Source organism: Ceratotherium simum, chromosome 16, assembly GCF_057802395.1.
Source record: "Ceratotherium simum simum isolate JZ-2026a chromosome 16, ASM5780239v1, whole genome shotgun sequence".
Lineage (NCBI taxonomy): Eukaryota > Metazoa > Chordata > Mammalia > Perissodactyla > Rhinocerotidae > Ceratotherium > Ceratotherium simum.
Window position 1 is genome coordinate 8,374,180 of NC_141915.1, and position 72,089 is coordinate 8,446,268.

A 72,089-nucleotide genomic window follows, 5' to 3' on the forward strand; every position below is an offset into this window, starting at 1 on the left:
GAGTTATTTCATCCTGTCTTATCTTTTATGTTCAGTTATTGTGTCCTGTCTACGTCTCCTGCTCAGTATCTTGTCTTAACTTCCTGTCCAGTTATTGCATCCTTTCTTATCTCTCCTGACATTCATTGGATCCTATCTTATCCCTCAGTTTCATTTATTGCATCCTGTCTTATCTCTTCTGTCCATCCTGTCTCTTTCATCCTGTCTTATCTTTCCCATTTAGTTATTTCATCCTATCTTATCTCTCCTGCTCATTTACTGCATCCTGTCTTATCCCTCCCTCTCATTTATTGCATCCTGGCTTATCTCTCTTCTTCATTTATTTCAACCTGTCTTATCTCTTCCAGTTATTCCACCCTGTTTTGTCTCTCCCATTAATTTTTGCACCCTGTATTTCTTGCCTGCTCATTTATTGTATCCTGTACAGTTATTCCTTCCTGTCTCATCTCTCATGTTCATTTATTACATCCTATCTTCTCTCTCTCTCCCTCTCTCCCTACCTCTCCGTCTCCCTCTTTCTCTTCCTCTCTCCTTTATTGTATCCTGTCTTATCTCTTCCTCTCCTTTATTGCATCCTTTCTTATCTCTCCTTTTCAGTTATTGTATCCTGTCTTATCTTTCCCATTCAGTTAGTCCATCCTGTCTTGTCTCTCCTGTTCAGTTACTACATCCTATCTTTTCTCTCTCTCCTCCTCTCATTTATCGTATCCTTTCTATCTCTCCTCTTCAATTACTGCAGCTTGCTTTATCTCTTCTGTTGTTATTCCATCCTGTCTTATCTTTTACCTTCAGTTATTGCATCCTGTCTTATGTCTCCTGCTCAGTTAATACAACCTGTCTTATCCCTCCTCTTCAATTATTGCATCATCTTATCTCTCCTGTTATTCAAGGCAAGTCCAGATTTTAGATTGATAACTTTGTTTTAGTTGTTTAAAGAAAAATAGTTGTATTTATTCACATTTTACTTCAGAATTTTCCCTGACAGCTACACGTATTTAAGAAAAAAATTAGTTTTTTAAGTCTTTTCTCTTAGTTTCAACACCTTCAAAACCAATAGGCAACTATTTACACAGTAAAACTTATAGAAATCCAAAATATCCACAAACAACCACCACATGAAAACTAAACCATTTACTACATTTTCCCTACACACCTATCTCTTATTTCTTTACAGTTATCTCTCACTGATACCCCGCCACTTGGGGATGTAGTACAGTCCCTTCCTATCTCTACTTCCAGTTCTGCAGGAGATGCCAGCTGTCGACAGGGACAACAGTGATTTCCTGGTGCTGCTTTTCTGTATTAAAAGTATCTTAGTACCATACCTAAAACTTAAACAGAAAAAAAAATCCTAAAAGTAAACATGACATTTAAGATAAAAGTCTTCCTTCTGGGGCAAGATACCCAAGTGTGTCTTGCTGTCTAACTGGAACTAAGAAGGAAGGGAGAATTTAAGGTGATTTAAGTTGAAAGTAAATTTGTCTGCTGATTTATTTTTATTAAAATTCATCAATACATGGGAAATTAGATTCTCAAACATTAATTAATTACTGTTGCCTGAGTAGTGGGGACAGCATATGATTTCTTACACCTTAGAGTAGAAATGTCAGATAACAACCAAAGAGTAAAATAAATGTAAGCCATTCAAATAAATACCAACCCCTAGGTATCAGAAAGGCCCTAAAGAATGAAATAGAATAAGTAGAAAGAGTTGAAGGATGCTGTCTCCCCATTCTTTTCCCATTTAGACTTGTTTTCTCAGGAATCTATGTGCCTCTGAGTTAATTATAACATCTAGCAGATGCTTCTCTATTTGTTCTATTCAAGCAAAAGGAAAGGTGTAGACAGCTAGAAGAGGAAAGTGGTGAGTGAGCAAAACTGTTACATGTGTTGGGCCAAATGATGGATATGTTACCAACACAGAATTTCTGAAAAATACATTCAAGGCTCCACTTACATCCTGTAGCAAAGAAAAGATAAGTCTCTACATATCTCTATCTTTTCAGAATTATGTACTTTCCAAAGTTCTGTGTGTCACAGGGGTAGTTTATTTATGGCATCCTGGTTTTGAATATGCCAGCTTCTGGTGGGTAAGCATTATGGCATGTTCAACAACAGAACACCATAACACCACATGAAGTTCTTGTAAATGCAGGTTTTCATTAAAGTGTAAGTAATTTGATGAGAGATCTCTCATTTATTATTCTGTTAGCCTTTTACTTCTGGCATAGCTTTTATTGTGTCAGGAAAATCATTAGATAAATACAGAATCTTCAAGTTAAAAGAGACATTAGAGGCCGTACAGCTAGTGGCTGGGTAATGGTTTCTGGGGTAACCCTGCCTAAGTTGAATCTTGGCTCTACCCACACCAACTATGTGGTCCTTGGCAATTTACTTAACAAGACTGTGGCTCAATTCCTTTTCAGTACTATATGGCAATAATAATACTTTCTACTCCTTAGGTCTGCATGAGGATAAAATGAAGCAATGTACATCAAATGCTTAGAATACACACATGGCTCACAGGAGACATTCAAAACATGGATCTATTTTTCTCTCACTCATTTCCCCACAATTTTTCCTACCTAGAATGTTCCTCATTCAGATTTTTGCATAGACAACTTCTTTCACATTATTCAAGTCACAGCTCAAAGAAGTCTACCCCCATTTGCCATATCAAATGTGGCCCCTGCCCACATCAATCTCTCCGTCATTACCCTAATTTATACTTTCCATAGCATATCACTTAGAATAAGAAATTCTTCTTTAAGAATTTTTTAATGAGTTTATGGTCTCCACTGCCCCTTCTCATCAAAATGTCAATTCCATGAGAGCAGGGACTTTGTTTTTTAAACCATCACATGTCTGCTCAATAAGTACCAATTAAATGAATGAATACTAATATGGAATGAAGCTCAAAATACATTATTATGAGGAAAAAAACAAGTTGTAGATGATCAGTATGATATGATTCCATTTGTATAAATATATACTATATATGTATGCATAGGAATATGTTTATATGTATAGAAAATTATGCCTGGAGAGTAGTTTGAGGTAGTTGAGCATATAGTCATCATTGACCTTGTCATTATCAATACCCGTACCTTCATGAAAATCTCAATTTCAAGTATCCCATTCAGACTGCACAAATTACCAAAACACACAAGGAGAAATAGATAATCTAAATAGATCTATATCTAATAAAGAAATTGAATCAATAATTCATAACCTTCCAAAAAAGAAAGCACCAGGCCCAGATGGTTTCACTGGTGAATTCTACCACATTTTAAGGAGAAATGATACACCAATTCGCCACAATGTCTTCAAGAAAACAAAAGCAGAGGGAACATTTTCTTTCTTTTATTTTTTTGCACATGACGAATGCTGGTTGTTTTTTTTTTATTGAGGTCATATTGGCTTTTAACATTGTGTATTTTTCAGGTGTACATTATTATATTTCGGTTTCTGTATAGATTGCATTGTGTTCGCCACCAATAGTCTAGTTTTTGTCTGTTACCATATACAAGTACCTCTTTACACCTTTTGTCCTCCCATTACTCCTCTTTCCTCTGGTAACCACTAATCTGTTCTCCTAATCTATATATTTGTTTGTCTTCCCATATGAGCGAAATCATGTGGTATTTGTGTTTCTCTGTCTGACTTATTTTGCTTAGCATAATACCCTCAAGGTCCATCCTTGTTGTCACAAATGGCATGATTTTGTCTTTTTTTTTGGCTGAGTAGAATTCCATTGTAGATGTATATACCACATCTTCTTTATCCTTTCATCTATTGATGGGCACTTGGGTTGCCTCCACATCTTGGTTATTGTGAATAATGCTGCAATGAACATAAGGGTGCATAAATCTTTTTGAATTGTTGATTTAATATTCTTTGGGTAAATACCCAGTAGTGGAATAGCTGGAGCGTATGGTATTTCTATTTTTAGTTTTTTGAGAAATCTCCACACTGTTTTCCACAGTGGCTGCACCAGTTTGCATTCCCACCAGCAGTGTATGAGAGTTCCCTTTGCTCCACATCCTCACCAACACTTGTTATTTCTTGTCTTATTAATTATAGCCATTCTGATGGGTGTAAGGTGATATTGCATTGTAGTTTTGATTTGCATTTCCCTAATAATTAGTGATGTTGAACATCTTTTCATTTGCCTGTATGGTTATTTCATAGCCCTCCAGCTTTGTTCTTTTTTCTCAGGATTGTTTTGGATATTCAGGGTCTTTTGTTGTTCCATATAAATTTCAGGATTCTTTGTTCTATTTCCATGAAGAACGTCATTGGGATTCAAAGTGATATTGCATTGAATCTGTAGATTGCTTTAGGTAATATGGACGTTTTATCTATGTTTATTCTTCCAATCCATGAGCATGGAATATCTTTCCATTTCTTTACATCTTCTTTGATTTCTTTCAATAATATCTTATAGTTTTAAGTGTATAGGTCTTTCACCCCCTTGGTTAAATTTATTCCAAATAAATTGTATTTTTTTTGTGTATGTGTGAGGAAGATCAGCCCTGAGCTAACAACCAATGCCAATCCTTTTTTTGCTGAGGAAGATTGGCCCTGGGCTAACATCCATGCCTATCTTCCTCTACTTTACATGGGACGCCGCCACAGCATGGCTCGACAAGCGGTGCGTCAGTGCGCACCTGGGATCTGAACCTGCGAACCCCGGGCCGCCAAAGCAGAGCACGCGCACTTAACCACTGCACCACCGGGCCGGCCCCCAAATAAATTGTATTTTATTCTTTTTGTTGCAATTGTAAATGGGATTGTATCCTTAACTTCTCTTTCTGATAGTTTGTTATTAGTGTATAGAAATGCAACTGATTTTTGTATGTTGATTTTTTGTCCTACAACTCTACTGTATTTGTTGATTATTTCTAATAGTTTTTTGGTGGATTCTTTAGGGTTTTCTATATATAGAACCACATCATCCACAAATAGTGAGAGTTTCACTTCTTCCTTTCCAATTTGGATCCCTTTTATTTCTTTTTCTTGCCTAATTGCTCTGGATAAGACTTGCAGTACTATGTTGAATAGGATTGCAAGAGTGGGTATCCTTGTCTTATTTCTGTTATCAGAGGAATGCCTTTCAGTTTTTCTCCACTAAGTATGATGTTGGCTGTGGCTTTGTCATATATGGCCTTTATTATGGTGAGGTACTTTCCTTCTATACCCATTTTGTTTAGAGTTTTTATCATAAATAGGTGTTAGATCTTGTCAAATGCTTCCTCTGCATCTATTGAGACCATCATGTGATTTTTATTCTTCAATTTGTTAATGTAGTATATCACACTGATTGATTTGTGGATGTTGACGCATCCCTGTATCCCTGGAATAAATCCCACTTGATCATGGTGTATGATCTTTTTAATGTATTGTTGTATTCAATCTGAAATATTTTGTTGAGGATTTTTGCATCTATGTTCATCAGTGATACTGGCCTGTAATTTTCCTTTTCTGTGTTGTCCTTGTCTGGTGTGGTATCAGGGTAATATTGGCCTCATAGAGTGAATTAGGAAGCATCCCATCCTCTTCAATTTTTTGGAATAGTTTGAGAAGAATAGGAATTAAATTTTTGAATGTTTTGTAGAATTCACCAGAGAAGATGTCTGGTACTGGACTTTTGTTCTTGGGGAGGTTTTTGATTAGTGTTTTAAGCTCTTTGCTTGTGATTGGTCTATTCAGATTCTCTATTTCTTCTTGATTCAGTTTTGGGAGGTTGTATGATTCTAAGAATTTATCCATTTCTTCTAGGTTATCCAGTTTGTTGACCTATAGCTTTTCATAGTATTCTCTTATAAGCCTTTGTATTTCTGTGGTATCCATTGTGATTTTTCCTCTTTCATTTCTAATTTTGTTTACTTGAGACTTCTCTCTTTTTTTCTTAGTGAGTGGCTAAGGGTTTGTCAATTTTATTTATCTTCTCAAAGAACCAGCTCTCAGTTTCATTGATCCTTTCTGTTTTTTTAGTCTGTTTCATTTATTTCTGCTGATTTTTATTATTTTCATCCTTATACTGACATTGCGCTTTGTTTATTCTTCTTTTTCTAGTCTTCTAGGTATAAGGTAAGCTTGTTTATTTGAGATTTTTTCTTGTTTGTTGAGGTAGGCCTGTATTGCTAAAAATTTCCCTCTTAGTACCATTTTTGCTGCATCTCACAAGTTTTGGTATGTTGTGTTTTCATTTTCATTTATCTCTAGGTATTTTTTAATTTCTCCTTTGATTTCTTCATTGATCCAACAGTTGTTCGGTAGCATGTTGCTTAGTCTCCACATATTTGTGACTTTCCCAGCTTTTTCTTGTAGTTTATTTCTAGTTTCATAGCACTGGGATTGGAAAAGTGCTTGATATGATTTCAATCTTCTTAAATTTATTGAGGCTTGCTTTGTTTCCAAAGCAACAAAGACCATATGACCAACATATGGCCTATCTTTGAGAATGTTCCATATGCACTTTAGAAGAAGGTGTATTCTGCTGTTTTTGGATGGAACGTTCTATATATATCTATTAAGTCCATCTAGTCCAGTGTTTCATTTAAGGCCACTGTTGCCTTGTTGACTTTCTGTCTGCATGATCTATCCATTGATGTAGTGGGATGTTAAGGTCCCCTACTACTATTGCGTTGCTGTCAATTACTCCCTTGAAGTCTGTTAATAGTTGCTTTATATACTTTGGTGCTCCTGTATCAAGTGCATATATATTAATAAGTGTTATGTCTTCTTGGTGGAATGTCCCTATTATCATTATATAATGAACATCTTTGTCTCTTGTTATCTTTTTTATCTTGAAGTCTGCTTTGTCTGATACAAGTATGGCTACACTTGCTTTCTTTTGCTTGTCATTTGCCTGGAGCATCATCTTCCATCCCTTCACTCCAAGCCTATGTTTGTCTTTATTGCTGAGATGTGCTTCCTGGAGGCAGCATATTGTTGGGTCTTGTTTTTTAATCCATTCAGCCACTTTGTGTCTTTTCATTGGTGAATTAAATCCTTTTACATTTAGAGTGATTACTGATATATGAGGGCATAATACTGCCATTTTATCTTTTGTTTACCAGTTGTTCTATATATCCATTGTTTCTTTTCCCTTGTATTTTTGTCTACCATTTCAGTTTGGTGGTCTTCTGTGTGTGTGATGGTTTCCTCTTTATTTATGATTTGTAACTCTGCTCTGATTTTTTGGCTTTTGGTTACCATGAGGTTTGTAAAAAAGATCTCATAGATGAGATAGTCCATTTTCTGATAGCCTCTTATCTCCATTAGCCTAAGCAGGTTCCATCCCTTTCCTTTTCCCCTTCTATGTTTTTTTTTTTGGTCACAAATTATTTGTGTGTGTGTGTGTGTTGTCAGTTTGTGACCAAATTGTAGTGGTTACATTTATTTTTGATGCTTTCTTTCCCTTTATCCTTTATTTTATAATTAAGTATTTGCTGACCTATTCTGATATAGAGCTGCAATTTTCTGATTTTGCCTGTCTATTTATCTCTTTGCTCAAAGCTTTGTAAACCTCTGCCTTTTTGTTTCAGGTAGGAGGGCCCCCTTCATCATTTCTTGTAAGGCAGGTCTAGTGGCAATGAACTCCCTCAGCTTTTGGTGTCTGGGAAAACTTTTATTTCTCTGTCATATCTGAAGGATAATTTAACTGGATAGAGTATTTTTGGCTGATAGTTTCTGTCTTTCAGTATTTTGAATATATTCCACTTTCTCCTAGCCTGTAAGGTTTCTGCTGAGAAATCTGCTAAAAGCCTGATGGAGGTTCCTTTGTAGGTTATTTTCTTCTGTCTTGCTGCCCTTAATATTTTTTCCTTGTCATCGACTTTTGACAGTTTTAATATTTTACGCCTTGGTCTTTTTGCGTTATGTAACTAGGAGTTCTATTAGCTTCATGTACTTGTATGTCCAGTTCCTTCCCAAGGTTTGAGAAGTTCTCAGCTACAATTTCTCTGAATAAGCTCTCTGCTCCTTTCTCTCACTCTTCTCCCTCACTGATTCTCTCCTCCATAAGTCCTGCTCTATTTTTTATGCTTTCTACATTATTTTTATCTCATTAATTGTGTTCTTCATATTCAGAATATCTGTTTGTTTGGGTTTTTTTAGAGCTCCAATCTCTTTTGTGACGTATTCCTTCTGTTCATTAATTTTATCCCTAAGCTCATTGTACTGTCTTTCTGAGCTATCCTGTAACTCACTGAATTTCTTTATGACAGCTATTTTGAATTCTCTGTCAGTCAGATTGTAATCTTCTGTGACTTCAAGTTTGGTTTCTGGAGAGCTGTTATTCTCCTTCTGTTCTGCTCTATTACTGTATTTCTTCATGGTGTTTTATGAATTGATCCTTTGCCTGTGCATGTGTGTTAGTAACCACGTTTCTTATTGGGTACAGCTTTGATTACTTTGGTTCTGAGCTGAGAGCCTGCACTTTCCACCCTCCACTGCCTCTGCTAGAGGTGTCATCAGTGCCCTCCTTGTCCTGCTTGTGCCTCTGAAGTTGCTGGTGCCTTTCAATGTCACTGCAGTCTCAGGTGTTGCCATGAGGATCACCAGGCTGTAAGCACTTCTGCTGCTTCCAGAGTTGCCTGGGTCTCATACTCCTCCACTTGCTCTCCATGGGCTCAGGTGCTGCTGCCCCATGCACCACCTGAACTGCTGCTCCTGGGTTATCTGGGGGTGCTGGCAGCACCACTGCCAGGGGCACTGGGTTCACAGGTGCTGCTGTTGCTGTCAGGGGCCTGGGTTCTACTATGCAGTCCACCCACCTTCAGATGTATAGATGCATGGATCACTCAGGTGTTCTGGTGTGCTGTGCAGAAAGTCCTTTGTTGGTCACTGGATGTCTGACTGGTTGTTACTTAGAGAGGAGAGACAAAGAGAATGACTCACTCCACCATGATGCTGATGTCACTCTCAGAGGGAACATTTTCTAACTCATTCTATGAGACCAGCATGACCCAAATACCAAAACCAGATAAAGATATTACAAGAAAGGAAACTACAGACCAATATCACTCATGAACATAGATGCAAAAATCCCCAACAAAATAGCAAATTGAATCCAAGAGTATATAAAAATAATTACACACCACAACCAAGTGGGATCTATTCTAATCAATCTCTATCCAATACCTCCTCTCCTCCCAGCTCACCTACTCCAGATAGTCCATCCCTACAATTCTTTAACATCATCAAGACTTCCTATCCATTGACCCCCATCATGTTTTTATTGTTCTGACATGTCCCCTCATATTCTCACATCTTTGCTTAAGATTAAATTTCATGATCCAATATTATAATCATTCACTTGAAAAGATTCTTAACTCCTTTGCCCCTCTCTATATATTTCACTTGACTGACAAAGTCTCACTTTGGTTAAACCCAACTATTCACCTTTTCTGTGGCCACATCCAAGCAACTGAAGTTGCTGGAGAAAAACATACAGCTCTGCTAAACAGATCTCACTTTAACTTCATGATTATAACTCAATATACCTGGGCAAGCCTAGGATACCTCTCACTCTCCAAAATAAACACTTCTTCTCTCTGTATATCCACCACATCTCCTCCACTGCCCTAAGTCTGAGCCAACGACCCTGCCTCATACTTCACTGAGAAAATTAAAGCAAGAAAATAGGAACTACCTCATCTTCCCATCATCAAATCTACCAACTAACCTGTATCTTGTTCTCACTCTCTGACTTCCTAATACATGAGATGTCCCTTCTCCCATCAGAGCCCAAACCTCCCAGTTGCCCTCTGGACTCCAGCCTCTCTTGCCTTGTCTCCCACAATCATCCCCTCCCTCTCTTACATCATCAGTTTGTCAATCTTACCTTGACCCCATGTCTGCCTCCAGATAACACTTCATTTACTAGCTATCCTTCTCAACAATCTTTTTTTTCTCTAACCTTTACTATGAGACATAATACTTGCCCCCAACTGTTGAATAACCCCCAGGCCTTGGGTTCTTAGAGGACTTATATAGCATAGAACAGAGACTGCTGTGTCCCCTCTAGATTCCACATTCCTGATCCACAGAATCCATGAGCATAATAAAACGGTTGTTTTAAATCATTATGTTTGGGCTAATTTGTTATGCAGCTACAGTAACTGGAACATGGCCCAAGCCACCACTATATTCCACCTACATCATTGCAAAGGCCTGTTGCCTCCCTTTGGCCTCCTCTTGCTGCCTACAATCTATATTCAACACAGGAACAAGAATGGTACTTTTAAATCTTCAGTCTGATTACATTGCTCCTCTTCCTAAAATTCTCCTCTGGTTCTCCACATCATTCAGATTAAAAACCAAAGTCCCTACATTGTCCCACAAGGTCTTACATTATCTAACTCCCTACCTCATCTCCTGCCACTCTCCCCCTTGCCAGTTTTGCTCCTGCTACAGGCTTCCTTGCTGCTCCAACCAAGTTCCCAATTGTATTTTTTGAACACAATTTATACAAGAAAAACATAAAAACAACAAAAATAATCTTGTTCACTGACATTTCCTAGCCACCATCTATCTTCAGCCCTTTACTACCACTTTGACTCCCTGGGTATATTCGGGAGAAGTGTCAGCATGCCATTGTGACATTTACCTTTAATTTAAAAATGTCTGCTTCAGCAGCCCCTAGTGACACTGTTATAAGTATTTTACATATATATGTATGTATGTGTGTGTGTGTGTATAAATCAAATGAAATTATATGTAATATATATGAACTCCATTTATCATATAGTAATATACTAATCTATAATACATATATTAGTTACATATTATATATTATAGATTCTTATATAATCTAATTTAATTCATACAACTCTATAAAGTGAAGAGAATATTATATTTTCATCAGATTTATGTTTTTAATATATAAAGAAGTGCAAGATCAGAGTGATGCCACCAAGATGGCAGACATAGGTCGTTCTTCACTTCGCTCCCTCTCACAAGAAGAACAGCTAACATCTATTCAAGAATAAGACACTGAGACAATCCTAGAACACGGGGGTGAGGCTGAACCTCCTCCTGCACCTCAGAGACCAAGACAGACTGCACTAGAAGGGTAAGAGAAGCAGCTACATGTTGACTGCATTGCCTCTCCCCCAGGACAGCATAGCACCATGCAGAGAGATCTCCCCTGAGCCTAGAGTGGGAAAAGAGAACCCGGGGGGATAACCAGCCTCCCCCAGCATTGTGGATCACTTTGTGGGAACCCTTACTCTGATCTCACATCACGGAGATTGCAGGGAAATCTGTGGGCCAAACCACTGGGAATCTGACTGTGACACAGAAGGCAGGAGGGGCTTGCAACAATCAGCACATGGATCTTGGCAGACCTAGTTCATACCTACAGTGCCCAAGTAGTAATCCCAACCAGTAGCTTTGCTCATCTGCAGAACCAAGTCGACGGAACACTGACCAGGAAACTCAGCAAGGTACAGATCTGCTTGTTTCAGATCCTTAAACAAGGAGTTTTACCAGCACTAGAGCCTGGTTTGCCCATGCCAAGCAAGGGGCTGAGTCACAGCCCCACCTGCTCTGGAAAGTGTCTTCTGGCCCCATCTACTCAGAAGGGCTGGTGACAACTCCTGGAAACCGTGTGGCCCAGTGGTCCTTGAGCCAAGAGATGGGCAAGCAGGGCAGATCACCCCCCAGAGCAAACCAGTATAAGAGATGGAGGCTTCCCATGCTACGCACAGGCAGGGGGATTAATTCATAGACGAGGCTGAGGGTAGCTACCAGCTCCTCTCAACCAGAGAGCCTGTTTGGAAAATTGAGAGTAGCCTGGAGTGGCCCCTGCCCCTCCCACCCAGGCAAGGGGGCTGAGACATAGCCCCACTTGCTGTGGTGAGACTCTTCTGGCCCCATCTGACCAGAAGGGCTGGCAAAAACACCTGAAAGCTGTGCAGCCCAGCAGTACTTAAGCTGAGAAAAAGGCAGACAGAGCTGATAGTTTGCAGATCAAAGCCAGTGGCTCTTTTCAGCCAAGGAATTTGAGATGCAGGTTGGCTTGAGTTAAGACAACAAATAAAGAGCTTTATTGGTTTTAGACTGCTTCTCCTGCTGCACCTTGGCAGGGAATCTAATCATGGCCCTAGTCATCACTGAATACAGCCTTCAGCCTGTTTGATCAGGGAACCTAACCAGAGCACACAGGAAGCTGCACAGCCCATTCAACAGCCCTACCATACAGAGGCACTTGAATAGAGAGCACAATCTGTGGCTTCCCCCATCTGCAGAGCAAAACTGAGGGCCTCACCTGACCAGCGAATTCCCCGCACACTCAGGCCTTAGTCAGGTCCCCAAACAATAAGATGTACAGGCCCTGGGCCCTGGCCTGCTACCCTGCCAGGGCAGAGAAGATAATTCATAGCTCCATCCATTACTGAACATAGTACCCAGTCCCAAACATCTAGTAAGCCTGACCAGAGAATTCAGGCACCCACGGAGCCTGTCCTACAGCATTACTTGGGTAGGGAACCAAGCCAGTAGTCCTATCCAACTGTTCTCAGTCAGTGGCACACACCCCTCTCCCCATCCTCAGAGCTTGAACAGTTGCCTTGCCCCAAAACAGATCATAATAGCAGGCCCCATCTGCCCAAAGACATTATAAGCAGACAAACCCAGAAATCCAAGATGAGTTGACTGATGAAGAACTGTCTCTGCTAAAGCAAACCTGTAAAGTCTGGAAGAAGAGCCCCATTACTCAAATGCACAGATACCAACATAAGGAATCAAGGATCACAAAAAATCAGGTAAATATGACACCACCAAAGGAAACTAATAAGGCTCCAATAACTGACTCTAAAAAAATGAAGATCTATGAACTATCAGACAAAGAATTCAGAATAATCCTCTTAAGGAAGTTTAATGAACTACAAGAAATTACAGACAGCCAACTAAATGAGATTAGGAAAACAATGCATAAATAAAATGAGAAGTTTGACAAATAAATAGCAACCATCAAAAAAAAAAAAAAGCCAAACAGAAATCCTAGAGTTAAAAAATACAATAACTAGGGGCCAGCCCAGTGGCGTAGTGATTAACTTTGTGTGCTGTGCTTCAGCAGCCCAGGGTTCATGGGTTCCAATCCCAGGCACGGACCTGTGCACCGCTCATCAAGCCATGCTGTGATGGCACCCCATACACAAAATAGAGGAAGATGGGCACAGATGTTAGTCCAGGGCTAATCTTCCTCAGCACAAAGAGGAAGATTGGCAACGGATGTTAGCTCAGGGCTGATCTTCCTCACACACACACAAAAATACAATAACTAAACTGAACAATTCAATAGAGAGTTTCAAAAGTAGACTAAACCATGCAGAAGAGAAAGTAAGTGACCTTGGGATAGGACATTGGAAATTACCCAGTCAGAGGAGCAAAAAGAAAAAAGAATGAAAAAAGTGAAGAAAGCCTACAGGAATTATGGGACACAATGAACAGAAATAATATTTGCATTACAGGAATTCCAGAAGAAGAACAGAAAGAGAAAGAGACAGAAAGTATATTTAAAGCAATAATGGCTGAAAACTTTCTGAACCAGGGGAGAGAAATGGATCTCCAGATCCATGGGGCCCAAAGGATCCCAAATAGGTTGAACCCAAGTAGGACTACACTGAGACACATTAAAATTAAATTGTAAAGTCAAAGACAAAGAAAGAATTTTAAGAGCAGCAAGAGAAAAGTGACATACAAGGGAACCCCCATCAGACTAACAACGGATTTCTCAACAGAAAATTTTCAGGCCAGGAGAAAATGTGATGACATATTCAAAATATTGAAAGAAAACAACTGTAAGCCAAGAATTCTATACACAGCAAAGCTGTCCTTCAGAAACAAAGGAAGGATAAAGACTTTTCTGAACAAACAAAAGCTGAGAGTTCATTACCACCAGACCTGCCTTACAAGAAATGCTAAAGGGAGTTCTTTGAGTGGAAGTAAAAGAATGCTAATTAACATCATAAAAACATAAAAAGATAGCATAAAACTCAATGGTAATGATAAATACATAGTTATAGTTACATTCTGCAATATGGTAATAGTGGTGCATAACTCACAATTCTAGTTTAAAAGTTAAAAAAAGCAGTGTAGCAAAAATAATCATAAATACAATAATTTGTCACACAATGCAAATTGTAACAGCAATAACCTAAAATGTGAGGGAGAGAAGAATCGAAGTGTAAAGTACACAAATTCTATTAAAGTCAAGTTGTTATCAGTTTAAAATAGAGCATTATAAGTTTAAAATATTTTATGTAAGCCTCATGGTAACCACAAGGGAAAATCTCATAGTGATTACACAAAAGAACATGATAAAGAAGTCAAAGCATACTGACACCAAAAGACATCAAAATACAAAAAAAAAGACAGCGGGATAAGAAACAAGGAACAAAACAATAAGAAAACAATTAACAAAATGGCAACATTAAGTCCTTACCTTTCAATAATTACTTGAAGTGTAAATGGATTAAATTCTCCAATCAAAAGATGCAGAATGACTGAATGGATAAAAAAACAAGATCCAACAATATGCTGCATACAAGAGACTCACTTTAGCCTTAAAAACACACACAGACTGAGAGCAAAGAGATGGGAAAAGACATTTCAAGCAAATGGCACCCAAAAAATGCAGGGGTAGCTATACTTATATCAGACAAAACAGAGTTTGAAAGTGGTAAAAAGAGACAAAGAAGGTCATTATATAATGATAAAGGGGTCATACATCAAGAAAATATGACAATTGTAAATATTTATGTACCCAACATCGGAGCACCTAAATATATAAAGCAAAAACTAACAGAGCTAAAACGACAAATAAACAGTAATATAATAATAGCTGGGGACTTTAATACCCTACTCTCAACAATGGATAGACCATCCAGACAGAGAATTAATAAGGAAACAGTGGATTTGAACAATACCAAAAACCAAATGGACCTAACAGACATATACAGAATATTCTATACAACAACAGCAGAATACACATTCCTTTCAAGCACACATGGAACATTTTCTAGGACAGACCATACGTTAGGCCACAAAACAAGTCTTAGCAAATTCAAGAAGACTGAAATCATACTAAGTATCTTCTCTGACCACAATGGCATCAAACTAGAAATCATGAAAACTGGAAAATTCATGAACACATAGAAATTAAACAACTCTCTCCTGAACAAACAATGGACAAAAGAAGAAATTACAGGGGAAATAAAAAAGCTTCTTGAGACAAATGAAAATGGAAACACAACATATCAGAACTTATGTGATGCAGCAAAAGCAGTTCTAAGAGGGAATTTTATAGCAATAAATGCCTACATTAAAAAGCAAGAAAGATCTCAAATAACAAAACTAACTGTATATCTTAAGGAACTGGAAAAAGAAGAACAAACTGAGCCAAAAGTTAGAAGTAAGGAAATAATAAAGATTACAGCAGAAATAAATGAAATAGAGAACAGAAAAACAACAAAAATGATTAACCAAACTAAGAGTTGGTTCTTTGAAAAGATAAACAAAACTGATAAACATTTAGCTAGATTAACCAAAGAAAGAAGAGAAAAGACCCAATTGAACAAAATTATAAATGAAAAAGGAGACATTACAACTGATACCACAGAAATTCAAAGATCATAAGAGACTACTATGAACAACTATATGCCAACAAACTGGACAACAAAAAAAGAAAAATTCTTAAAAACATACAACTAACCCAGACTGAATCAGGAAGAAATACAAAATCTGAATAGACCAATTACTAGTAAGGAGATTGAACCAGGAATCAAAAATCTCCCAACCAAGATAAGCCCAGGATAAGATGGCTTCACTGGCAAATTTTACCAAACATTTAAAGAAGAATTAACTTCAATCCTTCTCAAATTCTTCCCAGAAATCAAAGAGGAGGGAACACTCCCAAACTCATTTTTTGAGGCCAGCATTATCCTGATACCAAAAACAGAAAAGGACACTACTAGAAAAGAAAACTACAGGCCAATATCCCTGATGAATAAAATTGCAAAAATTCTCAATAATATACTAGCAAACCAAACTCAGCAGCACATTAAAAGGATCATTCACCATGATCAAGTGGGATGTATCCCTGGGATGCAAGGATGATTCAACATACACAAATCAATCAATGTGATATATCACATTAACAGAATGAAAGGAAGAATCATATAATTATCTCAATAAATGCAGAAAAAGCATTCAACAAAATTCAACATGCATTCATGATAAAAACTCAACATATTAGGCATAGAAGGAACATGTCTCATCATAATTAAGGCCATATATGACAAGCCTACAGCTAACATCATACTCAATGGTGAAAGGATAAAAGCTTTTCCTCTAAGAGTGCCCATTCTCACCATTCCTATTCAACAAAGTACTGGAAGTCCTGGCTAGAGCAATAAGGTAAGAAAAAGAAATAAAAAGAATTAGAATTGGAAAGGAAGAAGTAAAATTGTCTCTACTTGCAGATGACGTAATTTTACATAGAGAAAATCCTAAAGACTCAACCAAAAAACTGTTAGATCTAATCAATGAATTCACTAAAATTTCAGGATACAAAATTAACACACAAAAATCAATAGCATTTCTATACACTAACAACAAAATTTCTGAAAAAGAAATAAAGAAATTGATCCCATTTACAACAGTATCAAAAACAATAAAATATTTAGGAATAAATTTAACTAAGGAAGTGAAAGATCTCTACACTGAAAATTACAAGACATTGATAAAAGAATTCAAACAAGACACAAATAAATGGAAAGGTATTCCATGTTCATGGATTGGAAGAATTAATACTGTTAAAATGTCAAAACTACTGAAAGACATCTATAGATTCAATGCAATCCTTATCAAAATTCCAATGATATTTTTTACAGAAGTAGAAAAAACACTCCTAAAATTTACATGGAACCACATAAGACCCCAAATAGCCAAAGAAATCCTGAGAAAGAAGAACAAAGCAGGAGGTATCACAGTTCCTGGCTTCAAGCTATACTTTAAACCTATAGTCATCAAAACAGTATAGCACTGACATTAAAATCAACAAATAGACCAATGGAATAGAATTGTGAGCCCAGAAATAAACCCAAGCTATAGAGTCAACTAATACTTGACAAGGGAACCAAGAATACTCAATGGAGAAAAAGACAGTCTCTTCAATAAATGGTGCTGGGATAATTGGATATTCACATGTAGAAGAATGAAACTGGGTCCATATCTTACACTACTCACAAAAATTAACTCTAAATGGATTAAAGACTTAAATATAAGATTTGAAACCATGAAACACCTAGAAGAAAACATAGGAACAAAGCTCCTTGACATGGGTCTTGCTAATGATTTTTTGGATATGATACCTAAAGCACAAGCAACAAAATCAAAAATAAACAAGTGGGACTACGTCAAACTAAAAAGCTTCTGCACAGCAAAAGAAACCATCAACAAAGTGAAAAGACAGCCTACAGGATGGGAAAAAATATTTGCAAGCCTTATATCTGATAAGGAGTTAATATCCAAAGCATACAAAGAACTCATACAACTCAATAGCAAAAAACAAAAACCCAATTAAAAAATGTGCAAAGGAATTGAATAGACATTTCTCCAAAGAAGTTATACGAAAGGCCAACAGGCACATGAAAAGATGCACAACATCCCTAGTTATTAGGAAAATGCAAATTAAAACAAAAATAAGATATCACCTCACACATATTAGAATGGCCGTCATCAAAAAGACAAGAGACGGGGCCGGCCCGGTGGTATAGTGGTTAAGTTCGCGCACTCTGCTTCAGCGGCCCAGGGTTCGCAGGTTCGGATCCCGAGCACGGACCTATGCACTGCTTATCAACCCATGCTGTGGCAGGTGTCCCACATATAAAATAGAGGAAGATAGGCAGGGATGTTAGCCCAGGGCCAACCTTCCTTGGCAAAAAGATGAGGACTGGCAACAGACATTAGCTCAGGGCTAATCTTCCTCACACAAAAAAATTCAAGAGATAACAAATGCTGGCATGGATATGGAGAAAAGGGAACACTTGTGCACTGTTGGTGGGATTGTAAATTGGTACAGGCACTATGGAAAACAGTATGGAGGATCTTCAGAAAACCAAAAATAGAACTACCATATGATCTAGCAATTCCACTTCTAGGAATATATACAAAGGTAACAAAAACACTAACTTGAAAAGATATCTATACCCTCATGTTTATAGCAGCATTATTTACAATAGCCAAGACATGGAAACGACCTAAGATGAATGGATAAAGAAGTTGTGATATTTATATACAATGGAATACTATTCAGCCATTAAAAAAAATGAGGAAATAAGCCAGCCCTGATGGCCTAGTGGTTAAAGTTTGGCACACTCCATTTCATGGCCCGGGTTCAGTTCCTGAGCACGGAACCACACCACTCATCTGTCAGTAGCCATGCTGTGGCAGCGGCTCACATAGAAAAACTAGAAGCACATACAACTAGAATATACAACTATGTACTGGGGCTTTGGGGAGCAGGAAAAAAAAAGAGGAAGATTGGCAACAGATGTTCACTCAGGGTGAATCTTTCCCGGCCAAAGAAAAAAACACCAAAAAACAAGGAAATGCTACCATTTGCAACAAAATGGATGGACCTTGAAGGCATTATGCTAAGTGACATAAGTCAGACAGAGAAAGACAAATACTGTTTGATCTCACTTACATGTGGAATCTAAAAACAAAAAGCAAAACTCATAGAAAAAACAAAAAACCTAACTCATAGAAAAAGAGATCAGATTTGTGGTTACCAGAGGTAGAGAGTAGGAGGAGCGGGAATTGGAGAAAGGTGGCCAAAAGGCACAAACTTCCAGTTATAAGATCAATAAGTACTAGGGATGTAATGTACAACATGATGACTAGAGCTATCACTGCTGTAATTATATAGGGAAGTTGTAAAGAGAATAAATCCTAAGAGTTCTCATCACAAGAAGATATTTTTTCCTTTATTCTTTTCTTCTTTCTTTTCTTTTTATTTTATCTATATGAGAAGATGGAGGTTAGCTGAATCCTTTGTTGTAATCATTTCACGATATATATAATTCAGGCTATCATATTTTATACCATAAACTTATACAGGGATATATGTGAATTATTTTTCAACAAAACTGGAAAAAAATTACATTGTGAAGACAGTTGTACAACTCTGTGAATATACTAAAAACCACTGCATTGTACACTTTAAATGGGTGAACTATACAGTATGTGAATTACATCTCAATAAAGCTATGTTTTTAATAAAAAAAGAAGTGCAAGATCACAGAAGCCTATCTTATTTCCAATTCTGTGAGGACAATGGGGGGAAATGCTAGAGAGAAGCTTTTATCCATACTGCTTCAATATAGCATCCAAATCACTCTCCTAATTTAGATTGAAGCCATCATTCCCACCCAAATCTAATCATAAAGAACCACACAAATACAAGAGGGCTTAGTATTAATTTCCTATATTTCCTATTTAGACCATCCTTAGAGAAGCAAGTGTAAGGGAAATGTCTCTCCCTCACTCAGCGTTGCTGCTCCTCTCTCTTTACCCACGCTTGGCAAGGTTCTCTAACCCACTCCTGGTGGTCCATGCCAGTCTCTACTGTCTTCTTTGAGAGCTTTTAATATCTGAATGATCAGTCTATCTGCAATTGGTCAAAGCTCTGACTTTTAGGTAGAGAGTCCTCGTTAGCTATACATAGCTGTGTAACTCAGCCTCTGTGTCTCGATCTCATCCATAGTTTCTTCTTTTATCTTTCAGTTCCAAAGTAGTACATGTGTTTGATAATATTTAGGTCTACAATTTAGATATTAAGTTCCAAAAGAAGTAAAATGAAATTAGTTGTGAAAATGTTGGAGAAAAATCAGAAAACATTTCTTCTTTCCGGCTTAGAGCCTAACATTTTGGGTAAGTCGCTAGACTTGTGTGAATCATTTCCATAAAGATTAAAAAAAAGAAAGGCCTGACCACCTATTCCATAGCATTATATCAAAAGAAATGAAAAGTATAAAAGATTCCACTTGTTAACGTATTAAAGAGAAATTCTAAGTCAACAGGATGTATAAAAACAGTGATCACATTTAATCAGTAAGTTAAGCTAGCAGATGATAGTCAAAAATATCACACCAGATCTTAGGGACACAGAGTAGACAGATTTCCTGCCATATTCAGCAACAGCTGTGTATGTGGTCAAACCCAATTTACAAGTATCATGGGCATATGTGATAGCCCCCTCATCTTCTCAATCTACAAAGAGAGTCTTGTGGATACCATGTCTTTCTTCCCACTTTAAATAAAAATATGTAGTGCCCACCTCATTAGAGCTACAGCTAGTCATGAGGATTTGCCTATGAACTAGGAACACATGTTTGTGTCTCCTTCCATTACGCAGCGGTAACATGCACAGAACATCCCACAGCATCCTGTTGTCCCCTCAGTGAAAACATATGAGCTGGAGATCTCCATGTCAAGTCCTCAGAAAAGGAACAGAAGTGTTTACATCTATTCCAAATCCCTTATGACTCCCCGACTGGTCCATCATCACTGCCTAATCTGAGAATTCACTTTCTCCTTCATGTTCAGACTTTCAGACTTGAAAAGAATCTATCACCAGTGTTTCTAAAGTCCAGACCTGGGCTAGGAATTTTCTGCCTTAATATCCATCACTCATTGCTTCCAATCATAGTGTCAAATCTAAAATTCATCCCAGCTCCTTAATGGCTCTAAGCGCTAACAAAGCAATTAGATCTAAACTCATGTCAGGCTCATTCTATTGGATCAATTTTATAGGCAGGAGAGTAAGTGGGAACCTGGCTTCGAATTCTGTGATGAGTGATGCAACAGCAAAGCTGGAGAAACAGCCTTAGAAGCCTTGAATCCCCATCCCCTATCAAATGCCTATCAAGAACCCTAGATCATCCTCTGTCAAATTATTCATAGGTGACAAGAAATATTTCTAATTATATCCATTCACAGCCATGGTCAGTGAATATTGTGCAAAGAGATTGCCAAAAAAAGGTTTTGCCAAGTCCTCAGCTAGGACAGCTGAGGTGGCTGCTGTGTTTGCAGAATGGTCTCTATAAAAGTGGAGCTGAGATGCCTCTGTCCTGTCCTTCCTCAAAATTCTTTCAGGTACGTATTTGTGAAAGAACACTTGGTTAGTTTACACTCCTGCTGATAATGATTATTTACTTAAGGGAGATGGCTACTGTTTCCCAAATTTTAATTTTTCTTTCCAACATTCCTAAGGATGACATTGTACACAATATAGCTACTAGTATTTTGTGATTAAATGGAAAAAAATAAAGAATCCACATTCTCTTGTTTGTCTTTTCTTTCAACAGTAGTTGTCTGCTGTGAGCCTGCCACCTTCTTCACCTGGTAACACAGGAGGTAAGAGTAATTTATTATTACACTCTAAAGAACAAAAGAATATTGCTACATCTTAAAGAGCTACCATTTTATTTCCTAGTTTCGTATTGGGAATAGGATACAAGGAACAGCTGTTCTTTAAAACGGCTTCTCACAAAATTTTGACTTTTCAGACCATTTAACCACACAAAATTTAATGACTCTTCTCTTTCACATGTTGTTAGAACTTTAGAAAGAATGCAATGATCACACGTAATATTTAACGTGAACTACTACTGCAACTTAACCAGTAAGGATATATTGGAGAGATGGAATGGTAAAATCAAGAATGTGTTGATGTGGAAGTAAAAATTTCTAGGTGCCAATCCAGGCTTTTCACTGACTCTAGCTGCCTGGGTCATGCCAGTTGGCTTTTATGTATCTTGAAATACAGTGTGTTGCAGTGGAATTAGCACTGAACCTAGACTTAGGAGACCAGGGCTCACATCCCAGCACCACCACTTACACCTCTGTGACACTGAATGACCCTTCACCATTCTGGGCCTTAGTTTCCTCAACAGTAAAATGAGGAGGCTGGACCCTAGTTGACTACTAAGGTCCCTCTAGCTCTTGCCATCTATGATCTAAGTCCGTGGTTTCCAAAAACTCCTCCACAGAATCAAAACATTTAATGTACCTCCCCCAACTCCACGCAACGGGACTTTTAGTATTACTTTTAGTATTATATTAGGAATATACATAATGATGAAAGCCTACTATACATTTACTAATTATTTTAAGTGAGCTTATATTTAATATAACAGCTATATTCATTTGGAAAAGAAGAGAAAGCACATTGTTTGTGTGGGAATGTTACCTGTTCGAAGTTGAGGCAATTGTCACTGTGCAGGTGGATTCAACGACCCCCTGCAACAACCCTGAGGATCACTGGGGGCCTGTGATCCACAAGCTGGGATTGATCTCAATGAGATGGGAAGGGTAACATCCTTTCTGTGTTTTGTGGATACACTGTATTATAGTAATTTCTACCTGGTAGTGTGTTATTAATTCAAAGTTGCCTGGTATAAAAAAACACAGAAACAAAAAATAATGTAACAGAATAACATCTCTCCGAAGAAAAAAACTCTAATATTAAACGTTCCAATATCTGTCCCCTAGAAATATGTCTAAATTTGACTGTATCATCAAGAGACTTTTACAGGCATGAACTATATTGATTTCAAAGACAGAGTATGTGGCAAATTCCATCTCTAAGTCAAGAAGTTTAATGCTGATGACAAAAGATTAAGACTCCTTCTGGAAAGCCTAAGAAAGGGAGGCTGTTGTCATTGCTGTTGGCAACTAAGATGCTGCTTTCCACAAACCAGCCCCTCTTCTACTCCACAGAGGTCACCTTCTTTAACTCTGGTCGCTCAGCCCGTCCTTGCCATCAGGGCAAGAAGAGTTATTTTCTCATAATTAATTCGTCAATGGGAAAAATTTTAAGTTCACTTTGGCTTGAAATTTTATACTGGCTATCCACTTCAGAAGAGATATTTAAAGGATTGGTATTTTTATAAAAAGAAGAAGAGGAAGAGAGAGAGAGAGATACCTAAAATAATAAAAATCAGATAAAAACAACCAGTATGCTAAAATTCAGCTAAAAACAAAGTGAAGTATAGACTAAAAATATACAATTACTATGAATTTTTGTTTTAAATTCAGATGTTGTTTTTCTTCAAGAACCTTTTAAAGTTATCTTTTGTTTTTGTAACACTGCTGACTTTCACACAGTTTAGGAACTGATAAAAGAAACAATTTTGGCTTAGGACAAAATCATTTGTTGGATTTTCAGCTTTCATTGTACTTATTACCTTTCCCTTTCCTTATCTAACACCTGTTAGTTAACCAGGAGATTATTTGTGCTTATTAAGTGTTTTCAACCTGGACTATGTCCTGAAAGAACAGATGTACCTTTTCACACATACAATTGTAATAATTTTGACATCCAATTTATACATCTGATTTTAATAATTTGGGGAAGGAAAAAATTTGTCTAAACATTTCAGTTTTAAAAATAGGTTCATTTAGATTGTAAAGCCACTGAAAACTGTTATTTTCCATGTCTTTGTATCATTGCAATGTCAGAAAAAAGGACAGGGAGTAGAAAAAAGGAAAGGAAAGAAAAACAAGCAGAAAAAGAAAAGATTCTGAACACACTTGGGGCATCACAAACGTTGCTGATTGAAACAAATTCTTCCATACTTCTCAACTAAAGCTTACAATATAGAGGACGGAATGGAGGATTAAAATGTCACAAAAATTAAGCTACCAACATAAGACTTAGAAATCAATGATCTGATCTCTCAGCACCTTTACATAGTACACAGGAGTGATCCCTAAAGGCAGGCGGGAGGAAACAGCATGGCCAATGACACACAATATCCTGAAGTCAACAGGACAACTACCTCTGCCCCCTGAGTCACCGTCTGGCTCTGTTTCTTCCCTCTAGGCACACCTGCTGCTGTGTTGCCATCAATAACCCACAACCATGAGTTCAGACCAGGAAATGGCTATTTTTGGGGAGGCTGCTCCTTACCTCCGAAAGTCTGAAAAGGAGCGAATTGAGGCCCAGAACAAGCCTTTTGATGCCAAGACATCAGTCTTTGTGGTGGACCCTAAGGAGTCCTTTGTGAAAGCAACAGTGCAGAGCAGGGAAGGAGGGAAGGTGACAGCCAAGACTGAAGCTGGAGCTGTGAGTAAAACATCTGAGATGATTCGACTGTGCCTCATCTGGGGTTAGGTTAGCTGACACTTATTTTTTGACCGGGCCTCTCTTATCTGACCCGACAGACAGTAACTGTGAAAGAAGACCAAGTCTTCCCCATGAACCCTCCCAAATATGACAAGATCGAGGACATGGCCATGATGACACACCTGCATGAGCCTGCCGTGCTGTACAACCTCAAAGAGCGTTACGCAGCCTGGATGATCTATGTGAGTTCATTCTCACAGCCTTCTGCTCATGCAGTAGTTGATATTTTTGAAAAACAGTAGATTTTTAAGGTCCCCATGAAATAATTATATTCCTTTGTTTTTTTTTTCGGGCAGACCTACTCGGGCCTCTTCTGTGTCACTGTCAACCCCTACAAGTGGTTGCCAGTGTACAACACCGAGGTGGTGACGGCCTACAGAGGCAAAAAGCGCCAGGAGGCCCCGCCCCACATCTTCTCCATCTCTGACAACGCCTATCAGTTCATGCTGACTGGTGAGTGGCTCAACCATTTTTATTACCACCTATAATCACAAAACGTCAAAGCTAAAAAGACCTATAGAAATAAGTGAATCCAACACCCTGGTTGTACAGAAGAGGTGACTAAAGCACAGAGAGATACATATTGTTAAAGTGGGGACTAAAACTCAGTTCTCCTGATTCCACCTCCATGATTTTACCAGACCATCCTACTGCTCCATCCCAATTAAGTTTAATTTGTTTATAGTCTCCTTGCTTGGAAATACATGATTTATTTTATATATTTAAGTAACAAGGGTAAGATTAAGCAACAATTGAATGATATTGTCTGCATAGAAATGAAAAATGTGTGTTCAATCCTTTTGGTGCCTAAGTGTCTTGTTGATTATGAATTGGATACTTTTAGAAATACTGCTGTCTCTCTAAAACTATCAAGGTCCATTTCAGAGATGATATCCTCTCCTTGAATGAAGACGTTATTGGGGGGCTACATGCATATAAACAGAAATTGTTATTTCTTCCCTTAAAAGGATTTTGTTCTGATGGAGGTTCCCTCCTCACCTGATCTTTCTTTGACCCAATGGCACACTTTTGGTAGGGCAGGTTACACTTACAGTTGCAGTCTGGGGCCATAAAACAGAAGAGTGTGTGTGTGTGTGTGTGTGTGTGTGTGTGTGTGTGTGTAGCCAATTGATCCATTTAGAAACTAAATCTCAACCTTGGCTTGATTAACACTATTTTAACCTATTAAACTACAGTCCAAAGCCTTACTATATTAAGCATTTTTCAATTATATGCATTAATCAGCAGACAGCCATGCCAGTGAAATCCACAGACGACAACTAGGGAATGTATCTGGCTTTGGAAAGAACTGCCCTTTATTTTAAACCAGAGGACACACTTCCTATGGGGGCTTAAGGAATTTAAGAAATGACAACATTTTGTTTCTCTTCTCCAAACTTAAGAGGCTTAAGAATTTTACCCTATATAACTTTACAATAATATACTGAGAAACTCCATTGAAAATGACACATATACTCAATGCGCTAACTGTTTCCCTATAGAAAGTTTTCTTTGCATAACTGATATATATGCTGATTGTCCACTGTTTTTCTTCTAGATCGGGAGAATCAGTCTATCTTAATCACGTACGTATTACTACTCTGAGACTTACTAGTCTTTGATTCTCACTGGGAAAATGACAAACCAAAAGAAGAAATTAGTTAACGCCCCCATCGATACTAAAGCAGTGCAATGATCAGATTGAAACTAGATATTGTTTACAGTTTATTGTAGGGTTTAGATTGCATCAGAATGTAAAACAACAATGCCCTATATTACATCATTTGCTAGCCCAGTCTTGACAGTTCCACAGAACTTTCCTGGGAGTAGAAGACATAAAACCCCTTCCCTGTGCACAGCCAGACCTGGTACAGGGCAGTGAGCAACAAAAAGCCTTCTGAAGGCTGAGCAGTTTGGAAATCTTACCGGTGGTTCATTTTTAAGGCCTACTTGAGGAATGTCTATTCCTTCAAAGACCTAACTTGGGCCATGTCTTTAGTCTAAGGAAGCTGAAGAACACTTGCATTGCTTCAGACAGGTTTTTACTACTTGTTTCATTTACTATATAGTTGTTGAGCGGCTGCTTTTTGAACCCTGCAAGCCCACGCATTTTAAGCACTCAAGAAATACGTGTTACACGAATAATGAATAAATTTCTCTACTTCCCGTCAGCGCAAAGCAACAGAAATAATAGGAATAATATGTAAGCTGAAGAGAAAGATCTAGGAGACTCTGACAAAGACGTATAAAGATAGATGCAAAAGGCAGTAAATGCTGATGGTGGAAGTAGTTTCACTTGTCATATAGCTTACTTTCTCACATGTTTGGTCACTGTTTGACAGTGGAGAATCTGGTGCAGGGAAGACTGTGAACACCAAGCGTGTCATCCAGTACTTTGCAACAATTGCAGTCACTGGGGAGAAGAAGAAGGAGGAACCCACTACTGGCAAAATGCAGGTGAGTCTGACTGCCACGGTCAGACTCCGGCTCTCAGGTAAGAAGTTCCCGAGCCCACATGTGAGGACTGCTCTTGCCTTTGCAGGGGACTCTGGAAGATCAAATCATCAGTGCCAACCCCCTACTGGAGGCCTTTGGCAACGCCAAGACCGTGAGGAACGACAACTCTTCTCGTTTTGTAAGTCTTTTGGTCACAGAGGGGTTTTCTCAGCCCTAAATGACAGGGGAAGCATGTCTGCATTATTATTTCAATCTCATCATTCTTGTGTGCTTTAAGGTTTGTATATAAGATCATCTTTTTTACTTGCAAGGGTAAATTCATCAGGATCCACTTTGGTACCACGGGGAAACTGGCTTCTGCTGATATTGAAACATGTAAGTAACAGGAATCAATTATATTCCAAATGTCAAGGATCTTCTGTATGAGAAATGAGTAAGTCTTGGCCCATCCATACTTTAGTTTCTTTGTAGAGGTGGTAAGAGCAACTGCAACGGTGTCTGTAGAGACACAATATGTGGAACCTCGTGGGAACATTCAGCTGAAATCTCAAGGGGCCAATGAGATTTAGCTAATGACCTCAAGTTCCAAAATCACTCCAGGAACTTGATAATTTTTCACCCTAATCCAATGTCTCCTTTCCATTGCAGATCTTCTGGAGAAGTCTAGAGTTACTTTCCAGCTAAAAGCAGAAAGAAGCTACCATATTTTTTATCAGATCATGTCTAACAAAAAGCCAGAACTAATTGGTAAGAAAGAGCTTAAATTTATAAGCTAGAAGATAAATTGCTTATGAACACCTTCTAACAGAAAACACGTACTCTGAATTCCATGTATCCAGAAATGCTCCTGATCACCACCAACCCATATGACTATGCCTTTGTCAGTCAAGGGGAGATCACAGTCCCTAGCATTGATGACCAAGAAGAGTTGATGGCCACAGATGTAAGTTACAGACGCAGCTTTTTAAAAAAATCTTTTATGAATTGGAATGACAATAACAACCCATTGTAGGTGTGGTTAAGGATATAGTATAAATTCTCCTAAATAAGTTGCAGTCTTCCACCCTAACTTTTGTCCTCTTGTCTCTCCTGGTAGAGCGCCATTGAAATCCTGGGCTTCACTTCTGATGAAAGAGTGTCCATCTATAAGCTCACAGGGGCAGTAATGCACTATGGGAACATGAAATTCAAGCAAAAGCAGCGTGAGGAGCAAGCGGAGCCAGATGGCACTGAAGGTACCAAATGAACCTCCATGTGGGTTTAATGAGAAATACAGGCAAAATGTCCATTCCAAACTCATGCCTCCTTTACAACTGAGCTTCTGATGGACAGATGCAAATTTATCCCCACACAGACTTTCTATGAAATGATTCACTCCCTACTCTGCCCCTGTGGATTGTGAAGCCCACAGTAGGTCATGTTGGGTACCTGAATTGTGTTTCTGCAGTTGCTGATAAGGCTGCCTATCTTCAGGGTCTGAACTCTGCTGACCTGCTCAAAGCCCTCTGCTACCCCAGGGTCAAGGTGGGCAATGAGTATGTCACCAAAGGCCAGACTGTGCAGCAGGTAAGTGCACAACCCCAAAAACTCACACACATCTCAGTCCTTCATGGCATGTCTCTAATAATGCCAACAATCATTACTTTGTCTATTAAGGTGTACAATGCAGTAGGTGCTCTGGCCAAGGCCGTCTATGAGAAGATGTTCCTGTGGATGGTCACCCGCATCAACCAGCAGCTGGACACCAAGCAGCCCAGGCAGTACTTCATCGGAGTCTTGGACATCGCTGGCTTTGAGATCTTTGATGTGAGTTAGCAGAAACTTCATAGCAGAAAAGTTTAAAAATCTTGCTGCTGAGGTCAATATTAGAAAAGGTCTGGGCTGGCCACGTGGCTTAGCGGTTAAGTGCACACGTTCCACAGCTGGGGGCCCGGGTTCGGATTCCGGGCGCGCACCGAAGCACCGCTTATCCAGCCATGCTGAGGCCGCGTCCCACATACAGCAAGTAGAAGGATGTGCAGCTATGACATACAACTATCTACTGGGGCTTTGGGGGGGGGGGAAATAAATAAATAAAATTATTTTAAAAAAAAGAAAAGGTCTATGAAAAATAGCTGCACTACAAATTAAACTGACACATGAAAGAAAACCAAAAGTCCATGAAAGGGCATGAACTTTGGGCTGAGACAGATCTGGACTCACACTCCACCTCTGTCAATTCCTACCCATGTGAACCTGGATAATAGGAATGGTATTGACCAACCATTGGGCAAATTCAACTAGCACCTGTATGTAGAGCACCTAGCCCTCCAGATAACTCCTAAGATCTTTCTGGCAGTTACAAGATTTCTGAATTTAAAGCCCTAAGTACAGTCCCCAAGCACATCGTCAGCACTCAGTAAATGATAAAGAAGGTGATGAGGGCGACAATGGCAGCAAAGATGGCACTGGAGAAGACAATGACAAATTCAAAAAAAGATTTTGAGATTCCTATCTGCCCTGCAATATCCAGGAATAGAAGATGGAAATGGCATTGTAAAGAAACTCAAATTCATCTGCCTAAGAAAGAACACCTCCCATATAGCTTAGGAAACAAGGTTACCCAGGTCCTCTACCTGACAGCAGTCTTGGATGTCTGATCCTCAAATCACATTTCTACACCTTTCTCTAAGAGTGGACTGACAGACACAGGATGAGATTTTCTGAGTTTTAGGGACAACAGCATTTCCAGAAATTCCCAACCCACATGGGAAAAGAGGAATAACCTGCACCAAGTAGGAACAGGGAGAGCAATCCACATGTCTTCAAATAAGAAAACTAATGACAGTGCAAACTTGCAACCTCTTTGAGGTTTTTTTTGCTTGCGTTTTTTTTTGTGTGTGTGTGTGTGAGGAAGATTAGCCCTGAGCTAACACCCATTGCCAATCCTCCTCTTTTTGCTGAGGAAGATTGGCCCTGGGCTATCATCCATGCCCATCTTCCTCTACTTCATATGGGATGCCGCCACAGCACGGCTCGACAAGCGGTGCACCGATTCGCGCCTGGGATCCGAAACTGCAAACCACCGGCTGCCAAAGCGGAGCACGCAAACTTAACCACTATGCCATTTGGCCAGCCCCCTCTTTGAGTTTTTTAAATAATCGTTTTACTGAGATATAATTCACATATCATACAATTCACCTACTTAAAGTACTCAACTCAGTGGTTTTTAGTACATTCACAGATATGGGCAACCATCACAATGGATTTAGAACATTTTCATCCTCCTAACAAGAAACCCCACCCCCATTAAGCAGTGACTCCCATTTCCCCCTCCCCCATCCCTGGAAACTATTAATCTGCCTTCTGTCCCTATGGATTGGCCTATTCCGGACATTTCATAGAAATGGAATCAGACAATACATGGTCCTTTGCGACTGGCTTCTGTCACTTAGGATAACATTTGCAAGGTTCATCGTGTTGTAGAACCTCTGTGACTTCCGTGTATGGCGATACTGCTCTTGGACAAAACCATTCCCAATTGTGTTTATATCAAGGTGTCTTGAACAGTGGGGCAGAGCAGATCTCCTCAAGTTCTGGGAGGGCTTACCAACCCTGGCTCTGTTGCCAAAGTGCTGGAGCCTGGAGCCCCTGCCCCGGCCCTTCCTAGCATGATCTTGCACAGGTTCTTCACCTCTCTAAGAGTGTTTCCCCATCCAAGGAAGGTGCAAACTGTACCACCTTTAAAAGGTGGCTGTGACGATTACATGCAATAATTCATACAAAGCCCTTAGCACAGTGTCTAGCATGTAGACAATATTCAACAAATGTTAGCTGTTGAATTGGTATTCCTATTATTAATAACAACATAGAGACCAGAACAGTCAGATGGAGCGAACTTAGCTAGTTATACAGCATAATGATAAAGAGAGAAACTACTAAGAAAGCTCTGATCAACAAAAATAGATATTGTAAAAACCAAACAATTATTTTATTGCATAGGAAAGCATCACTCAGAGCCTGTTTATTCCTGTTGAAGAGATAGTTCCAACAAGTGTTATGACACTGTCTAGCCAGCAGCAGCAAAAAAGATACAGGAGGGAGAAAGGGGCTTGCCACAGGCAGGACGAAGCCACACCATCCTAAGAGAGCAGTTAAGCTAACCGACTAAGAGAAGCTCCTTTCCAAAAGAAGTGTTTATTATAAGATGAATGTTAATTTCTATTTTCTACTTATTTAGTTCAACAGCCTGGAGCAGCTGTGCATCAACTTCACCAATGAGAAACTGCAACAGTTTTTCAACCATCACATGTTCGTGCTGGAGCAGGAGGAGTACAAGAAGGAAGGCATTGAGTGGGAGTTCATCGACTTCGGGATGGACCTTGCTGCCTGCATTGAGCTCATCGAGAAGGTTCGCTTGCTTTTTGCAGATCGCAGATCAAACTGCTGAACGGTACTTAAAAGCATAAAACCTTGGTATAGACTATCGTAAAACATTTCTACTTGTAAATAAAATCAGGAAAAATTCCTTCTTTTGCCCACCCTGAGGTAGGTATTCTGGTAGAAGGAGACTGAATATTTTCTATAAAGTCCACAACTCTACATAGCCCCACAGTTTGCAATGCAAGCCTTATATTTAAAGCCATCTTTCCTTAAAAAAGGGCAGAGGTGAAAACAGTTTTTAATTCTTATTTCTTTCCATCCTTGGATTCATTATGACTGGCATTTGAAATATGAATTTCTAGTACTTTATTATTTTTTTTAATTTTTTGTTTATTGCAGTAACATTGGTTTATAACATTGTATAAATTTCAGGTGTACATCATTGTACTTCTATTTCTGCATAGATTACATCATGTTCACCACCAAAATACTAATTACAACCCATCACCACACACATGTGCTGAATTATCCCTTTCACCCTCCTCCCTCCCCCCTTCCCCTCTGGTAACCACCAATCCAATCTCTGTCTCTATGTGTTTGTTTATTGTTGTTATTATCTACTACTTAATGAAGGAAATCATACGGTATTTGACCTTTTCCCTCTGACTTATTTCACTTTGCATAATACCCTCAATGTCCATCCATGTTGTCACAAATGGCTGGATTTCATCGTTTCTTATGGCTGAGTAGTATTCCATTGTGTATATATACCACATCTTCTTTATCCATTCGTCCCTTGATGGGCACTTAGGTTGCTTCCAAGTCTTGGCTATTGTGAATAACGCTGCAATGAACACAGGGGTGGATGTATCTTTACGCATTGGTGTTTTCAAGTTCTTTGGATAAATACCCAGCAGTGGAATAGCTGGATCATATGGTAGTTCTATCCTTGATTTTTTGAGGAATCTCTATACTGTCCTCCATAGTGGCTGCACCAGTCTGCACTCCCACCAGTAGTGTATGAGAGTTTCCTTCTCTCCACATCCTCTCCAACACATGTTGTTTCCTGTCTTGTTAATTATAGCCATTCTGATGGGCGTGAGGTGATATCTCATTGTAGTTTTGATTTGCATTTCCCTGATAGTTAATGATTTTGAACATCTTTTCATGTGTCTGTTGGCCATCTGTATATCTTCTTTGGAGAAATGTCTGTTCAGGTCTTTTGCCCAGTTTTTTATTGGGTTGTTAGTTTTTTTGTTGTTGAGATGCATGAGTTCTTTATATATTTTGGAGATTAAGCCCTTATCAGATGTATGGTTTGCAAATATCTTCTCCCAATTGTTAGGTTGTCTTTTCGTTTTGTTGATGGTTTCCTTTGCTGTGCAGAAGCTTTTTAGTTTGATGTAGTCCCATTTGTTTATTTTTTCTATTGTTTCTCTTGCCCGGTCAGACATGGTGCTTGAAAATATGTTGCTAAGACCAATGTCGAAGAGCGTACTGCCTATGTTTTCTTCTAGAAGTTTCATAGTTTCAGGTCTTACATTCAAGTCTTTAATCCATTTGGAGTTAATTTTTGTGTATGGTGTAAGGTAAGGGTCTACTTTCATTTTTTTGCATATGGCTATCCAGTTTTCCCAACACCATTTGTTGAAGAGACTTTCTTTTCCCCATTGTATGTTCTTGGCTCCTTTGTCAAAGATTAGCTGTCCATAGATGTGTGGGTTTATTTCTGGGCTTTCGATTCTATTCCATTGATCTGTGTGTCTGTTTTTGTGCCAGTACCATGCTGTTTTGGTTACTATAGCTTTGTAGTATATTTTGAAATCAGGGAGTGTGATACCTCCAGCTTTGTTCTTTTTTCTCAGGATTCCTTTAGCTATTCAGGGTCTTTTGTTGTTCCATATAAATTTTAGGATTCTTTGCTCTATTTCTGTGAAAAATGTTGTTGGAACTTTGACAGGGATTGCACTGAATCTATAGATTGCTTTAGGAAGTATGGACATCTTAACTATGTTAATTCTTCTAATCCAAGAGCACGGAATATCTTTCCATTTCTTTGTGTCTTCTTCAATTTCTTTCAGCAATGTTTTATAGTTTTTGGTATACAGATCTTTCACCTCTTTGGTTAAGTTTATTCCTAGGTATTTTATTCTTTTTGTTGCAATTGTAAATGGGATTGTATTCTTAATTTCTCTTTCTGCTACTTCATTGTTAGTGTATAGAAATCCAACTGATTTTTGTATGTTGATTTTGCATCCTGCAACTTTACCATATTCGTTTATTACTTCTAAGAGTTTTCTGGTGGATTCTTTAGGGTTTTCTATATATATAATCATGTCATATGCAAATAGTGACAGTTTCACTTCTTCCTTTCCAATTTGGATCCCTTTTGTTTCTTTCTCTTGCCTGATTGTTCTGGCTAGGACTTCCAGTACTATGTTAAATAGGAGTGGTGACAGTGGGCATCCTTGTCTGGTTCCTGTTCTTAGAGGGATAGCTTTCAGTTTTTCACCATTGAGGATGATATTAGCTGTGGGTTTCTCATATATGACCTTTATTATGTTGAGGTACTTTCCTTCTATACCCATTTTATTCAGAGTTTTTATCATAAATGGATGCTGTATCTTGTCAAATGCTTTCTCTGCATCTATTGAGATGATCATGTGATTTTTATTCTTCATTTTATTAATGTGGTGTATCACGTTGATTGATTTGTGTACATTAAACCATCCTTGCATACCTGGAATAAATCCCACTTGAACCTGGTGTATAATCTTTTTAACATATTGTTGTATGCGATTTGCTAGTATTTTGTTGAGGATTTTTGCATCGATATTCATCAGTGATATTGGCCTGTAATTTTCTTTTTTTGTGTTGTCCTTGTCTGGTTTTGGTATCAGGGTAATGTCAGCTTCACAGAATGAGTTAGGGAGCTTCCCCCCCTCCTCAATTTTTTGGAAGAGTTTGAGAAGAATAGGTATTAAGTCTTCTTTGAATGTTTGGTAGAATTCACCAGGGAAGCCGTATGGTCCTGGACTTTTATTTTTGGGGAGGTTTGTGATTACTGTTTTGATCTCCTTACTGGTGATTGGTCTATTCAAATTCTCTACTTCTTCTTGATCCAATTTTGGAAGGTTGTATGATTCTAAGAATTTATCCATTTCTTCCAGATTGTTGAATTGGTTGGCATACAGCTTTTCATAGTATTCTCTTATAATCTTTTGTATTTCTGAGATGTCTGGTGTAATGTCTCCTCTTTCATTTCTGATTTGACTTATTTGTGCCTTCTCTCTTTTTTTCTTGGTGAGTCTAGCTAAAGGTTTGTCAATTTTGTTTATCTTTTCAAAGAACCAGCTCTTGGTTTTATTAATTTTTCTATTGTTTTTGGTCTCTATTTCATTTATTTCTGCTCTGATTTTTATTATTTCCCTTCTTCTACTGATTTTGGGCTTGGTTTGTTCTTCTTTTTCCAGTTCTTTTAGGTGCATTCTTAGATTGTTTATTTGAGACTTTTCTTGTTTGTTGAGATAGGCCTGTATTGCTATAAACTTCCCTCTTAGAACCACTTTTGCTGTATCCCATAAATTCTGGCATGTTGTATTTTCATTTTCATTTGTCTCCAGGTATTTTTTGATTTCTTCTTTGATTTCTTCGTTGACCCAGTCATTGTTCAGTAGCATTTTGTTTAATCTCCACGTATTTGTGGCTTTTCTGATTTTCTTCCTATCGTTGATTTCTAGTTTCATACCGTTGTGGTCAGAAAAGACGCTTGGTATTATTTCAATCTTCTTAAATTTATGAAGACTCGTTTTGTGGCCTAATATGTGATCAATCCTAGAGAATGTTCCATGTGCATTTGAAAAGAACGCGTATTCTTCGGTTTGGGATGGAATGCTCTGTATATATCTACTAGGTCCATCTGTTCTAGTGTGTCGTTTAAGGCCAATGTTTCCTTATTGATCTTCTGTTTGGATGATCTATCCGTTGGTGTAAGTGGAGTGTTAAAGTCCCCTACTATTATTGTGTTACTGTCTGTTTCTGTTTTTACATCTGTTAATAATTGCTTTATATATTTAGGTGCACCTACATTGGGTGCATAGATATTTACAAGTGTTATATCCTCTTGTTGGATTGTTCCCTTGATCATTATGTAATGCCCTTCTTTGTCCCTTTTTACAGTTTTTGTTTTAAAGTCTATTTTGTCTGATATGAGTACTGCTACCCCAGCTTTCTTTTCATTGCCATTTGCGTGGAGTATCTTTTTCCATCCCTTCACTTTCAATTTGTGAGTGTCTTTAGGTCTGAAGTGTGTCTCTTGTATGCAGCATATATATGGGTCTTGTTTTTTTATCCAATCAGCCACCCTATGCCTTTTAATTGGAGCATTTAGTCCATTGACATTTAAAGTAGCTATTGATAAGTATGTACTTACTGCCATTTTTTAACTTTTTTTTTTCTCAGCATTTTAGTAGTCCTTTTCTGTTCCTTTCTTCTTCTATACAGAATTGATGGTCTCTTTAGTTTGACCTCTGTCTGAAAGCTCTACTCTTTAATTCCCCTCCTCCCTCCTTTTTGATGTTTTTGATATCATATCTAACCTCTTTTTTGTGCATTTGTATCCATTATGTTCTTATCATGGAAATAGATAATTTTTCCTATTTGTGGTCTTCTCTTTTCCCCTTATCAGTCCCTTTAACATTTCTTGTAGCACTGGTTTCTTGATAACAAACTCCTTTAATTTTTGCTTGTCTGGGAAATTTTTGATCTCTCCTTCCATTTTGAATGATAACCTTGCTGGGTAGAGTATTCTTGGCTGTAAGTTTTTTCCTTTTAGCACTTTAAATATATCGTGCCACTCTCTTCTAGCCTGTAAGGTTTCTGCTGAGAAGTCAGCTGATAGCCTTATGGGGTTTCCTTTGTATGTAACTTGACTTTCTCTTGCGGCTTTTAGGATTCTCTCTTTATCTTTAATTCTGAACATTTTGATTATGATGTGTCTTGGTGTGGGCCTCTTTGGGTTTATCTTGTTTGGGGCTCTCTGTGCTTCCTGTACCTGGATGTCTGTTTCCTTCCTTAGGTTAGGGAAGTTTTCATCTATTATTTCTTGAAATAGATTCTCTGCCCCTTTGTCTCGTTCTTCTCCTTCCGGGACACCTATAACACGAATGTTAGTGCGCTTGATGTTGTCCCAGAGGTCCCTTAGACTGTCCTCACTCTTTTTAATTCTTTTCTCTTTTACCTGTTCAGCTTGGGTAATTTCTTCTAGTCTTTCGTCCAGCTCACAGATCCGTTCTTCTGTATCCTCTACTCTGCTTTTGAGTCCCTCTAGTGAATTTTTCATTTCCAGTATGGTATTCTTCATTTCTGATTGGTTCTTTTTTATATCTTCCAATTCTTTGTTGACATTCTCACTGAGTTCATCTATTCTTCTCCCCAGATCAGTGAGCATCCTTAACACTCTTAGTTTGAACTCTCTGTCGGGTAGGTTGCTCATTTCTGTTTCACTTAGTTCCTTTTCTGGGGTTTTGTCCTGTTCCCTTACTTGGAATGTATTCTTTTGCCTCCTCATTTTGCCTCTTTCCCTGTGCTTGTGTCTACGTATTAGGTAGTCAGCTATGTCTCCTGCTCTTGGATAGGTGACCTTATATAAGTGACGCCTTAGGAGGCTTCCAGTGTGCTTCCCTCAGTTCTCAATGTTCCAGGGGAGATCCATATGTGGGCTCGTGTGTCCTTCTGTTGTGGCCTGTTTGTTCTCCCTGTAGGTGCCCAGGGAGGCCGAGTTATGCTCCTGGCCAGCTGTTGTAATGCTCAGCTGCTTGTAGCCATTGTGGGCCCTTCAGTCTCTTTATCAGGTGTGGGGAGCCCCAGCACAGTTGGCTGCAAGTTCTAATACCACATTTGTGTTGCAGTATTTCTTTCAAGTGAGTAGGCCCCCAGCGTGGCAGGTTGTTAGGCTCAGGGCCTTACAATTGCTATAAGCCTCCAGCCTTTAGGTCTCTTGTCAGCTCTCTGAGGATTGTAGCTGGGTGGGGCTGGCCTCAGGCAGAGGAGCACCCAATTGTTTCAGGCTTCGGAAGGTGGGGCAAACCCCCTATGTGGGTCTTCGAGAAGCACAAGTCTTCTGCAGCTGACAAGCCCTGCCACCCACAGGTCCACAAAAACAGTCAACACAGTCCTGCCCCGTGTGCGCGCCCTGACCTCCCGAAGCGGACCCAGTCTCTCCACAGCGGGAGCCCCACACACTCCGCCACCGCCCCACACTCTCCACCCACTCCTTGTGCTCACCCTGCCCCACTGAAGTGGGCTCAGTTGCCAGGCTGCAGAGAATCCAGTCACCAATCTATGCAGGCCCACAAGTTGCCTGAGGGCTTGTTGTTGGGTGGGGCCAGTCTCTCAGGTGGGCTGCCTGCCCTGGCTGAGCTGGATTAAATGGGTGCTCTAGTGGGTGGTGCAGACTTGGGCTAGCAGGCCCCAGGGAGAACTCCAATGGCATCTGTGTCAGCACGCCCACACCAGGCCACAACAATGGCCGCCGCCAATGTCCCAGTCCCTGGAGAGATCTCACCTCTCACCGAGATGCACACAGGGCCTATTAGGTGAGTCTCTTTTCACCAAAGCACTGTGCACCTTTCTTTCTGGTGATTTTAGGATGCTTTCTGAGACGGGTGAGTTTGTGCGCGGGCCCTTTAAGAGCCGGTTTTAGTTTCTTTGTGAACCGGGTTTTCTGGGGGTATTCCCCAAGGCTTTAGTAGCAGGCAAAGTCAGATATGCCACTCGTCTCGATTGTGCTGGGTCCACAAAATACCCACAGTGGGGGCGCTCCCGGCTCATGGCCCCGCACCTCCAGGGAGGGCTGCGTACCTGTGGGCTGCTCCCGGCAGCCGTGATGCTGGCGGCTTGTGAAGGCGGCGTTTTTCCTCTCCAGAAGGGAGTTTCTGCCTCTTCCACCTCAATTAGGATTGTCCGTTGTTGCAGGAGTTCCTCTTAACCAGTTTTCAGTTCTGTCTCAGGGGTAATTTTTCTACGAGTAGTTGTAAATTGGCTGTGTCCACGGGAAGAGGTGAGTTCAGAGACTGCTTACGCCGCCATCTTGACTTCCCTCCGAATTTCTAGTACTTTAAAGCAGAAGCTCTCAAACTTCAGTTGTGCCCAAGACTCACTACAAGTACTTAACAAAATTGCAGATTTCCCTAATCTCACCCCTTGAAATACTTTTTGGTAAGTATGGGATGGAGCCTTGGAATCTGCATTTTCATCAAGTGATTCTAATGCTACTAGTTTGCAAGTCACACTTGGAGAAATATTGCTTTAAAGCCTTCGGGGCAAAGACACAAACTCCACAAGAGCAACGCCCTCCATTTATCTTACTCTCCATCATATCAGAGCCCCACACAGCACCTGCATCTTGAAAGGCACTCAAGAAATATTTGTTAAATGAACAACTTCTCACCAAAGGCATGAGTTTTCATCGACTATAGGAATTAAAGGATGAATTTACTCAAATAGGATCCTAATGTTACATATTATTTCTACAAGCAGACAAAATTCAAATGGCATTTGCTTCTTTTTATTCTTTTAGCCTATGGGCATCTTCTCCATCCTGGAAGAGGAGTGCATGTTCCCCAAGGCCACAGACACCTCCTTCAAGAACAAGCTGTATGAACAGCATCTTGGCAAGTCCGCCAATTTCCAGAAGCCCAAACCTGCCAAAGGCAAGGTTGAGGCTCACTTCTCGCTGGTGCACTACGCTGGCACCGTGGACTACAACATTACTGGCTGGCTTGACAAGAACAAGGACCCCCTGAACGAGACCGTGGTTGGCCTGTACCAGAAATCTGCAATGAAGACTCTGGCTTTCCTTTTCACTGGGGCACAAGCTGGAGAAGGTGGTCATTTTTAATAGCATTAATATGTTCCTAGAGTCACAAAATAGAAATATACTGTATATCTGAGACAGATATAGTTATAGGAAAACCTAACACGAAAATACTGGTCGATATGGTTCTAATGAAAGGAAGTATATGTAATAAGTGTGGTACAGTTTTACGAGCTTAGACTTTCAGAGCTAAAATTGACACTATGGATCGTTTAGTCCACAGCTCATTTCACCAATAAGGAAACAGAGACTCAGGGAGGTTAAGTGACTTGCTCACGATCATACAGCTCATTTCTACCATTTTAACAGTATTGGTTCCCTCAAGGATCCAGCTAAGTTGGAAATGAAGAAATCCTTTGTCAGGGCACTAGCGCTTGAGAAACTGAAGTTCTGTTCTCTTAAGTCCCCTAAGATCAGATGTGCAAGCAACAGCATGGAAGCACAGGCAAAAAGGAAACAGGACTCCCCACCGGTGAGCCCAGGCTCACCTACCTGGGACCAAGCACAAAGCTTTGCCTATTCTCAGGCAATGTGTAACGCCTCCTTAGAGGAGGCGTTACACATTGCCTGTCTCCTGGGCACTGCCTTCAGGCAACAGACTGCAGATTTGAGTAGAGGTGTCCCATCCCTCCCCCACATCTACCCTTTTCACTCACAGTTTGTCTGCTGTTGTTTTCCTCAGTGCCTATAATGTGAGGTAATGCTGACATTTTCTTAATCTACAATTGAAGGAGAAAAGATAGGAAAGAATAGGAAGGATACAAGTGAATGAGTGCAAATTTAAATTCCAAAGGAAATTCTGGCAGTCCTGATGTCTATGGATAGTACTTAAAAGGCTATTACAAATAATTTTAATCTTTCTATTTATTTTTCAGAAAGTGGTGGTGGAAAGAAAGGTAGCAAGAAGAAGGGTTCTTCTTTCCAGACAGTGTCAGCTCTTTTCAGGGTACGGTATATTCTTGAATTTCAAAGGATTACTTTTGTAAAAGAATTAAATTATCATAACTTTATAAAATTTTTTAAAAAGAAATCTATGGTGAAACTGAAGAAAGTAATGATGTACTAAAAAACCTGGAAAATTCCTTACAAAAAAGTATACAAAAAGAAGACCCACAGTGTGTCTCTTCACATCAAACCTTAAGATAAATGAATCATTTTCCCCTTACTCCCCAATTCTAAAAGATCTGGCATTGAACAAATTTCACATGAAATCAAATCCTCTCTTAAAAGCAACCACTGTATTCAGTTACACTATCTACTGCATATGACCAAAGTCTTAATACACATCTTCTCTGATTGGCAGTGCTTGAGAAACATAAACTGAAGTTGACTGGTTTTGTGTAATCCATAATTTCCCATCTGTACTCCATATGTATGATTTCTCTTGGCCATTGTGATTCGCTCTTCATTGAGACAGCTTATTAAAATGTGAAACGGGGGCACATTAACCATGGACATTGATAGGAACTCTCATGTAGATGCAGACAGAAATTATTTTAAAACTTTTCATATGGATTTACAGGAGAATTTAAATAAGCTGATGACCAACTTGAGGAGCACTCATCCCCACTTTGTACGTTGCATCATCCCCAATGAAACTAAAACTCCTGGTAAGACATGTCTAATATCCAGATAAGACTTCAGTGTGACTTCTCATTAGACTCTTATGTAGAAAACATACCTCTTTTTAAGGTGCCATGGAGCATGAACTTGTCCTGCACCAGCTGAGGTGTAATGGTGTGCTGGAAGGCATCCGCATCTGTAGGAAGGGATTCCCAAGCAGAATCCTTTACGCAGACTTCAAACAGAGGTTTGTGTCTCACTATTTTTCCTTTTCAACGTGTTAGTCTATATAAAAAATCACCACATAGTTCAAACATTTTTTAACTTCTCATCGAAAAATGAAATGCTATTATTTGAAAGGTGAACATAAAAAAAAGAAGGCTTTGTTTATATTATTGTAAGTTTTTCACCATATCTTCCCAAGTTTTACTGGGAAGCACTGTAAAAACACTGTTTGATTGTTTTAATGAAATTTTTCTCCAAAACTCAATCTATCCTTTTTCAATGACAGCTACCAAGAGTTCCACCTTTTTTTTCAGTGAAGAAAAATCACATTTTTATATTTTTTTTATTCTGACAGATACAAGATTCTAAATGCGAGTGCTATCCCAGAAGGTCAGTTCATTGACAGCAAGAAGGCTTCTGAGAAACTTCTAGGGTCTATTGACATTGACCATACACAGTACAAATTTGGTCATACCAAGGTACCACCAACCCAAATTTCTATCTATCGTAATTTCATCACCTTTGTACTTTCTCATGAGCAGAAATAACATATTTAACTTGTTCTGTGGCAAGGTTTTCTTTAAAGCTGGACTGTTGGGAACTCTAGAGGAGATGCGAGATGAAAAGCTGGCTCAACTCATCACACGCACTCAAGCGGTGTGCAGAGGGTACCTGATGAGGGTGGAGTTCAAGAAGATGATGGAGAGGAGGTGAGGGACCAAGTACAAGTCCTTCTTCCTCACATTTTCATAGTTGAATCCCATGCAGTCATTACTTTTGTTGAGGGATGGTCAATTTCCACATTCTTCTTCATTTGAATCTTTTTTTCTTTACTACAGAGAGTCCATCTTCTGCATCCAGTACAATGTTCGTGCCTTCATGAACGTCAAGCACTGGCCCTGGATGAAACTGTATTTCAAGATCAAGCCCCTCCTCAAGAGTGCAGAGACTGAGAAGGAGATGGCCACCATGAAGGAAGAATTTGAGAAGACCAAAGAAGAGCTGGCTAAGTCAGAGGCAAAAAGGAAAGAACTTGAAGAGAAAATGGTAGCTCTGATGCAAGAGAAAAATGACTTACAGCTCCAAGTTCAATCTGTGAGTGTTATATATTGCACAATCACTATCTGACTGGATATGAGAATTTTTTTAATTTAAAGTCTATAAATAAATGGTTTCCACTGAAACATTTGTTGGACTTGTTTGCCTTTCAAAAATACTAAGACTCAGGCCTAAAGAGGCAATAGATGCAAAGTCACAAACTATGATATGTTCAATGCACATTCACACATAGTTTGGTCATCAGCGAGCAAAGTCATAAAAACATCCATAGACATTTCCTTTCTTTATAAAACCTTCTTTTATATTAGATTGTTCTCTCCTAGTTTTGTGCATAAAATAGAAGTTATGTTGTTTTTACCAGGGCAGAAAAAAGGCTAAATTAATCACCCCTGAAATGTGAGAAAACTGAGTCCTAGAATGAATAAACGACTTTTCCAAAGTAGCAAAGGTACAGATTTTGCCAAAAGCCTAGTCTTCCTGATTTGACCTTCCACACATGAATATTTGGAGGAAATCTGTTATTATACTTAATCAGTAGATTGAAATTACTAACATTTTGTTCATTTGATTTTTAAAAGTTGTCAAGTTAGTTGGCATATATGTTGACTGAAATGGTTGAGTCACTGAAGTTTCCACCTTTTAATAAATTATTGTGTGTTTGCAGATATGGCTTTGACAAATGAAAATATTTAACTTCCCCCTTTAGGAAGCAGATGGCTTAGCTGATGCAGAGGAAAGATGTGACCAGTTGATTAAAACCAAAATCCAGCTGGAGGCCAAAATCAAGGAGGTGACTGAGAGAGCTGAGGATGAAGAAGAGATCAATGCTGAGCTGACAGCCAAGAAGAGGAAACTGGAGGATGAATGTTCAGAGCTCAAGAAAGACATTGATGATCTTGAGCTGACACTGGCCAAGGTTGAAAAGGAAAAGCATGCCACAGAGAACAAGGTACAAATTATCCATCTCAGAGTATTTACAAGTGCTAGCCTGTTACTCAAGTATTTTAAGTGAAAGTTTAATGTTAAAATTATGCAATATGAAAGGAAAATACTGTCATAATTATGTCATCTCTTTAGTCTTCACCATTTCTATCTATTTACCTTGACCTTCATCTCCCATATTTTTTAGCTATGTAGGCCTGGGTTATCTTCTAGTTTCCATTTTCCATGTCAGACTAACACTGTCCTAACATATTACCATGTTTTTCAATAAGACAACATGATGTCATTAACAGTCCTGTAATTTGTTCAAATCTAAAGGTGAAAAACCTCACAGAGGAGATGGCAGGCCTGGATGAAAACATTGCAAAGCTGACCAAGGAGAAGAAGGCCCTCCAAGAGGCCCACCAGCAAACCCTAGATGACCTGCAGGCAGAAGAGGACAAAGTCAACACCCTGACCAAAGCTAAAACCAAGCTAGAGCAGCAAGTGGATGATGTAAGTGTGAAAAACACAGTGTTTCCTCTTAAGATGAAATAAACAATTGTGACATGCAACCATTAATGATGCTCATAAGCCTTTAACTCCTGGTTTGAAAATAATAAAGTTCTCATGCTATTTGGTGTATCTTTTAAAAATCTCCTGTGTATCTTTGAAGGCTAGTAACATATGGTTCAGTGCTTAAGAACCAAAATAAATAAAATCCATTATAAATTTAGCTTGAAGGATCTCTGGAACAAGAAAAGAAACTTCGCATGGACTTAGAAAGAGCCAAGAGAAAACTGGAGGGTGACCTAAAATTGGCCCAAGAATCCACAATGGACGTAGAAAATGACAAACAGCAACTTGATGAGAAACTCAAAAAGTGAGTATGATACAATTCAATTGTAACCTGCTTGTTGTCTGTCAGTTCAGATAAATATATGTTTTAGAGATCTCTAAAATATTACTTCACGGCCTATGAGGAAAAAGAACAAATAATGACATCTTAGACTTCTGTATTTAATGAAAATCATACATCATTGACTCATCAAACATGTACTGCTTGCTTCCTCAACACCAGCAGTATAAAGACATTGGATTATACATAAAAGAAGACTGGTAACAGAATTGACTGCGAGCTAATGTGTTACTCTTCTAACAGGAAGGAGTTTGAACTGAGCAATCTGCAAAGCAAGACTGAAGATGAACAGGCCCTTGCACTGCAGCTGCAGAAGAAGATCAAGGAGTTACAGGTAAGTCATACCCACCACCTTTTCTGGGCATTACAGGAATCAAAACTGCCATGAATTCACAACCTTGATATGTCACTCCCAGGCCCGCATCGAGGAGCTGGAGGAGGAAATCGAGGCAGAGCGGGCCTCCCGGGCCAAAGCAGAGAAGCAGCGCACTGATCTCTCCCAGGAACTGGAGGAGATCAGCGAGCGCCTGGAAGAAGCTGGTGGGGCGACTTCAGCCCAGATTGAGATGAACAAGAAGAGGGAGGCTGAGTTCCAGAAAATGCGCAAGGACCTGGAGGAGGCCACCCTGCAGCACGAAGCCACAGCGGCTGCTCTTCGGAAGAAGCACGCGGACAGTGTGGCTGAACTTGGGGAGCAAATAGACAACCTGCAAAGGGTCAAGCAGAAACTGGAGAAGGAGAAGAGCGAGCTGAAAATGGAGATCGATGACCTTGCTAGTAACATGGAGACTGTCTCCAAAGCCAAGGTGTTTATTAACTTGTCCCTGTTTCATCTTTACTTGCAACGATTCAAAAGGATCGATATTTATATGACTGTATGATGTATGTATGACTATATCTAACGTAACTGTACCAATTTTACATGTTACCTCAAATTTTAAAATTATTTTTAACAGGTATCACTATATTGAATTGAATCATTTCAGTCTTCATATCTGATTTTGTAGAATTCACTTCAACTTTTGTCACTATCACTGTGAAAGAATGCAGTTACAGAAGAAAAATCTAAAAACCTTACTCCACATGATGCAAAATTTAAATGATGTTCATGTTTTCCAAAAGAAAATAATCTAATTTTCACAATCATTTATCTATTCATTTAGCCAACATTATGCGTCTCTATACCCAAGGCATCGTGCAAGGCTTTGAAGTAGATAGGAAAATAAATAAAATTCAGCCCCTTTCCACACGGAGTTACAGATCTCCAAATCCTAGACTTACGAACATATCAAATATATCATATTCTCCTGTTTTCTATTTCCCACCACAGGGAAACCTCGAGAAAATGTGCCGCACATTAGAGGACCAGCTTAGTGAAGTGAAGACAAAGGCAGAAGAGCAACAACGCTTAATCAATGAATTGTCAGCCCAGAAGGCACGTTTACACACAGAATCAGGTCAGTAAATGAATATAAGCAGCCTGTGGAGAGGTGGAGAATGAAAGGCAAGCCTCCACCTGTGTGTACCTAGCAAACACAAATCATTTCTCTGGCCATGTACACCCATTTATCATTGATTTGTTATTCCTTTATCTTTTTATTTTGAGATGGTGAAGAGAATGATTAAAAGCTACTAATTGGAAAAAAATTAAGCTCCCTAAGCTGAGGAGATTTTTGTTGCCTCAGCACTGCTCAAAAAAATCCCCAAATCCTAAAATATCAAAGAAAGCTCACACATTTTTGAAAAAGCAAGAAATAACCTTCTTAATAGCATCAAAGCTTTTGAGTTATTCTTTTCATCATACGAAATAAGCGAGTTCAAATGTTATTTCATTCTTTAAATTATTCTTCACCTAGACAACAGAACTAAATCACTCATGTTTTGTCTTTCACAGGTGAATTTTCACGACAGCTAGATGAGAAAGAAGCTCTGGTTTCTCAGCTATCCCGAGGCAAACAAGCATTTACACAACAGATTGAGGAATTAAAGAGGCAGCTAGAAGAGGAGTCTAAGGTGAGAATTTTCTGTTTGATACTTTGAATCACTTGAACTTGGCAGTATGAAATAGTATTGAACTTCACATAGAGAATATCAGTGATCAGAATGTAAACCTACATTGCACACTTTTTGGTTGGTCCAGGCCAAGACCGCCCTGGCTCACGCCCTGCAGTCAGCCCGCCATGACTGTGACCTGCTGCGGGAACAGTATGAAGAGGAGCAGGAAGCCAAGGCCGAGCTGCAGAGGTCAATGTCCAAGGCTAACAGTGAGGTTGCCCAGTGGAGGACCAAATACGAGACGGATGCCATTCAGCGCACAGAGGAGCTGGAGGAGGCTAAGTACGGGCTCTTAGTGAGGGGGGCAGAAAGAAGTAAAAGTTAAAAAACAGAAAGGGAAAAATGAAAGACAGAATATTCCAAGGCATAGAGATAGGTGAAGGATTTCAGCCTATTTGATTGTAAAGTGATAGATTCTACCACGTTCTCCTCCTTATAGTCCAGTGTACGTCTATTGGAGAATGGACCAAGACCAGAGCCCTCTCCCCATTCCAGGTCTATTACAAAAGCATCTTAAATTTCTTTCCATCAAAATGAATTAATAATTATCAGCATACCTTTTATGAATTAAGGATAACTAATTTCCTTTAATATAAGGAAAAATGGAGACATTGAGACTCTCTGGTACATTATTATGAATACTTTAATTAACAATAATCAGTTTATTCCGACCTGGAGTATAGAAAGTTCAGAATAACACTATCATACTCTGTCATCATTTAACTAACAATCAGTATCAATCAACTAATTCACTAATTACACACAGTTTTTGTGGAATAAAACTCATGGGAGTTACACATGGAAGGAAAATAACCCTTATGTTCCTAGTGAAGGATGCTTGCCTAAATTTGATTTATCTCAGTAGTTGTTAGAATTAGACAGAACGAAAGGGTTTGGCAAGCATTTGCAGAGGGAGCATTCTGGATAAGAGTGTGGGCTAGAGAGGTCGTGAATTAGGTGGGCTGGTGAAGAGAGCAGTAAGACTTTGGAGGATATTTGGGAAGTGTAATAATGGAATAATATTTATTGTCTGGGGTGACCAAACCTAGAAAGTTACTGATTAATTGTATGACCTTGGACACATCATTCTGCCCGGCAGTTTCCTCTTTCTAAAGAGGACTATACTAGAAAATGTTTAAGGATCCTATTCAATGCTAACATTCTTCGATGATATGCCTCCTGTTCGTGGTTGTTACTTCCTCCTCACCCTCATATCCTTACATTGCTCACTCAGCTCAAGCGCTTATTCATAATCAATCTCTCTCGCGCGCGCGCACACACACATACACCACCACCAACACAACACACACAAAAAATGGCCTCATAAACATGTTTGACGACCCCTGTGATAAAAATAAGAATTCGCTAGAGAAAATAGAATTCTCGAAGAGATAAAATGGGTACTGAGAAGATATTTTAGAAAATCTTAGCAATTTGTAGACATAGGAGCAAAAAATCTTGGGGAAAATATGCTTTCCTAGTAAGCAGCTTTAAAGTTCACTGTGGTAACTTTGACTCTGCTCTTGGTCACTCACCCTGACCAACTTTTCAGGAAAAAGCTGGCCCAGCGTCTGCAGGATGCTGAGGAACACATGGAAGCAGTGAATTCCAAATGTGCTTCTCTAGAAAAGACAAAGCAGCGGCTCCAGAATGAAGTGGAGGACCTCATGGTTGATGTGGAGAGATCGAATGCAGCCTGTGCAGCCCTCGATAAGAAGCAAAGGAACTTTGACAAGGTGGCCCACAGTGACCAGCTTCCTAGGGAGAGAGTGGCATGATTCTTGGTTACAGAGGCTTAGTTCTGATGTACTTCCAGGTCCTATCAGAATGGAAACAGAAAAATGAAGAAACTCAGGCTGAACTTGAGGCCTCCCAGAAGGAGTCCCGTTCTCTCAGCACTGAGCTATTCAAGGTGAAGAATGCCCACGAGGAATCCCTGGACCAACTTGAAACACTAAAGCGAGAGAATAAGAACTTACAGCGTGAGTCTTTGTAATCATTCTATTTCAAAAATGGTAGAGAGGTATCTTTTCAATTTTCCATTTTTCTCAACTAAATTTGGTATTTTATTGTTAAACCATAGAGGAGATTTCTGACCTGACTGAGCAAATTGCAGAGGGAGGAAAGCACATCCACGAATTGGAGAAAGTAAAGAAACAAATAGATCAAGAGAAGAGTGAACTACAGGCTGCCCTAGAGGAAGCAGAGGCACGTGTTTCGTTTGCTCACCTATGCATTATAAATAAATTGAAAAATTAATAGCAACTGAGATCTATCATGTTGCAAACCTTTAGAGAATAACTCATGTAATTCAGTGAGAAATACGAATTGTACCTTGGGAATGCAGAACTAAAAGGCAAAATTAAGATGTATGAAAGTTTGCGAGTTTTTTTAATACTTTCTTGAAGAAATCATCATAATGTGCAAAAAGAAAAGCTCTTTAGGTAACTTCAATGTTGCTTTTTTTAAAGGCATCTCTTGAGCATGAAGAAGGCAAAATCCTTCGCATTCAACTTGAGTTAAATCAGGTGAAATCTGAGATTGACCGGAAAATTGCTGAAAAAGATGAAGAAATCGATCAGCTAAAGAGAAACCATCTCAGAGTGGTGGAGTCGATGCAGAGCACCCTAGATGCTGAGATCAGAAGCAGAAATGATGCCCTGAGGATCAAGAAGAAGATGGAGGGAGACCTTAATGAAATGGAAATGCAGCTGAACCACGCCAACCGCCAGGCTACTGAGGCAATAAAGAATCTTAGAAACACACAAGGAATACTGAAGGTACACTGGGACAAACACACATGGTGTCATACAGTCTGGGTGTAACTGTGTGACTCCAATTCTAAATTTTAGAGGAATATTTGCCATAAATCATCTAAGTAATACAGTAATCAGTTGAAAATTTTATGTACGTGGCTGAAAAATAGCTTAATTCTGGAAAGCCTAGGACAGAGTTTCCTTTGTCATCTGAAGAGAAGACAAAGTGGTGAGGGTAGGGAGACAGAGGAAGTGATGAGAGTTTAGCTACACGCCACTGCACAAATCACTTCATTTATGTGGACTTCATTTGTTTGATGTATATAAATATATATTTTAAAATACACATATCTATATTTGTTTAATGTATATAAAATATATAAGACTATTAGACCAGCTCATCTATAAGGATACTTTCCTGATCCAAAATTTTATAGCTTTACTCATGGTATTTTTTTATGATTCAGGATCTAAAATAATATAACATCATGTTCTTTTGAGTAGAACTGCTATCCTGGGCTACAAAAAATTTGTCATTCATACTCTAAGTTATTAAGATCAACACGTGTCCATGACCCTAAATTTGTATTTGCTTTAACTGGAGCATGAGTAAGAGTCAATTTCTCCTTCTGTGTAGGACACTCAGCTACACTTGGATGATGCCATAAGAGGCCAAGACGACCTTAAAGAACAGCTGGCAATGGTTGAGCGCAGAGCTAACCTGCTGCAGGCTGAGATTGAAGAGCTAAGGGCATCCCTGGAACAGACTGAGAGGAGCAGGAGAGTGGCAGAGCAAGAACTTCTGGATGCTAGTGAGCGTGTGCAACTCTTGCACACCCAGGTGAGGTTCAGGACTATGGTTGAGCAAATGCACTCCCTGAAGTTGAAGACAATTTGAGAGGGTAAGCTCGTTATAAAGTAAGGAGTAACCTTGGCAAAGGTCCCTTGCTGGAGTTCTGGAAAATGTACAGAAGTATGTACTGAGGCCTAGCTGGCTCACAAGTATATTTATGGGCTGGCATAATCATGTTGATTTGAAATAGTTTAGAGATCTAGTAACTTTTGTTAAAAAGCACAAATAAAACTCCTACTAATAACCATATATATAATTGTTGGCCATCTGGTTGTTTGCAACTCTAAGCTGCAAATAGACAAACAAATAAAATAGAGGAGAAAGAATAAGCCACCAGGTAATATTTATGTATCGTGTATGCACATAAAGCTAACTTCAGGAGCCGGCCCGGTGGCGCAAGTGGTTAAGTGCGCACGCTCCGCTGTGGTGGCCCGGGGTTCGCCGGTTCGGATCCCAGGCGTGCACCGATGCACTGCCTGGCAAGCCATGCTGTGGCGGCGTCCCATATAAAGTGGAGGAAGATGAGCACAGATGTTAGCCCAGGGCCAATCTTCCTCAGCAAAAAAAGAGTAGTATTGGAAGATGTTAGCACAGGGCTGATCTTCCTCACAAAAAAAAAAAAAGCTAAATTCATGAGATATAGAAAGAAGCTCTTAAGTTCAAATTCATGGAGGCCATCATTAGTGCTAGTCAGCATTTGTTCTTTCTAATAGATTTGTTAAACAAATAGTAGTATATCCTCACAATGGCTAAAATGCAGCTGTTGTAGTATGCATTTATTGCCATGGAAAGATGTTCACAATATAGTAAGTAAAAAAAGCAACTTAAAAATAATATATAGGGGCCAACCTGGTGGTGTAGCAGTTAAGTTGACACGCTCTGCTTCAACGGCCCAGGGTTTGCAGGTTCGGATCCCAGGCACGTACCTATGCACCGCTCATCAAGCCATGCTGTGGGAGCATCCTACATACAAAATAGAGGAAGATGTTAGCTCAGGGCTAATCTTCCTCAGCAAAAAGAGGATGACTGGCAACAGATGTTAGCTCAGGGGCCAATCTTCCTCACCAAAAAACCATAAATAATAATATATAAAGCACGATCTTTTTTGTTAAAAATATACAGGAAGCATCCAGAAGGACAAACAAAAGTATTATCAATGATTATCCCTGTGTAGTGAGAGTACAATAATTATTCTCTTTTTTGCTAATTTGTATGTTCTACTATTTTTTTTACAATAAACATATATTATTGTATAATTTTTAAAGTTACAATATATGGAACTAGCCATCATGGAAAAGTTAAAATCACATACTACAAATAATTTTAAAATCAAGTTAAAATGCAGTATTTTTCTTATTTATTATTAGGATCCTTAAATTCATTGAATATTTCAAATACTGTCAACTTTCCAAAAATGAAAGGCTCTTGGCTCATTTTTGTATCAATAATGGTGCTATTTATGCACTTAAAATATAGAGACAACAAATGTAAATGAACAACCAAAAATTACTAATCCATTTTTCATGAGCTGTGTGGTGCTACATGGTACAGCACATTAAATATTTTCTTGGGGCAGGATTGTGCTTTATACTTACAAGCAGCCACTGACAACAGTCAAATACGTTTGGTATCAAAAATTAAATTTTATCTAGAAAAATTTAAGAGAATTTTTATTAACAGAGATGTGGGTAGAAAGAAGAGAAGGCATAAACTTAGACTCAACTTTTGATTTGGTTTTTATTCCAAATATTTCTAATGATCAATAATTTATGCCTGTATACACTAGTAAAAATAACAATGTAGATAGTTATAATTAAATGTGCTTTTCTTCTTTTTTATTAATTTGAAATAGAACACCAGCCTGATCAACACCAAGAAGAAGCTGGAGACAGACATATCCCAACTGCAGGGAGAGATGGAGGACATTGTCCAAGAAGCTCGCAATGCGGAAGAGAAGGCCAAGAAGGCCATCACTGATGTGAGCAGAGGGCAGTGCAGTGGTGGTCAAACTTGCATCTTGATGTGCTATCTCAGCTTCCTCAACTGATTTTGCTTTACTGCTAATTAGGCCGCCATGATGGCTGAGGAGCTGAAGAAGGAGCAGGACACCAGCGCCCACCTGGAGCGGATGAAGAAGAACCTGGAGCAGACGGTGAAGGACCTGCAGCACCGTCTGGACGAGGCTGAGCAGCTGGCCCTGAAGAGCGGGAAGAAGCAGATCCAGAAACTGGAGGCCAGGGTGGGTCTCCACTACTTCATTCAATTCCCAGCCTGTTCATGCCACTAGTTACAGCCAACTGTTAAACTCTTTTGTTCTCTTCCAGGTGAGGGAGCTTGAAAATGAGGTCGAAAGTGAACAGAAGCGCAATGTTGAAGCTGTCAAGGGTCTTCGCAAACATGAGAGAAGAGTAAAGGAACTCACTTACCAGGTGACCAGCCTTTCCATGTTTTCCATATTTTATTTTCACATAAACAAAAATAATGAGTTTTCAAATAAAGACACTATCTATTTGTTACCTCTTTCATTTCAGACTGAGGAGGACCGGAAGAATGTTCTCAGGCTGCAGGACTTGGTGGACAAATTACAAACCAAAGTTAAAGCTTACAAGAGACAAGCTGAAGAGGCTGTAAGTACCTTCACAGTGAGAGAGAAAGGTTCAGAAGCAGGTCTAGGTTTTGTGCAGTCTGAAGTTTATAGAATTTAAGAGGCTTTCTTTAAGGCAAAGAACACAAAATTGGGAATACAAAATTAGGTATGAAAATGAACACTTAGAATGAAAAATTTTACCACTAATTACTGGAGCCTTAGAGATTCAGGTTCATTTCTTCTGAGACCTCTTTAAGCAATTTTCCAGACATGTTAGTATAGAAATGCTTCTTGGTACAACACACTTCCCTCCCTATCTAGAACACTCTACAACTCCCAGCAATTCCCAGCACTCATAGGGGCTGTGCAAATGAGGGCTCTGAGGCCTTAGTCTTCTTTAACTTCATGATAAATCCATCTCAGAACATTTCCTTTTCATTTGGCTGCAGTTATCTTTCTCATCCTGTTAATTCTGAAATCTTCCTTAAGGTTTTTGCTCTTGCTTTCTCATTCATGAGGCAAATCCTGTAGCTGCCTCTAGTAACCACGGCAATAAGAACTAGAAAATGTCAAATTTTCCTGTTCTCTCAAATGCATTTCTTTTCTCAGGAGGAACAATCCAATGTCAACCTCTCCAAATTCCGCAAGCTCCAGCACGAGCTGGAGGAGGCCGAGGAACGGGCTGACATTGCCGAGTCCCAGGTCAACAAGCTGCGGGTGAAGAGCCGGGAGGTTCACACAAAAGTCCTAATTGAAGAGTAATTCATTTCTAATGCTGAAAGGTGACCAAAGAAATGCACAAAATGTGAAGTTCTTTGTCACTGTCATATATCACTGTAAAGTCAAGGAAATAAAGTCTGCAGAGAAATTTGCAATCTAAAAATATACGTGTCTCTTAATTACAAACTCTATAGTGATATTAGAACTAATTCACTTATTCAACATTTGTTAAGCTGCTACTGTGTGCAATCAGAGATGATGACAAAAATGGATGTGGTCAGTGAACCAACTTGAATGAAGGCAAATGAAATGAAGTGCTCTGAGAAAATGCAAAGATGGCTAATGCACCCTCAATTCCATTCAACCAATTTTACTAAATACCAGGTATGTGTATGTACAGAAATGGGCACCCAGGATATGACAATCATCCCTGCCGTTGAGGAGCTCAAGCCAGCAGGGACAGCAATTCAAACAGATTATGATACAACATGCACACTCTGATAGAAGTATGACAACAAAGTGTGGCGATAACACAGAGTCAGCTGCTAACCTGGGCAGTCCAGAAAGGCTTCTCAAAGGAGACTGTGAGCTAGCTCCTAAAAGATTAGTAGATAGTTATCAGGTGAAAGAGAACAGAAGCTGGTCATTCTAAGAAAAGAAAACAAGCATGAGATTTCAGAATAGTTTAGCATAGGCTCCATGAGCAAAGGACATCAGATGAGGCCAGAGACGGAAGTTAAGTCCTACTGTGAAGGGTCCAGCCTCATAGGCAGTGCTGAGGAATTAGGACATGCATCAAACTGGTCAGATTGCACGAGGAGGAGAGTTGACACAAATCTGGCAGTAGTATGGAGGATGGAGCAGGATGGGAAAGACTAGAGCCTAGGAAGACTGTTAAGACTATTAAAATGGTCCAAATTAGAGATGACAGTGATGGAAATGAACGAGAATGCAGAATGAAAGCAAGAGTCTAAGGCTGGTATAAAGAAAGGACTGGGAGTGCACTGAAGAAGTTAAACAGTTTCACAGCATTCAAACTTCCCAGTTACTCTATGGTTATAGATTTTATTTCCTTTGGGGGAAATTCTTTTCCTCTGAACCTCCTCTCTCTCCAAGAAAAACAACAGAACTTTTCAGATAAATCTTCCTGTTGACCCTCTAATTTCTACATACAATTCTGCTTATCAAGGAACCTGATTTTTCTCAGTACCATATATATTTTAAGGAGGAACCAGAAAGGGAATTTATTTCTTAACATAGAAAAGAGTGTGACCAAAAATTTATCATAGCCATTGCCAGAGTGATTTTTTTTTTATATTTTGTGTGTGTGTGTGAGGAAGATTAGCCCTGAGCACATCTGTTGCCAATCCTCCTCTTTTTACTGAGGAAGACTGGCCCTGGGCTAACATCTGTGCCCACGTTCCTCTACTTTATATGTGGGACGCCTGCCACAGCATGGCTTGATAAGCATTGTGTAGGTCCACGCCCAGGATCCGAACCTGCAAACCCTGGGCCACCAAAACAGAGCACGCGAACCGAACCACTATGCCACTGGGCTGGCCCCTTGATACCTTTTTTTTTTTTTTGGTGAGAAAGATTGGCCCTGAGCTAACATCTGTGCCCATCTTCCTCTACCCTGTATGTGGGATGCCACCATAACATGGCTTGATGAGCAGTGTGTAGGTCCGTGCCCAGGATCTGAACCCATTAACCCAGGGCCGCCAAAGCAGAGCATGCGAACTTAACTACGCCACTGGGCTAGCCCCTTTTGATACTTTTTTAAGCTTACAATTTTGCTTCATTGTGTGGACATTTAAAAAGTAAGATAGTAAAATACCAATTTACTCTTTCACAGTGGTGGATATCTCTTTCTAATGATGAGGCTGCTTCAGGAAATTTCCTTCCCCAGTGTGGAAATCTTAATTAGTAATCAGAAGCCTGCTTCATAAGAAGAGGATTTAAAAGGCATAGAAAATAATTATAAGGCATAGTTCACCTAGGCCATGATGAAGACTAATGAAATATCCTGCCTAGAGTAGGCATTTATTATCAAATTTTAATTAAACTCTGTAGAGTTAACCTATTGACCTCAAAAGCATCTCCTAACTATCTGAATAATTGCTTATGTAGAGAGTTGAGAGTGGATTTCATCATATATGGGTCAATTATTCCAGAGTCCCTGACTAAAGCAGCAAGGATTTAGAGTCACAGCTATTCTGGTTAATACTCTTCCACATCTTCCTCACAGATTAAGTGATCTACACACTTATTTCCTAACCTCATATAACAAAACCACACGTGATAGTCTAGAATGCTGATAATACTCTTTGTCTTTTCTTTATAGTTAACATGAGAGATCACTGAGATTTGGGAACTGTTTATAACCTACTGATGCTAGACAGTAGAACCCAAACAGGATGCATACAAGGAGAAGGCAGGAGGCTGTCGCCAAGAACAACTCTGAATTAGGAATGATGGAGGTAGTTTAAGTCTGATTCCTCCCTGATAGTAACACTAAGACTTACTGTGATGGACAGAAATTGAGATGGGAAGAAGATTGTGTTACAATTTGTTACAAAGGGCAAGGGACTTTTTCTCTAACCTATAGATAAACCTATTTAAAATGTACACATAGCGGGCCGGCCCCGTGGCTTAGAGGCTAAGTGCGCGCACTCTGCTACTGGCGGCCCGGGTTCGGATCCCGGGCGCGCACCGATGCACCGCTTCCCCGGCCATGCTGAGGCCGCGTCCCACATATAGCAACCAGAAGGATGTGCAACTATGACATACAACTATCTACTGGGGCACTGGGGAAGAAAAAAAGGAGGCGGATTGGCAATAGATGTTAGCTCAAAGCCAGTCTTCCTCAGCTAAAATGAGGAGGATTAGCATGGATGTTAGCTCAGGGCTGATCTTCCTCACAAAAAACAAAGACTGAGGTCTCTTTAAAAAAATAAATAAATAAAATGTACACATAGAGAACTAGGCAGAGATGACAATGGCCTAGTGTTTTTGGTATCCAGCCAGGCATAGTTACACTAATAAAATCTCCTAGGAATTTGTAATAGGCCAGTTTCTTTACTTTTCTATGTTCTGAGGACTTAAAAACCATGGTTACTGAAAGTGAATTCTGGGACCATTGACATACCAATACTTGGAAATACCCTAAATGTTTTTCCATCAACTCAATTCATAAGTGTTCAAATAACCAAACAGATATCAAGAACAGACAAAACCTCAAGATCCCTCTACTCCAAAACATTACCTCACCTTCTATCTACCTTATATTTATAATCTCCTACTACTATAGACTGAATCCTTGGCATCCTGGAGAGTGTTCACTTTATTTAATCTCTTATTAAATTGAAAATATACTAACTTCAACTAACAACCTAGCTAGAATTATTGGTTAACCAACTAAGAAAGCATCTGAAGAAAGACGTCTCTTGAGATATGCCTGAAGGGAAGGCAACTCTGAGAGAGTGAAAAGAGGGAGATAAAAAAATGCCTCCATAAAAGCCATTTACTCACAATTTTGCTGAGGGCTGATCTGGAGTATTAAGGCTTCCAGCATCATTCTTTATGAGTCTAGGGATTATGTCAACCTCTACATCAGTAGTTCTCAAATTTAGCATGTATCAGAATCATCTAGGGGGCTTGTTAGAACAGACTGTTGGGCCCCACCTCCAGAGTTTCTAATTCAGTAGGTCTAGGTTGGAGCACAAGAATTTGCATTTCTAACAAGTTCCAGGTGATGCTGATGCTGCTAGCACAGGGACCACACTCTGAAAACCATAGCTCTACATTATCACCAAATCTTTCACAAAGGAATTACATATGATATTCTATAGCCCCATGTTTACACCTATAAGTTCAGCCAAATCTCTCTGGCCTTCAGTTTCTTCATACATACAATGAGGAATTGAGCTAAGCAATTACTAAAATCCAATCTAAATGCCTTTGAGTCCAAGTTGGACAGCACTGTCTGTAATAGTGATACAATTATAATATCCTACATCTCTAGGGCTGTTTGTTTTATTTGCAAAATGCTTCCACATACAATTTGTCAGTCACTGAATATTCACAATGATGTGAGATAGACAGAATCCTTTCGGCAACTGAGGTACAAAGAGGATAGTGGTTTGTCAAAGGTTGTATAACTAATCGGGGCTGGCCCAGTGACACAGTGGTTAAGTTTACGTGCTCCACTTTAGCGGCCTGAGGTTCGCAGGTTCAGATCCCGGGCACAGACTGATGCACTGCTCATCAAGCCATGCTGTGGTAGCATCCCACATACAAAAAAATAGAGGAAGATGGGCACAGATGTTAGCTCAGGGCCAACCTTCCTCAACAAAAAGAGGAAGATTGGCAACAGATGTTAGCTCAGGGCCAGTCTTCCTCACCAAAAAGCTTTTTTAAAAAAGTTGTATAACCAATGAATGATAGAGCCAGACCCAGACCAAGATCTTCAAACTCTTCATCCTGGAAGTAATGCATTGTCCTGGACTTTCACCTTAGCCTGATCAGTGAAAGGTTCTGAGGACATTCTTCCCTTAGAAACAAGGGCAGTAATTTGTCATTTCACTAGAGGAGAGGAAGGGTCTCTGCTCTTAACCTGGATATCCATATGGCTTGCTCCTTCATATCTGCAGGATACTGGTCATATTATACTTTATTAGAGAGGCCTTCCCTGGCTACTCAGTACCAAAAGGCAAGCCTTCTCCCTGCCCTGCCAATTATACTTCTTATCCCTTTGATTTGCTTTAAATCTGTCCATGCAACTAATCACCACTTGACTATTAGTTTATTTGTTTAACATCTGTCTCCCTCTGCTAAAATACAAGCTACATACGGGCAGGACTTTGTTTTGTTCACTGTTGAATGTCTGATGAGTTGAACACTGCTTGTCACCCAACAAATGCTCGAGAAATATTTGTGGTATGAAGGATAATTTAATAGGAACTTAATCTGTGTCATGCACTGTGCTAAGTACTTTACATGTATTATCAAAAAATAAATCCTAGGGCCAGCCTGGTGGCGCAAGCGGTTGGGTGCGTGCGCTCCGCTGTGGCGGCCCAGGGTTCACCAGTTCGGATCCCGGGCACGCACCAACGCACTGCTTGGCAGACCATGCTGTGGCGGCATTCCATATAGGGTGGAGGAGGATGGGCATGGATATTGGCCCGGGGCCAGTCTTGCTCAGCAAAAAGAGGAGGATTGGCAGATGTTAGCTCAGGGCTGATCTTTCTCACAAAAAATAAATAAATAAATCCTAAAGCAGAGGTTATATTAACACCCCTTTCTCAGTAATTGATAGAACTAAAAAAAATCAGTAAGGAAACTTCTGTTTCCAGGAAGATGGAGTTGACCCACTTTTCCCTATTCCTCCCACTAAGTACAACTAAAACCACTGGACATTATATATATAAATATAACATAAGAGATTCTGAAAGGTGGAGAGAAGAAGATAGACCAATTAGGTAAGTTCCTTGGGTTTTCTTTTTTGCCTCATATGCCCTAGACTTGGAGCTGAAGAAGCAGACAACACAGAAATACCAATGAATGAAGATAAAGAAAGCCCTAACAAAAGCCTTTTCTCTCTAGCCAAAGTAATAGGCACCCTAGCAAGACAGAAAACTTTTAAATAATAAGTGCTTTACTCCCACCAAACAACATAGAAAAAACCAAGGCCCCATGCCATCACCAGCAAAAGCCAAGTGGGAAGCTTGTGCTTCCACCCTCACGAAGCTGTAATGAAGTGCCCCAACATCCCCACTGGGGTGGTATCAGGGAGGCCAAGTAGGAAGACAAGACTTTCATGCCTGCTGGCTGGTAATGGGACCACACGAATCATGTCAGTACAGACAACATGGTGATCCTCCCAACCCCCTGGCAGTAACAAGGCACCTCTTGTCCCTCTCACTGTCAGAGGAGGCCTAGTGGAAAGTCAGCACTTTCACCATTGCCCAATGGTAATGAGGCCCCACTCCCAACTGTGGTGTCAAAGGAGACCATATGAGGACCCAGAACTCCCATCTCCACCCAGTAGTAATGAGAAGACCTCCCTCTCAGATGTCAACAGAAAGAAACCTGGACTTGTACCTCCACCTGGCAGTAACAAAGTGGCACTGCCCCCTTCCCTTGACAGAGCAGTGTCACAGAAAGCCAACTAAAAGGTTTAAATCAGGTCCAGAGTCTCAGAACATAATATAAAAATATCCAGACTTCAATTGAAAATTATTCATCACATCAAGAAGATCTCAGGGGCCGGCCCCGTGGCTTAGTGGTTAAGTGCGCGCGCTCCGCTACTGGCGGCCCGGGTTCGGATCCCCGGGCGCGCACCGAGGCACTGCTTCTCCGGCCATGCTGAGGCCCACATACAGCATGCGTCCCACATACAGCAACTAGAAGGACGTGCAACTATGATGTACCACTATCTACTGGGGCTTTGGGGGGAAAAAAAGGGGGAGGATTGGCAATAGATGTTAGCTCAGAGCTGGTCTTCCTCAGCAAAAAGAGGAGGATTAGCATGGATGTTAGCTCAGGGCTGATCTTCCTCGCAAAAAAAAAAAAAAAAAAAGAAGATCTCACACCGAATGAAAAAAGATACAAGAATGAAAAAAGCCAAAACCAAGATGATAGAGATGTTAGAATTATCTGACAAAGACTGTAAGCATCCATAATAAAAATGCTTCAAGGAGCAACTATGAACATGCTTGAAACAAATGAAAAAATATAAAGTCTCAGCCAAGAAATAGAAGATATAAAAAAGAACAAATGGAAATTTTAGAAATGAAAAATACAATAACTGAAAAAACTCCATGGATGGACTCAAGGGAAAATGGAGGGGACAGAGGAAAGAATCAGTGAACCTGAACATAGAACAACAGAAATAACCCAATCTGAACAACTGAAAGAAAATGGATGGGAAAAAAAAATGTACAGAGCCTAAGCGCTCTGTGGCTCTATAACAAAAAATCTAGTATTTATGTTATCAGAGTCCTGGAAGAAGAGGAGGAAGACTAGGACTGGAAAAGTACTCAAAGAAATAATGGCTGAAAAGTTCTAAATTTGACAAGAGACATAACCTACAGATTCAAGGGGGAGTTTATCCAAATAGGAAAAACTAAAAGAAATTCACAGCAAGACATATCATAAATTTCTGAATACCAAAGGCAAAGAAAAATATCCTGGAAGCAGCCAGAGAAAAAAGCATCTTACCTATGGGAGAAAAAACATTCAAATGATAGAGGATTTCTCACCAGAAACCACAGAGGCCAGAAAAAAAGGGGTATGATATTTTTCAGGTGCTGAAAGAAAAGAACTGTCAACCCAGAATCTTGTACCCAGAAAAAATACGCCTCAGGAATGAAAGGGAAATCAAGACATTCTCAGATGAATGAAAACTAAGAAAATTATCAGCAGCAGACCTACCCTAAAAGAATAGCTAAAGAAAGTTCTCTAAACAGAAAGAAAACAATAAAGGAAGGAATCTTGGAATATCAAAAAGGAAAAAATGGGAGACTGGCCCGGTGGCATAGTGGTTAAGTTCACACATTCTGCTCTGGTGGCCCAGGGTTCACCGGTTCAGATCCTGGGCATGGACCTGCACACTGCCCATCAAGCCATGCTGAGGCAGCGTCCCACACAGAGCAACTAGAAGGATGTACAACTATGACATACAATTATCTACTGGGTCTTTGGGGGGAAAAAAGGGAAAAAGGAGGAAGATTGGCAATAGATGTTAGCTCAGGGCCAATCTTCCTCAAAAAAAAAAAGGAAAAAACGAGTAATCAAAAATAGGAGTAGATACAATAGGCCTTCTCTTCTTGACTTTTCTAAATTATGTTTGATGATTGAAGCAAAAATTATATCACTATCTGATGTAGTTCTAAACATATAGAGAGGAAATATTTAAGATAATTATATTTTAAGTGGGGGAGAGTAAAGGGACTTAAAAGAAGGTAAGGTTTCTATGCTTCGCTTGAAGTGATAACATGACAACAAAAGAAGACAATGATAAGTTTGATATATACATACCTAGAGCAACTACAAAAAAATGTGCAAAGAAATACATACACTCATACACACACACACAAAATACTATAGGAAGGATTGACTTCCAGCAAGACAGCCTGAGGAGCTTCACTGACCCTTTGCCCAGTGAAACTAGTGAAAATTATTTTTAAAACACCACCACCTAAAGCCTCTGGAAATGGTCCTAATGAAAAACAGCAATGAAGTAACATCTATCAAGTAAATCTATGCAAATTCTGTGAGAAAGCTACAGGTCTGTGGTATTTGAGTCAAAATCCCTTCCTCTCTCCCACTCTCCCAGCTCAGAGAAATAGGGACTCCACTCCAGATTACTATAGCCAAGAACACAGGGCTCCCTCTTCACCCTACTCCAATCCAGAGGACTTTCTTCCCAGGAAGAACAAGACATCAGTATTTCTCATTCTTCCCCCAGCTACCTGTTTCTGAGGTTAAGTCCTGGGCAAGTGTGGTCAAGAGATGGGGGCTCTCCTCTTCTTCCCAGTCACCATTCATGGAATAGAGGCTCTATCTTGGGTATAGTGTGCTTAGAATATTGGGGCCCTGATCAAATCTTCACTCAGCTTGTGAGGTGGTGGTTCCATACCAGGAGAACCAAGTCAAGAGGACCTCAGGCTGCTCCCTCCAACCACCAAGTGCTCAGCTCCTAGAGTAGGGGTGTCATACAGAGAGAAGTTTACAATTGTCCCACCACCAGCTTCAGAGCCCTGGATCAAAGATTTTGCCTGGGGGGGAGAAGCAAGTCATAAAAGAGAGAGCTCCTAATCTTCCAAACAAACTGATTTCATTTGCAACAAAGGGGGGAGAAGTTCAAGCCTAAGTTCACTCTCAAGGACAGTAGAAATTGTCATGAAAGGAAACTGGGAGAGATTCAAGACACAGGCTAAACCGTAGGCCAGCTAGTATTCAGGAGAAAACCAGGGAATAAGGTAGCTAAGAGGAGCCCTCCCAGGGTGAGAACACATATCAAACACTAACCTCAGAAACTTTTTTTTCAAAAGGGCCAGAATTTGATTGGATTCATTTGTAGAGCAATTTATGCCCAAGGCCATTATTAAAAACAATAAACCAATTAGCGAGCTGGAGTTTAACAGCTGGATGTGGTCAGGGAAAGAGAAGAAGAGAGCCCTATAAAAACTACTGTCTTCCCAAGGTGACTGTGGGCATACCAAAGCTGCACCTCTCTAAGGAGCAACATCAGAGGCTTAAGACTGTGGGTGAGAAAAACACTTCACTAAAATAAGTCAGCCAGTTAAAAACAAATAAACAAGCAAATAAAAGTAGCAAGCCCTGAGAAGGGTGGCAGTACTGAGAGTTGCTACAATATATTATCTAAAATGTCCAGTTCCCAATAAAAAAGTATGAAGCATACAGAGAAACAATTATGACTCATATACTGAAAAAAGCAGGCAACAGAAACTGCCTGTGACAGTAACCAAATGTTGGATTTAACAGAAAAAGACATCAAAGTAGCCATTATAAACCTGTACACAGAAGTAAAGGAAATCAAAATGAAAAAAGTAAAGAAAAGTATGACGACCATTTCACATCAAATAGACTATCAATAAAAAGACAGAAATTATTTTAAAAGAATCAAATGGAATTCTGGAGTTGAAAAGTATAATAACTGAAATTAAAAAAATCATTAGAAGGGCTTAACAGTATATTTGAACTGACAGAAGAAACAATAAGCAAACCTGAAGACAGAGTGATAGAGATTACGCAAGCCTAAGAACAAAGAGAAAAAGAGAATGAAGAAAAATGAAGAGAGCCTCAGAGAAATGTGAGACAACATTAAACACATCAGTATATGTGTAATGGGAGTACCAAGAGAGGAGAGAGAGAGAAATGGGCAGAAAACATATTCAAAGATATAATGGTTGAAAACTCCCTGAATTTATTGAAAAAAATAACCTACACATCCAGGAAGTTCAATGAACTCCAAGTATTATACACACAAATAGATCTGCAAACAGATACATCATATTAAAAATGCTGAAAATCAAAGACAAAGAGAAAAATCTTGAAATAAGCAAGAGAAACATGACTCATTACTTACAAGAAAACCATAAGATTAACAGCTGAATCCTCAGTAGAAACAATGGACGCCAGAAGGCAATGGAAAACCATATTCAAAATGCTCAAAGAAAAACAACTGTCAAACAAGAATCCTATATCCATCAAAGCTATCTTTCAAAAAAGGCTAAAGACTTTCTCAAATAAATGAAAACTTAGAAGAGCTGCTAATAGATTTGCCTTACAAAAAATACTAAAGGAAGTTCTTCAAGCTGAAAGCAAGTGACAGTAATTCAAATCCACACAAAAAAACACACTGGCAAAGGTAATTATGTAATTATAAAAGACAGTATAAATGCATATTTTTCTTCTTTCTTCTCTTAACTGATCTAAAAACAATTATATAAAATAATACATATATAATGTATTGTTGGGCCAATCACATAAAGAAATATAATTGTCTGTACAGCAAAGGAAACAGTCAACAAAATGAAAAGGTAACCTACAGAATGGGGGAAAATATCTGCAAATCATTTATCTGATAAAGGGTTAGTACCTAAAATATATAAAGAACTCAAACAATTCAATAGGAAAAAAAATCCAATTTAAAAATTGGCAGAGGATCTGAACAGACATTTTTCCAAAGAAGATATACAAATGGCCAAAAGATACATGAAAAGGTGCTCAACATCACTTATCATCAAGGAAATGCAAATCAAAACCACAATGAGATATCATTTCACCTCTGTTAGGATAGCTATTATGAAAAAGACAAGAAATAACAAGTGTTAGAAAAAATGTGGAGAAAAAGAAACCTTTGTGCACTCTTGGGGAGAATGTAAAATCCTGATTTACATTGTATGGAAAACAGTATGAAGGTTCCTCAAAAAATTAAAAATAGAACTACCAAATGATCCAACAATTCTGCTTCTGGGTTTGTATCTGAAAGAAATTAAATCACTATCTCAAAAAGATATCTGAACTCCCATGTTCACTGCAACATTATTTACAAAACCCAAGACATGAAAACAACCTAAGTGTCCACTGAGAGATGAACAGGTAAAGAAAATGTGAGAGAGATATATATATCATACACATATATCATGATATATATGTATGATATATATGTATATATATACATCATTCGGCCATCAAAAAGGAAATCCTACCATTTGCAATGACATGCATGTGTCTTGAGGGCATTATGCTAAGTGAAGTAAGTCAGACAGAAAGATAAATACTATATGATATCACTTATATGTGGAATCTAAAAAAAAAGAAAAAAACTCAGAGAACAGACTGATGGTTGACAGAGATGGGAGATGGGGGGGGTGGGCAAAGTGGGTGAAGGTAGTCAAAAGGTACAAACTTCCAGTTATGAGATGAATAAGTCCTAAGGAATATAACAAACAGCATGGTGACTATAGGTAACAATACTGTATTGTATATTTAAAGTTGCTCAGAGAGTAAATCTTAAAAGTTCTCATCACAAGAAAAAAAATTTTGTAACTAAATGTGGGAATGGATGTTAACTAAACTTACTGTTGTAATTATTTTGCAATGTACACATATATCAAATCATTATGCTGTACACCTGAAACTAATACAATGTTATATGTCATATCTCAATTTTTAAAAAATTTTTTAAACTGCACAATCCTACTCAGATCCCTGCATTAAAGACTCGCCTTAAACTAAACCCCAAAACTCCTTAAACATCCACCCATAGGTGGTTTTCTCCCTTACTGCAGTGAGTAATAAACTCATCCTCACTTAAAAGAAAAAAAACAAATACAATGTATGTGTAATATATTTGCCAATACAGCACAAAGGAGCTGTGTGGAGACAAAGCCATATTGGGCTAAAAAATGACTACAGATATTAAAGTAAAAATTATAACAAGTATATTGGGTTTGCAACATTAAGAGATGTAATATATATATAACAATAATGCGAAAAAAAATGGGAAGAGAGAATAGAGCTACTTAGGAGTAACATTTCTATATATCACTGGAATTAAACTAGTATATCTGAAACTGATTCTGATAAGTTAAGGTATAAATTACTTGAAAAAATAACAAAAGAAATCATTAAAGAAGTAAAAATGCTACATTACAAAACACTTAATTTGACGCAAAAGAAAGCAGTAAAGGAAGAATAAAGGAACAATAAAAGAATGAGACATATACAAAACAAAATTAAAATGAAAGACATAATTTCACCTATATCAATAATAGCATTAAATATGAATGGATTAAACAATCAGTCAAAAGGTAGAGATTGTCAGACTGGAGAAAAAACATGATCCAGCTATATTCTGTCTACAGGAGTCCCACTCTGGATTAAAAGATACAAATAAATTGAATATAAAAGGATGGAAAAAGATATATCATGGAAACAACAGCCATAAGAAAGCTGGGAGTAGCTATACTGATATAAGACAAAACAGATTTTAAAACAAAAAAAAAGTTACTAGAGATAAAGAGGGACATTTTATAATGATAAAAGAATAAATCCATCAGGAAGATATCACGCTTATATAATACTTGCACCTACTAACAGATTGCCAAAACAAATGAAGCACAAACTGACAGAAATAAAGGGAGAAAACACAATTCAACAATGATAGTTGGAGACTTTAATACCCCATTTTCAATAATGGATAGAACAACTAGATCAACAAGAAAACAGAAGACTTGAACAATGCTATAAACCAACCAGACCTAACAGATATCTATACTTCACCCAACAACGAAATACACATTCTTCTCAAGTGCACAAGGAACATCTTCCTGCATGGACCACATGCTAGGCTATAAAACAAATCTCAGCAAATTTAAAAGGATAAAAATGATACAAAGTATGTTTCCTGGTCACAAAGGAATGAAATTAGAAATCAATAGTAGGAAAAAATCCAGGAAACTCACAAATATATGGAAAGTAAATAACATACTCCCAAATAATCAACGCGTCAAAGAAGAAACCAAAAGAAAAAACAGAAAATATTTTGAGATGAATGAAAATAAAGACACAACCAAAACTTATGGGATGCAGCCAAAGCAGTGCTTAGAGGGAAATTTATAGTTGTAAATGCCTATATTAAGAAAGAAGAAAGATCTCAAATCAATAAGCTAATCTTCCATCCTAACTCACCGGAAAGAGAAGAGAAAACTAAATCTAAAACAAGCAGAAGGAGGGAAATAATAAAGATTAGAATGGAAATTAATGAAATGGACAATGGAAAAACAATACAGAAAATTATGGTCCAGTATCCTTCATGAATGCAAAAATCCTTAACAAAATACTGGCAAATAAAATCTAGCAATATATGATTTGATGATGATGATGATGATGATAACAATAATAATAAATCATGACTAAGTAGGATTTATTACAGGAATGCAAGGCTGGTTTAACATTCAAAACTCAATGTAGTTCATCACACTCACAGAATAAAAGCAAAGATTATATGATCATCTCAATAGATGCAGTAAAAGTATTTGACAATATCCAGGACTCATTTATGATTAAAAAACTTCAGCAAACTAGCAATAAAAGAGAACTTTCTCAATATTGTAAGAGGCACGTACAGAAAATGTACAGCTAAAATATCATGCTTAATGATGAAATAGTGAAGACTTTCTGCTTAAGATTGGGACTAAGGAAAGGATATATACTTTCATCACTTCTATCTAACTACACTGGCGGTCCTAGCTAATGTAATAAGGCAAGAAAAGGAAATAAAATGCATAAAGATTGAGGAAAAAAAGTAAAATTGTCTTTATTTGCAGATGGTAAAATTGTATATATAGAATATTTAAATAAGTCTATAAAAAACTACTTAATCCAAGAAGTAAATTGAGCATGTGTCAAATTATAAGGTTGATATATAAAAATAAGTTGTATTTTTATATTAAGAGCAACCAATTGGAGGGGCCGGCCTGGTGGCACAAGCAGTTAAGTGCGCGCACTCTGCTGCGGCGGCCTGGGGTTCGCCGGTTTGGATCCTGGGTGTGCACCGACGCATCACTTGGCAAGCCATGCTATGGCAGCGTCTCATATAAAGGGTCCAGGGCCCGTCTTCCTCAGCAAAAAAAGAGGAGGATTGGCAGATGTTAGCACAGGGCTGATCTTCCTCACAAAAAAAAATAATAATAATAATAAAAAAAGAGCAACCAATTGGAAAATGAAATTTTAAAGATCAATATCTTATACAACAGCACCAAAGAAACCACAAAATAATCTAGGAATAAACTTAACAAAAAATGTAAAAAATAACCTCTACATTGAAAACTATAAATCATTGCTGAGAGAAAGTCAAGAAGATCTAAATTATACACACATATATGTATATGAAAGAGAGAGAGACATAAAGAGAGAGGAAGAGAAAGACACCATTTTCTTGGACTGAAAGACTCAGTATTGTAAATCTGTCAATTCTCCCCAAATTGATCTAAATATTTAATGTAACCCAAATCAAAATCCCATCAGGCACTTGTGTTTTTTAGAGAAATTGGCAAGCTGATATTAAAGTGCATATGGAAATATAAAGGACCTAGAATAGCCAGTGCAATCTTGAAAAAGAAGAAGTACAAAGTTTGAGGACTTAATGGATTTTTAAACTTATTATAAAGCTATAATAATTAAGACAGTGTGATATTGGCATAAGGGTAGGGAAAATACAGATTGATAGAACAGAATGGAGAGGAACAGAGAATTTGGAAATAAACCCAATATATATGCAGTCAAATGACTTTTTACTAAGTTGCCAATGCAATTCAATGTGGAAAGCAACAAATGATGCTGGATCAATTAGATAACTGTATGTAAAAAAATAATAACTCATACCATACACAAAAATTAACTCAATATGGATAACAAACCTAAATGTAAATCCTAAAATTATAAATCTTCTAAAAGAAAATGTAGGAGAATAACCTTATGATCTTGGACAAAAATTCTTGAACAGAATACAACAAGGACTAAATACAAAAGAAAAAATGATAAATTTGTCCTCTTCAAAATTAAAACTACTTCTCACCAAGACACTGTTAAGAACATGAAAAGGCAAACCACAGGCTGGGAGAAAATAATGCAACACATATATGCAACAAACAACTTTATTGTATATAAAGAACACATACAAAATAATAATAAAAAGAAAACAATCCAATAAAAATGGCAAAAGACTCTAACATTTTCAAAAAGAAGATATGTGAAGGTCCAACAACCACACTAAAAGATGCTCAATATCACTGGTCTAGAGAATACTGATTAAAACCTGTGGGGAATCAGATTTGGCTACCTCAAAACATATCTCTTTACCTTGATTATTTTCAATAACGAAAGACTCTGAAAGAAACTTTGACCTCCCCCCACCATAACTGTCTAAAAGAAGTTTAAGATAGAAGGCCTGCCCCCAGGACAGGCCATCACCATAGATAACTCTGGGTATGGACAGACTGGGAAGGTCCTTGCCAATTCTTATCAAAGCTCTGAAAACCAAGTAAAAGTAGAAGTTATCGTTTGTAAGAGACATTTACATTTGTAACGAAAATCTCCATCTGTAAAGGTATCTCCGTCTCTGTACCAGTGTCTTGACATGAGTACAGCCATGTTTGCCCGCTCCCTTGACCTACAGCCACCAGCACAAAAAAGAAATACAAAGCTGCTTTCTGTGTGGTGGGAACTGGCCTTTTCCTGGGAATTGGCCTTTCTCCCACGGAGAGAGTTGCAAGTTGTAACATTTCAAGGCTCTTGGAGCGTCGTAGCCCGGAATGGACTGGCCATCTGTGCCGGGCTGAGACGATAACCAAAGAGAACAATGCACGTACACAACTACTGGGCTGGGACGTTAGCCAGGGGGCTCAGTGCACATACGCCACTGATAACCATTTGTGCATGAAAACACTAATTGCTTGCTCTGCAAACTCTGTAATTGCTTACTCTGAAAATTACTGATGGTATAAAAACTGCTGGAAACTGAGCCCTAGTGAGAGTTCCACCTGTGGAAGGGACGCCTTGCCCAGGACGTGTGATCCTTGCCCAGCCGCGTCGATTGACAGGGCTCTCCCAGCAGTGGGGCGTGGATGTTGTGAGTAATTGATTTGATGTGAAGTAATTGATTTGATGTGTTCTCTTTTCGGTCAACCTGGTGTTTCTCTTTCCGGTTGATTTGTGTCATTTCTCTTCAGCCGATGTGGGTGTTGTCCCTTTCCAGTCGGGCTGATGTTTTTTCCCTCTTAATACTTGACCTATTTGGATCTGTTTGCAGACTATCGCCTTTACTATCCTCTATATAATAAAATATACCTTCAGTCCATTTTTTGGAGTGGAAAGTGTCTTTTACGTCCCCGATCGAATCCCCGAACCTTTCATAGAACAACCAGGAAGAACGGGGGATGACCTTACCTCTAGAAATTCTTATCAATGTGCAAGGCAAGGACTTAAATCTGCATAATAACCTTACTCTTGTTTACTGTACTTTTCTGGTAATCTCCCATAGCTGACCCTCCCACCCCAACATCCTCCTTTGTCTTTACCTGAAGATGCTATTTAAGATGAAAACCTCCACCATTTTGGTGAGTCACCCAGTTTTTCTTGGGTCTCTCCCATGTATACATGTTATAAAGCTTTATTTGATTTTCTCCTGTTATTCTGTCTCATGTCAACTTAATTCATACCCTAGCCAGAAGGACCCAGAGTAGGTACAGGATATGTCTTCCTCCCCTACAAACCACAAACACATTCCGCTATACATCCATAAGAATGGCTAAAATTATAAGGACTATGAAAAATGTTGGCAAGGATGCTGAACAACTATATCTCTCATATATTGCTAGTGAGGATGCAAAAGGTTTCAATTTTTTTTTTTAATTGTTTGGCCATTTCTTAAATACACACCTATATACTCTTTGATCTATCAATTCCACTCCCTGGAATTTAACCATAAGAAATGAGAGATATGTCCAGAAAAAGATAAGAAGAATATCCAGCAAGCAAGAGAACAGACGAACAGAATATGGTATGTCCTCACAATAGAATACTACTCACCAATAAAAAGAAATGAACTACATGCAAAAACATAGATGAATCTAAATAACATTCCTCTTTGGCATGAGTTTTATGAAAGACAAGTTGTTTCCTTTGGTTGAAGATGAGATAATTACAGAGTTTCATACCAGAAAAGGTAGAAACGCATTAAGTACCTATAAATCCTCTGCTTTTCCTCACTAGAGAGAGAGAACGGAGAAATTCTTAGGGCAAAGGGAATCTTAAGAATTGTAAGCCAACTTCTGGCAAAGACTCTTAGAACAGAAGGATCATTAGATACCGCAACTTAATGCTGGCCCTGGGCTTAACTGTAAGCGGGCTTAACTGTAAGCGGATACTAGCAAGAAGAGCAAGGACAGGGGATATGAGCCAGACCTTGGAAGAGGTTTTACTCTAAGTTAAAAGAAATGAGTTGCCACACAAGAGTTGTGTAAGAGATATCCACACATTGGAGAAGGTCTGGAATATACCAATAAAATAGGCTTTAGCAAAATATATCTCACAGTTTAGTTTTCTTATATGTATCTCCCATTAATACTCTTTTACTTCATTGTTTATTGTTATTTTAAATCAGGGTTATATCTCAAAGAAAGTAAATGGAAAATACATTATGTTGATCCAAATCCCAGATTAAAGTGTCAGGTTTCAACCACTGACCACATAATCAGAGCACCACCACTTAACAGGTGGCCACTTAATTAAATTACAAACAAAGTAAATGAATGGACATTTAAATTGTTTCCAAAGTGTTGCTATTAGAAAAACTGCTAAATGCACAGCTTTGACATACCTTCATGTTCCCTTGTGCTTCTGTAAGAAAAAGAATAAGAAGGGAAATTGTTGTAATTTTAAATTTCAAAAGATGCAACAAATTGCCATGGCATTTTAAACCCTTAGCCACAGCATATGAGAGCATCCACTCCCCCACACCACCATTTGCTACTATCAATTTTTTTTTATTTTTATCAACATGATATGTGAAATATACTGGCTGTTATTTGATCTTGCACCTCCTCAGGTTGGGCATGTTTTCAAATTTATTGGCCATTTGTATTGCCTCTCCCATGAATTGTGTATTTATATCTTTTGACTATTTTCTCTACTTGCTTATATCTTCCTTTCTTCTTGATTTGAAGAATATATATATATATATAAAATCTTATATACTTTTATAGTTTTGCTTTGTTTTAATGCTTAAGGCTTCAATTTATCTAGAACTTATTTTCTAGAATAATTCATCTAGAACTTATTTTTATAAATGGCTTCAGGCAAGGACTTAATTTAATTTTTTTTCAAATGTTGAGTCTCAACCCCATTCACTGAATAGTCCTTCCTTTTCCCCCAGTGACTTGAAATGCCACCTTTTCATATACTAAATTGTCATACATGCAAGGACCCATTTTTGGACTATATTATGTTCTATCAATCTATTTGTCTTCACCTACACTCCTTTTACACTGTTTTAATTGCCATATTTCTAAAATATGTTTGATGTCAAGTAGGGTGGCTTGTTACTTCATTGTCTAGTAAAAGTTTATTATTCCTGGAACTACGAACTCTAAAATTGCAAATCTCCATGGAGTTATACCTCTGTCCTTTGTCTATTACTTCCAAGTCTGTTCCCTTTCCATGAGAAACATTACCCTCAACCTTAGGAAATTCAGTTTATAGCTGTCTTGGAGTAGAATAAATTTAAATGATTCCTGAACATCTAAAATTATTTCTATTTCACCAGCAGCAAGCACAGCCAAGTCTACAATCTAAATACCTCTTGCTTTCATACTCCTCCTTCCTTTTCCAAGAGCTACTGGCTTAGTTCAGGTTCTCAACTCTTTCCTAAAATAGTACAACAACTGCTTAAGTGGGTTCTTTATCTCTGTTTCACTCCTCCAATCCATCTTCCATGCTGTTACCACAACTGTGTTTACAACACAAATCTTATGACGCCAGTTCCTTGTTTAAAAGACTCCAGTGATACCCCATGAATTACAGGGATAGAGCCCTATCTTTTACATAATTTTAAATAGAGTTATAATAGCCAATATTTATTAAATACTTTCTGTGTTGCCAGGTACTATGCTAGATGCTTTACACATATTTCTCATTGAATACTCACATTAACCCTGTGAGGTGGTGGGAAATTATTATTTTCCTTTAACAGATGAACAAACTGAGGCTTACAGAGGTTACGTGACTTGCCTAAAATCATACGAAATAACATCTGGCTAGTTTCCTTGATATTTAAAACACTGCACATGATAAAAAGCATGCCAGCCAGTTTACTGCCTCTAAAACTTACCTATTAGAAGAAGTTTTCATAATGGATTTTTAAAGCAGTTACTTGTTTTTTAAAAATTAGATGTAAAATAAAATAACTCAGAAAGGTTGAAAATAAAGGTATGGG

General features: G+C 38.7%; 1 protein-coding gene across 1 annotated transcript; it reads left to right on the forward strand.

The window, feature by feature from the left end:
• The first annotated feature begins 23,944 nt into the window (after positions 1-23,944).
• Positions 23,945-52,603, forward strand: LOC101408312 (myosin-4). Its single transcript, XM_087440168.1, has 38 exons — positions 23,945-24,148; positions 24,247-24,390; positions 24,505-24,661; positions 25,767-25,794; positions 26,551-26,665; positions 26,751-26,843; positions 26,977-27,040; positions 27,314-27,412; positions 27,505-27,608; positions 27,762-27,900; positions 28,113-28,231; positions 28,322-28,471; positions 30,885-31,055; positions 38,607-38,913; positions 39,779-39,849; positions 40,426-40,513; positions 40,596-40,713; positions 41,047-41,170; positions 41,265-41,401; positions 41,531-41,786; positions 42,457-42,699; positions 43,011-43,187; positions 43,409-43,554; positions 43,834-43,924; positions 44,007-44,396; positions 44,921-45,047; positions 45,485-45,603; positions 45,731-45,927; positions 47,198-47,381; positions 47,462-47,627; positions 47,729-47,853; positions 48,117-48,425; positions 49,039-49,242; positions 51,107-51,232; positions 51,323-51,493; positions 51,579-51,683; positions 51,786-51,881; positions 52,451-52,603. Exons 1-38 carry the CDS (start codon positions 23,945-23,947, stop codon positions 52,601-52,603), a joined length of 5,817 nt encoding a protein of 1,938 aa, XP_087296294.1.
• Positions 52,604-72,089: the final 19,486 nt, after the last annotated feature.

Coding starts and splice junctions, on each gene's coding strand:
- LOC101408312 (XM_087440168.1), top strand. CDS start 23,945: ATGAGTTCAGACCAGGAAATGGCTATTTTTGGGGAGGCTGCTCCTTAC. Junction 24,662..25,766: donor CTATCAGTTCATGCTGACTG/GTGAGTGGCTCA, acceptor TTTTTCTTCTAG/ATCGGGAGAATCAGTCTATC. Junction 51,882..52,450: donor AGAGACAAGCTGAAGAGGCT/GTAAGTACCTTC, acceptor TTCTTTTCTCAG/GAGGAACAATCCAATGTCAA.